This window comes from Helianthus annuus, chromosome 15, assembly GCF_002127325.2.
Source record: "Helianthus annuus cultivar XRQ/B chromosome 15, HanXRQr2.0-SUNRISE, whole genome shotgun sequence".
Taxonomy (NCBI): domain Eukaryota; kingdom Viridiplantae; phylum Streptophyta; class Magnoliopsida; order Asterales; family Asteraceae; genus Helianthus; species Helianthus annuus.
The window spans coordinates 8484880-8556361 of NC_035447.2; the positions used below are offsets into that span (position 1 = coordinate 8484880).

The 71482-nt window shown below is 33.9% G+C and overlaps 7 protein-coding genes across 34 annotated transcripts; 3 read left to right on the forward strand and 4 right to left on the reverse strand.

Annotated features, from left to right (window-relative positions):
• Positions 1 to 3297: 3297 nt before the first annotated feature.
• LOC110910455 (60S ribosomal protein L23) lies at positions 3298 to 5605 on the reverse strand. The gene is made up of 4 exons (XM_022155100.2): positions 5496 to 5605; positions 5135 to 5419; positions 3833 to 3874; positions 3298 to 3541 (listed from the first exon to the last, which is right to left on the reverse strand). Exons 1-4 carry the CDS (start codon positions 5506 to 5508, stop codon positions 3459 to 3461), a joined length of 423 nt encoding a protein of 140 aa, XP_022010792.1. The 5' UTR covers positions 5509 to 5605; the 3' UTR covers positions 3298 to 3458.
• A 2896-nt stretch (positions 5606 to 8501) lies between these two features.
• LOC110910453 (histone-lysine N-methyltransferase SUVR4) lies at positions 8502 to 18980 on the reverse strand. 6 transcript variants are annotated; one of them, XM_022155098.2, is made up of 9 exons: positions 18829 to 18970; positions 16650 to 16820; positions 14591 to 15443; positions 12527 to 13569; positions 11562 to 11827; positions 11427 to 11493; positions 9255 to 9305; positions 8902 to 8998; positions 8502 to 8786 (listed from the first exon to the last, which is right to left on the reverse strand). In XM_022155098.2, exons 3-9 carry the CDS (start codon positions 15381 to 15383, stop codon positions 8761 to 8763), a joined length of 2343 nt encoding a protein of 780 aa, XP_022010790.1. In that variant the 5' UTR covers positions 15384 to 15443; positions 16650 to 16820; positions 18829 to 18970; the 3' UTR covers positions 8502 to 8760. The 6 variants fall into 6 exon arrangements, with proteins under 6 accessions (XP_022010790.1, XP_035840029.1, XP_022010791.1 ...); XM_035984136.1 differs by having other exon boundaries at positions 12527 to 13566; positions 18829 to 18969; XM_022155099.2 differs by lacking the exon at positions 16650 to 16820 and having other exon boundaries at positions 12527 to 13566; positions 18829 to 18980.
• Positions 18981 to 33256: 14276 nt separating this feature from the next.
• LOC110910452 (plasmodesmata-located protein 2) lies at positions 33257 to 35890 on the forward strand. Its single transcript, XM_022155096.2, has 3 exons — positions 33257 to 34149; positions 34641 to 34829; positions 35727 to 35890. The coding sequence occupies exons 1-3, from the start codon at positions 33414 to 33416 to the stop codon at positions 35735 to 35737; spliced, it is 936 nt and encodes a 311-aa protein (XP_022010788.1). The 5' UTR covers positions 33257 to 33413; the 3' UTR covers positions 35738 to 35890.
• A 517-nt stretch (positions 35891 to 36407) lies between these two features.
• On the forward strand, positions 36408 to 39938 carry LOC110914741. Its single transcript, XM_022159493.2, has 5 exons — positions 36408 to 36760; positions 37320 to 37394; positions 37500 to 37643; positions 37928 to 38002; positions 39656 to 39938. Coding segments are annotated over exons 1-5 (447 nt in total). The 5' UTR covers positions 36408 to 36759; the 3' UTR covers positions 39808 to 39938.
• A 758-nt stretch (positions 39939 to 40696) lies between these two features.
• On the reverse strand, positions 40697 to 60554 carry LOC110914740 (peptidyl-prolyl cis-trans isomerase 7-like). Its single transcript, XM_035984139.1, has 11 exons — positions 60312 to 60554; positions 60150 to 60201; positions 59963 to 60051; positions 58953 to 58977; positions 58831 to 58869; positions 58514 to 58586; positions 55092 to 55151; positions 43171 to 43213; positions 43024 to 43072; positions 41121 to 41191; positions 40697 to 41046 (listed from the first exon to the last, which is right to left on the reverse strand). Exons 1-10 carry the CDS (start codon positions 60372 to 60374, stop codon positions 41136 to 41138), a joined length of 549 nt encoding a protein of 182 aa, XP_035840032.1. The 5' UTR covers positions 60375 to 60554; the 3' UTR covers positions 40697 to 41046; positions 41121 to 41135.
• On the reverse strand, positions 55237 to 58423 carry LOC110910451. 18 transcript variants are annotated; one of them, XR_002576179.2, is made up of 7 exons: positions 57999 to 58422; positions 57829 to 57851; positions 57700 to 57738; positions 57226 to 57569; positions 56888 to 56957; positions 56482 to 56515; positions 56012 to 56029 (listed from the first exon to the last, which is right to left on the reverse strand). XR_002576179.2 is itself a non-coding variant. In XM_022155094.2 (3 exons), the coding sequence occupies exons 1-3, from the start codon at positions 58283 to 58285 to the stop codon at positions 57713 to 57715; spliced, it is 339 nt and encodes a 112-aa protein (XP_022010786.1). In that variant the 5' UTR covers positions 58286 to 58413; the 3' UTR covers positions 56964 to 57712. The 18 variants fall into 18 exon arrangements, 1 of the variants encoding a protein (XP_022010786.1); XR_002576178.2 differs by having other exon boundaries at positions 57700 to 57741; XR_002576180.2 differs by having other exon boundaries at positions 57988 to 58422.
• Positions 60555 to 62312: 1758 nt separating the features above from the next.
• LOC110910449 lies at positions 62313 to 68062 on the forward strand. 6 transcript variants are annotated; one of them, XM_022155088.2, is made up of 4 exons: positions 62313 to 62473; positions 62573 to 62716; positions 65665 to 65852; positions 67603 to 68062. In XM_022155088.2, exons 1-4 carry the CDS (start codon positions 62418 to 62420, stop codon positions 67818 to 67820), a joined length of 606 nt encoding a protein of 201 aa, XP_022010780.1. In that variant the 5' UTR covers positions 62313 to 62417; the 3' UTR covers positions 67821 to 68062. The 6 variants fall into 6 exon arrangements, with proteins under 6 accessions (XP_022010780.1, XP_022010782.1, XP_022010783.1 ...); XM_022155090.2 differs by having other exon boundaries at positions 67606 to 68062; XM_022155091.2 differs by having other exon boundaries at positions 62316 to 62473; positions 62576 to 62716.
• The last annotated feature ends 3420 nt before the right edge of the window (positions 68063 to 71482 follow it).

A 71482-nucleotide genomic window follows, 5' to 3' on the forward strand; every position in this document is an offset into this window, starting at 1 on the left:
CTATAGCCTCAGAAACATTATATTTGATGTTTACGAATCAACTGAATTTAATGATTAAAATGATTCCAAAAGATATGGTATGATGGTGAGGTGTCGCATATCTATTTAAAAGGTGTATCATTCAAATCCTGTAAAGCACAAGTATCAAAGTATTTTTTTTAGTAGGATAGTTTGTGATTAAAAATGTGTCTTAAAACAAAATGAATACTCCTTTTCACACACAAAAAAAAAAAAGAAAAAGAGTTTAAAATCCCTAATTACTAAAGCAGCAGTTAATACTAAACTTTAGTAACATTATATTATATTATTATTATTGAAATCCATATAGGAATACGAGGTAACGGTATCATGCGATGAACAACAACAAAAATATCAAGTATTTGGGGCCACTTTATAACTTTAGCAATGAGTGATAGGGACATGAGGTTAGTGTTCTATTGGCAAATTTTTTTCCTCATCAATGAAAGAATAAAAGATTTTTTATATATACAATTGTTTAACTCCATCAACTACAAGTTGTTTAGTTTTATTGTTGTTGTCATAAAAGAGTTATAAAAAACACCCGAATCCATGGTTTTACACGTTCAAGAGTACGTTTTATCATTTGAGTTTATATTGTTTTATACCTTTTAGACATATCACGATTTTATTTTTTAAGTTTTCTCTTTTAGTTGTTATACCGATTGTCGGTATCGTATCGATCTCGCAATAAAACGAACCGATGTCAACCAAATTTCCGTCACAAGGCAGAAAGAAACCCTACTAGTTTTATTCAAATTCCGTTACAACAAACTTGTAATTCTCAATTCAATAAACTAAAATTAAGAAACTTGTTAAAAAAAATAGATGTTTATTAAATTTAACCTTTTCAGGGAAAGAAGTAATGATTCAAGAGGTTATTGAAGATGTCAAGCTATCGATAGACTGGCAAAGTTGGTGTAAGTTTGAGCTCATGTAATTCTGTTCTTCCAATAGCTCCTCTCTTCTTGTTAGGGTTGTTGGTTTGTTTTGTTTAGCGCTGGCAATTCTGACACAATAACATGAAACGAACCTACACGAAGTTATCATGTTTCGTGTTTCGTGTTTGACCTTAACAGGTTTCGTGTCTAAAACAGGTCGACACGATAAGACCTTAAAAAGTTTCGTGTCTAAACAGGTTAAAACCCGTTAACATGTTAAGACCTTAACAGGTTTCGTGTTTGACCTTAACAGGAAGTTGGCATGTTTCGTGTTTGACCTTAACAGGTTTCGTGTCTAAAACAGGTCGACACGATAAGACCTTAACAGGTTTCGTGTCTAAACAGGTTAAAACCCGTTAACCTGTTAAGACCCGTTAAGTACATGTAAATAATTAAAAATTAAAAAATATTATATATGGGTGTGGACATGGGGTCATCAAGGACTTGGGATGAATTATACACAAACACGCGATTCTTTTCCACAATCCAATCCCTAATTTTTAGATCTCTCTCACAAAAACCACCATTCCCAATTCGGTCGTGTTCGTGTCTTAAATAGGTCATGTTCATGTCTTAACAGGTCGTGTTCGTGTCTTAACAGGTCGTATGACAAGGTATTTTTTTCATGTCTTAACAGGTCGTTTCGTGACCTGTTTATTAACAGGTTCATGTTTTGAAAATCTGACACGGTAAGATTTCGTGTCGTGTTCGTGTTTATGTGTTTCGAGTTCGTGTCTTATCATGTTTGTGTTTTAACAGATCGGGTTGACCGGTTTTGTTTGGTGGTTTAATAAAGTTTACTTTAAAAATTAAAATTAACCTTGATGGCGGAACTTGTTTAGCCTTTTTTGGCAACTTTATGATAATAAAGTCTATTATTATTTGCATAAGCTGAGTTAAAAAAATGGAAGTGGTCATGTAATCAATAATTATATGCCCCCACCATTTTGTACTCATGCATAACTAGTTGCACATAATCAATAATTATGCAACTTGTGAAGCACCTACTTGTAAACCATTCCATGAGCTGGCATATCGTGTATACCCGTACACGATAAGACACGATACACGAAATCCTATACACAAACACAACACGATAACTTATCGTGTCATTTTTTTCAAACACGAACACCACACGATATACACGAAAATTACCTGTTAACACGATTGTTCGACAGTTATACACGAAAATTACCTGTTAATAGCTGTTAACACGAACACGACCTGGTATCTGAGAGTTACAGAGGGGGGTTTAGGGTTTTATTTTTTTTTAATTGAATGAGGAATGAAAATAGAAAGAAATTAAGGAACCCACACGCACATGGCTGATGAGTTTTATTTAATTTAATTTCTTATCGTGTACTAACGGGTATTAACAGGTAAACAGGCATTTAACCTGTTTATACACGAAAATTAACAGGTAATCTCGTGTCTACTTGTTTGGTACACGATACATGTTAAGACCATACACGATACCTGTTAACTTCGTGTAGATTCGTGTCATGTATTTGTGTAAAATTGCCAGCCCTGTCATTCCTATTACTTTGGGTTAACTATAAGTTATGATAAACTTTGTTTCTAATCTTTTATTTTGCCAAAAGATCATAAAAATGAGTGGATTAAGTAGAGGATTCTAATTGAGATAGTATGAAATTATTATATTTAGTCAAATTCGTTAATAGCTATAAAAACAATTCAACTTTGGACCCTAGCGAACTGAATTCGCACCTTGTCTGAAAGAACTCGCGTAAAATGGCATAGATTCACTTGACATGGAAACAAACAACCCAGTTTCACTATGAAATCTAGAAAACACCTATAAGTACTAGGTTAACACAAGACAATTCTTTAGACATCCAAATCTTATAACCATATCTATTGTTTCGTTTAGGTAAAAACCGAAATGTGAAACCTGTTGGTGTTAAATTCTTATACGTTGTTGACTTAAACAACCCAACACAAAAAGCCCAAGATTGGTCAGTTTTTTTTTTTTTTTTTTGTGGGTTTTAACTAAGAATCTAAGATTATAGAAAGTTCGAAACAAATAAACACTCGCTATCCAAATAAGTCAGGTATGGAACCGGGTACACGTTAGACGAATTTATTGCTCCGTTTTGGGTTTTTTGTCGAAGCAGGTTCCATACCAGTTTTGTTTCAATGTTTGAGTTGAGCCCCACACACCCTTACATTAACAACCAGAAGCAGTATGAGTCGTCGACTCAACCTGCAGTCATGAAAATAGATCAAGGGGTAGTAACACACCTTGACAATTGATCTAAAACAATACTATTATTAAATTTCAACTAAACAAACTTCGAAAAATATAAGAGAAAACATATATCGGTTGCCAACACAAATTAGATTCTTAAAATAACATCTAAATACTTTTTGAAAAATAAGAATATCTTGTCTTTGCACCACCAAAAATTCTGAATAACATCAAAATAAAAAGTAAAAACAAACCAGGCTACCCTGGTGATTAAAAAAACTCCAAATGACCTACACTATTGCATTTGCAGCACTAGCAATTCTTGGCCATAAATCAGCACACTCCTTTCCAATGGGTCCAGTAATTGCAGATCCTGTAAATAATGCACAAAAAAAACCTCAACTTTCATATATAAACATATATATCTGTTGTATGTGGTAAATATATGTTAACACAAATCTATTACACTAATAGTATAATTATTCTAACACAGACAACTAACTAAAGAGGTAAAAATTTACGACCACACGTGTAATGCATTGTCTTGTCAACCTCTCGAGTTTCGAATTCAACTAATTTCTACTTTTTAGGCTTGTCCGTTTAGTATGAGATAACACATAACCCAAATTGCAAAGAAAAAGAACTAGCAGTTAAATAGAATTACCTTTCATTTCTCCCTTAGGATTGACAATAACTCCAGCATTGTCTGCAAAAAACATAAAGTTTCGAATAAATTCTTATAATTTGAAATAAATATGATAAAAATAAAACAAAAAAATGGTTGTTTGATAAAGCTTTTTTCAAACTAAAGATGAGTAAGCCCTGAAAATAACATACATGACACAAAAACACTACAATTAAACGCCGCTGACGTGTTCAATATGTTTGTATAAAAAGATCACCCTCTATATCAATTTGAATAAAAAGTCATAACAAATTTCAGAGTTAAACCGCTTTGGGTTCATTCAGTTTGCTGATTGGGTTTTTTCACCAGTTTTTACCACATTTAATCAATCTTTTACTCGTTCAGTTCGGGTTCAACCAGGTCTCAAAGAACAGGTATACAAAAAGGTACGAAACCTACATGTTCAATCAGGTTGAAACCAGTTTGTCTTTGTAACAATTCCAGAATCGATTTAAGTGCGTCCTGGTTCATCATTTTCGGTTCTCAGACCAGTTTAGTGCTGCACCTCTCCAACCCATTTAACCAAATTCTTGCTTCCCACTTGACTCATTTTTATAAATGAGTTACAATATTGGAATCAGAGTTAAACAACTGTCAGTACTCAGGAGTGTGTACTAGGGGTGAGCAAGTTTAGGTCCGGACCGAAAATAACCGAGAACCGAACCAAAAAATATACCAAACTCAACCCGAACCCAAGTACCTAGGTATTTAGATCGGTTCCAATTTTTCATATAAAATTGGGTCGGGTCGGTTCTCGGTTCTTTTAATGGTGAAACCCCACTTAGACCTATAGACCGGAACCGACCCTATATTTAGGGTAGTGAATCGGTTCTTTATTTTATGTTTGATCGGTTCTCAAATCGGGTTTTTCCTTTTGCTCACCCCTAGTGTGCAATAACCAAACCGTTAACCAAAACCAAATCAAACCGAACTGAAATTAACCAAAACCGAATTAACCAAATTTTTTGCATCATCGGTTAACCGAACCAAACCATTGCATATTTTCATATATTTCTAGTTTCTATACCTCTGTTTCATGAATTTCTTGTTTTATATCTTTATTTCATTTATTTATACATCCATTTCGTGTATTTATACATTCATTACATGTATTTTTAAGCAAAAAGTTTAGCCGAAATTAACCGAACCAAAAACCAACAAATTAACCGAACAGATTAACTGATGACTTCGGTTACGGCTAATGCTAATAACCAAACCGAACCATTCACAAGTAGTCAGCTCCAACAAACTCCAAATCAAAAACAAACATCAAAACCATACCTTCAAAGTACATAAACACACCATCCTTTCGCCTCCAGGGCTTGCGTTGACGAACAATAACCGCCGGCATAACCTTCTTTCTGAGATCCGGTTTCCCCTTCTTAACCGTCGCCATAACCATATCTCCAACGCAAGCAGACGGCAAACGGTTCAACCGTCCCTTGATCCCCTTCACTGAGATGATGTACAGGTTCTTCGCTCCTGTATTATCCGCACAATTCACCGTCGCCGCCACCGGAAGACCTAGCGACATCCGGAACTTGTTTCCGGCGGAACCTCCGCGACCTGAAAAACAATAAATGATTAATTGATTGAAGATGTGACGATGAAATTGATTGGTTTTAGTGGATAGTGATCGTACCTCTCTTCGACATTGTTGAAACCCTAGATTTGCAGGTGAGAGGTTGAAGATGAGGATTTTATAGGTGTTTTTTAGGGCTTGGTTAGGTTTGGGCCGTTGCTATATAATTGGGCTAGACATGTAGGTGAAAATAAACCGGTATTGAAAACGGTTAGAAACCAGCCCAACCCATCGGTTTCGGATTAAACCGGGTTTTTTTAGAACCGGGTCTGGGTTTGATCAACAACCGGTTTCGGGTAGAAACTGTTCCGAGTACGTTCTGGTTTTTGACGGTGCTTTGACCAGTTTGCCAGGTTTTTTCGGCTTTTGACCAAATAGAGGTGGAAATGGTTCCAAATTTCCAGTTCAGTTCCTTTTTTTTTTCTAAACTCGGGTCTAGAACTGATTTGTACCCACGAGTCGGGTCTGGAACCGGGTTTTTTGTGCAACTCTATTTGAAACCGACCAAATGTGAACTGAATTTGTTACAATTGAGTTTCAAACGTGAACCAAACCAATACTTTCCTCAAAAAGCAAGTTTGGGAATCGGAATCGGTTTGGAAAGAATTCGCTTTTGTCGATAATTGACCAAACCTGAACCGGTTTGGGGAAGAACCCAGTTTGTGCAACTATACTATACCTTTCTCATGCTTCCTTTACAAAATTTATTGTTGGGTGCGTTTAATACAAAAACAATTTACATAGTTGTACCGAGTACTTAGTGATTTATATATGTAACAAAGTTAGAAAGAGAGAACCAATTACTTGGACGGGTCAAGATGCATACGAACCACTCGATATCAGTTCGTTAAAAATTCGAATTAAGCTTAGATTAAACAAGCTCAAACCTAAAAATAAGCTTCTATAAAATGAGCTCCAAGCGCAGTAATTATACATATATAAGCTTTTTTATTACAATAAGTAAAAATACTACATAATATAGATAAGTTTTTATTTATAATTAATTTAAAATCACTAAATAATTTATATAGTGTTGTATATATTATAATTGTATTTTATACAGAAAAAGATTTATATTATATATGTATATAAAGAAAATCGCTAAATAATTATTAATATTAATAAATAATAAACCAACTCAAACTTTTTTTTGAAATGTGTGAATTATTCGCGAATGTCGGGAGGTGTAGCACCGCGCTAGAGAGTCCCCTTGCACAATAGATCCCCAATTTAAACCTCTCAATGAGAAACCCATATCAACCAGACTCGAACTTGAGACTTGGAGAAGAAAACTCATCTTGGCCCACTAGAGCACTAGAGCATAGTGGTGCACAAATCGGGTTTTTTTAAAAACCGGGTTTCGGGTAGGATCGGGTTCGGGTAGGATCGGGTTTTACAAAATCGGGTTTTTTTAAAAACCGGGTCGGGTCCGGGTCCGGGTTCTCTACCAAAAATGTATACCCTATATACCCGGGTTCGGGTAGGGTTCGGGTCGGGTTTTATAAAACCCGGGTATTATAATACCCTATTTCCGGGTTCGGGTCCGGTTCGGGTATTCATCGGGGTAGGGTTCGGGTATGCATCGGGTTGGGAAAAAACCCGCACCGGGTATTAAAAAAACCCGACCGGAACTATGCTTATAAAATGTATCAAACATAACTCTCACACATAGACATCAAATCTATTGATAAACAGAGGCACAATTTATAGTTCTTCATGTGGTTATTCTTGAACTTTATAAACAGAGGCACAATTTATTAAATACAAAAACTAATAATGATATTAAACAAACAAAGAAAATAGAAGGGCCAACATATATTGGCATATTTGTTTCCACTTGTAATGAAATATACTAAATAATTAAGTAGCGGTGGCAAATATCATTAGAAACCTAATAATTAAACAAGATTACATCAAAGTGCATACATAATTTTGTTAAATCATAAGAACTAGAAGTATTAATGCATTCATAATTAAACAAGATTACATCAAAATCGGTTTTTTTAAAACCGGTTCCGGGTATTTATAAAACCCGGTTCCGGGTTCGGGTATTTATAAAACCGGGTTTCGGGTATAAACCGGGTATAAAAAAACCCGGTTCCGGGTTCGGGTTTTAGATCAAATATGCATACCCGGTCCCTACCCTACGGGTAGGGTCGGGTTCGGGTTCGGGTATAAAAAACTCGGGTTTTATAATACCCGGTTCCGGGTTTTTTTTTTTTTGGGTCCGGGTCCGGGTTCGGGTTTTTTGTGCACCACTACTAGAGCACTAGTGATGGTTCAACTCAAACTTAACTATTGTTTATGTTGGACAAGGAGACCTTATATCTCCTTTTCTTTTTATCTTGGCTATGGAGGCATTTTCGGTCTTATTACACAATGCTTGTATTGATGATTTGTATCAAGGGTTCGATACTCCAAATGATGGTGTCCTCAAATATCTCATCTCCTATACACCGATGATGCTTTAATAAGTCCTTAGAGAATATAAAATTTTTGGCCCGTTTATTAAGAATATGCAAAAATCTTTGCTATACGGGATAGGTGTCATGGACGGTGAGGTGAATCTGATGGCAAATATGTTGCATTCCAAAGCGGGTTTTGTTCCGTTTGTGTATCTTGGTATAAAGGTCGAGCTAATATGAACCGGATGAACAATTGCAACCGGTGTTGGATGCTTTTAATAGTAGGCTTGCTAGTTGGAAAGCCAAGTCCCTCTCTATGGGAGGTCGTCTAACCTTACTAAAATCTATTCTCGAAAGTTTACCCTTATGATATTTCTCGCTTTATAGAGCCCCCGACAAGGTTATCGATATGTTGGAATAAAAAAGAAAGCATTTTCTATGGGGGGGGGGGGGGCAGGTGAAGTTGGGTTAGGGATAATTTTGGAGACTTTTCTGTTGCTTCGGTAAAAAAAAAAAAAAAAAAAAAAAAAAAAAAACACAAAGCCGAACCCTTCCGGCTAACAAGATTTGGGAGTGGAATTGTTGGCTTCCGTTGTAATACATACTTTTTCTTGTATGTTTTAGCATCTTTGGCTGCTGCATATAACTTTTAAAGCCTGCATTTTCACATAGAAGATGAAGTCCAAATTTCTAAAAGAAAAAGCAGTAATGCTGCTAAAACTACACAAGTCGTTTATCGATCTTTTTGGTACAGAAAACACGACGGGCATACAAACATAACTTCAACGACCCATCTTTATAACTTGTCACCACGCTACAAACCTAAGATAGATACAAAACACAGACACGGGTTTAGACAGTCCCGTAACCAGAATCGTCACATACCGGTTAACTTATAACGTTTAAAACACATCTTGGTTTCAGTTGTATCTTCTTTTTCTAGCTCCTGTAATAAAACATTAAAAAGATTTTTAACCCCAAATAATAAAACTTCATCACATTTTCCTTAGGGGGACAAAAAGCAGCCAAACAAACCCGACACGTGTGTGTAGAATACTTACTGTATGGGCGTTTCATGTTTCGGCAGAACCTGCTACCACATCGACACTTAAATGCCTTCACAGGGTGTTCTTCGTCATCAAAATCAATACCATAATCCTGCATGGATGTCAGATATTCTAGCTTAATAATGGTATGGATCAAAACGGGTCAGGAGTCAAGGTGGACCCGAGACAGACTTTGTCCCAAAAGTAATCAACTTTTTCTATAAATAATTAGAGTCAACCATGGTCACAAAGACTTATAATGTTTCAAAAACATCCAACTTTTTAAATAAAATGATTTATTTACATTTAAAGAAACCAGTAAATGATAAAAACCAAAACTTTAAATCTCATTAAAGTATTAAACTCACCCATGTTAACTCTTCGAAGGCTTTCACCTTTCTTGTAGTAAAGAAGGCAAGCTGCACACAGGAAACCATATGCAAAAGTTCGATCAGAAGTTGCAACGAAGATTTACAAATACTTCTAATGAATTATTCTAATTAATGCCACATGGCACTCTCCTTCAATCTCACCATTTTTACTTATATTTTACTTTAATTTAATGTATTTTTAATAATTAATACATGGATATCATTTATTATAAATTATAAATGTAGAAATAATTTTTTCCTGATTTATAATAATGAATACCGAATCTTTTGGTTAGTTAAATATTCAATATCGTATTTTATGGTAATTGATATAGGGTATGTTTGGCATGGAGCTTTTAGGAGCTTCTAGCTTTAAGCTTTTAAGAAAAAGCTCTTACCCAATAAAAAGTCTTGTTTGGTTGAAGGAGCTTGAAGCTTTTGGTTGAACGCTACTACTAGTAGCGTTTAGAAGGAGCTACAAGCTTTTAGGGAAAAATGACTATTTTAGCCTCTAAAAATACGGAACTTTTTAATGCACCAACTTTCTAAATTTTTAGTTATGTCCATTTTCGTCTTTTTATACATTTTATTAAAGCTCCAGCTACTCTACCAAACACCAAATATATCTAAAAAGATACAGTTACTAGCTACCAGCTACAGCTACCAGCTTCCAGCTACTTTTGCCAAACATACCCATAGTTTCAAATTTATATTCATACCTAAATTATCTCTAAACTAATTTTCATTGTTATCTGCAATTTTAATTTTATGATTTAAAATCCGTCTGATATAATCATCCTTTTAAGGCCTTGGGGTGTACTCTAACTTCATTGATGTTAAAGATGACATGGCAAGTTAACACGTCTTTCAAACCACTCCCTCCCCATGTTAAGGGGTGTTAAAACCTCCCTTGGTTAACATGTTAACCTAGGCAATAAATATGAAATTAATGCTATTTGTTATCAACGTTTATTTTAGCTAAGAAGTGGTATTATTATTATTTATTTTGTATTTAATTTAAATATTTAATATCAAAATAATTAAAAAAAATGGTTAGTGAGGTAGAGTTAACAAGGTTAAACCATTTCCTAAGGATGAGGTGGAGTAAAAAGGGAAAAAAAACAAGTGATGTGACGTTTATATAGAGTTAAGAAGGATTAAGGTATACCTCATGGCCTAATAACAAGTTTACTATTAAATTTAATAATATGTTTAGATTATATTAAAAAAGCAAATTGGATTTAAATAATTCTAACTTTCTCAATTTGGCCGACAATAATCCTAACTCAGTTATTTGCCGATAATAATCTGAACTGGTCCACTTTTGGCCAATAATAGTCCACGTTAAAAATAGCTTAACGAAGTTAAGTTTTTTTCCGAATTACAAATCGATGTTTCAGGGCTTTTGATTGGAGCGAGGATACGAGTTGATTGATGTAAAATTTACCTCGAAATACTGCCCCAAACGACGAAAACAGTGCTTCAATTCGGGTGTTTAAACTTCCTATTAACAAAAATCAAGCCGTTTGGAGCACCGTTTTGAGGTAAGTTTTAAATAAATCGACTCATATCCTCGTTCTGATCAAAATCCCTAAAACATCGATTTGTAATTTGGAGGAAAAAAAAAACTTAACTCCGTTAAGTTATTTTTAACGGCGGACTATTATCGGCCAAAAGTGGACCAGTTCGAATTATTATCGGCAAATAACTGAGCTGGGATTATTATCAGCCAATTAAGAAAGTTGTTATTCAGCCGCATTGTAATACACAGATCAAAGAAGGCAATTTTCTCTTGATGTATGTTTCACGATGTGAATAAATAAAATTCAAGGACAATCGCTCTCCAGTGTTGGTTTGTTTTTAAAAATTACAAGTGTTTTCACATGGTCCATGAGTGGGTTTTTCCAGAGTCAAAAGGAGATGGACTTAAACTCTAAATTGTTGATAAAGATGGTAATTTTATGAGTAGGACATCAAATGTTGTCTACAAAGAAGTTTTTAGATATTAGTAAATTGTAAATGTAACATTACTTTGTAATTTTTCATTATTACATGTAATGGAATACGTAATTATTTATTATTAATGTTTTTTATTGCATACCTCATGTAATACACAGGTCTATAACCTAGAAAATATAAGCATTGAGAAGTGTATAGAGAGTTACATACATGATAGTAGTGATGATCCGGATTCTCTATTTCCACCGGAATCTCCACCAAAGTCGAGTCAAAACACCTACCAACATAAAACAACAAAAAAATTAAAAAAAATGGATAAAAATTAAAGATAATGTACCAATTTACCTATGATTAATAAATCTAGCGACATTTCCATAATAAGTGGCATCCAAACAAAGGGCTTCTTCATCTTTTAATTCACTCTCTGCACCCCAATCCGCATCAAGCAGTACTGGATACGCATGCTCATCTTTGTTTGAACTTTTCGAAACTCGTTCATATAATTCCGCGTTTGTTAACACTTCTCCCACATATTCACAAACAAATGCACCTTTCGGCAAGTCCTCAAGGGTACGCAAGCCCCACCCTTTTCCTCCAGGGGTCATAAACACCTACAAAAGAAAATATACAAAAAAACTACAAATATTATGCTAAAATTTGGAAGCATATAATTAGGGGATTTTATATAAATGTAGGACTGTAAACGAACCAAACGAACACAAACAAGACCTTGTTCGTGTTCGTTTGTTAAGAAAATATATGTGTTCACAAACTGTTCATGAACATTTACCGAACGGGATTTTATGTTCGTGTTCGTTAAGGAAATGGTCGTGTTCGTGTTAGTTTGTTACTTCTTGGCAACGAACGCAAACGCACGTTCATGAACACAAACTAATGTTCATGAACACAAATGGAAACAGACTAAGACAAACAAGCACAAACAAGCGTTCATGAACAAAATATAAAATACACTAATACTTATTAGTTGTTTTATTTATGGATTTTTGAAGTATTTGAATAAAATATAATAACTAAAAACACCAATAAACTATTAACTATCCAACACAAACGAACACGTTACCGAACGTTCATGGACAGGAATAAATGAATGTGGCCTCTGTTCATGTTCGTTCATTTAACAAAACTAACGAAATTTCTTGTTCGTGTTCATTCATTTATTAAACGAAAGAACACAAATGAACTTCCCGCCGAATAGTTCATAAACTGTTCACTAAACGTTCGGTTCGTTTGTAGCCCTATTCAAATAGGTTGAAACTTGTCCAAAGTGTATATTACAAGTAACATTTTACCTGCAATTTACGCTGAATACCACGTTGTACTACTCGATTGCCACACTGTTTATTACAGCCACACTTCAACCAACATTCCTTAATAAAACTCCTAACCGAATGACCTTTACACGGCTCAACAATTTCCTCATTTTTAGATCGTTCTAGAGGACATTCCTTGCAGTAAAACAAACAATGTTTTTGTGGGTCCCGATTCATTTTTATACACTCATCTATAAGCTCCGCTTTAGCAAGACCCTCTTTCGTGTATGCATATTCGCCACCAGATTGCAACGCACAAGCACAACCAGTTGCTGATGTCAGACAATCACCAAAACAAGCGGAACAACAATTGTCATCCCCGATTCGAGCAAGTGAAAAGTTAACGTAAGCGTTTTGGAAGACCGCGTTTCCGGAAATGTAATGGAATGCTGGAGGACACTCTGTGTTGACTGTATTCACCAACGATATAATCACAGATTCTTGACCTTTAGCTATATCGTTAATATCATGAAGAGACCTTGTGCCATCGGCGGTTAACTGACTTTGTGGCTCGATATCCTGAAACCCATTTTCACTAGCATCGTTTACTTCGTTACCGACCGAGCCATTGACAGTGAGTGGTGGCTCGGTATCATGAACCCCATTTTCACAGGCACCCTCAACTTCATTACCGACTGAGCCATTAACGATGGGTGGTGTGGAATCAGGTTCAGGATCGGTATCCAAAAGGGAATCACACATACATGTCATAAGTTTCTTCACGGAAAAGTTCGGGTCAAGGGTCTTGTATGATTTAAGACACCGATCTTCCATTCGTTTTAGTAACATATCCACGTTTGTGACGGATACGTTAGGGTTTTGGGTAGAGTTGCAGGTTAACGAAATCTTGATTTCCCCATCGGATGAGGATGCGATATCTAGTTTTGTTGTTGGTTCATCTGGAACCGCTGCAAGTTCATGCGCAGCGGTTTCATTTAATGAAGCTAGAACATTGCTGATTGAGTTGTTAGCTTCTGTGGACAGGTTTTCGGTTGAAGAATCTCCATTTGTCACTGATTCTGCTAAGATTTTAAGAAAACACATAACATAAATATCTATGAACACCGTAAACTATACGTTTCCTGAAATTCATAATCACTTCAGACCAATTAGGAAATCAAAAACTACTAAAACATAGGCTACTAGACCTAGGGGTGTGCAAAGTGCATTTCGGTTCGGTCTTACCTTTAACCATAACCACTAGCTTCGGTTAAGATTTAAGAAGCTCGGTTTTGGTTAATTATCCATTCTTCCCATATTACTTTTGACTCGTAATTTCAAACCAAATAATAAAAATGTATACCTATCATACTTAATGTTTCGTGCTAACATATTAGGACATTATTGTCTTAGTTACAATTATATTTATAAATTAAACAAAGATAAAACAAAAAAAAAAACAAAAAAAAAAAAAAAAAAAAAAACATTAACATGCATAAAGTGAGTAAAATTTTATATGATGATTAACTTTTAAACCTTTTGAAACTAATTATATAGCATAAATAGCCTTCTGTACATGTATTTTTATGTATGTAAAGAGTTTGATAACTTGATTCCTTGAACATGTATATTTTATATATAGATAATTAGATATAAATTAAAAGCATGTCTTAATTTTTTCGGTTCAGTTCGGTAAACGTACGATTATGAGACACTCTTAACAATAACCATAACCATAACCGATATATCGGTTAATCAAATTACCTTAACAATAACCGTCGGTTAATCTCAGTTATCGGCTAATTTGGTTCGGTGACGGTTCTGTTATCAGTTAAGTTTTACTCACCCCTAACTAGACCTATCGGTTCAAGGTGTTATCATAATAACTGGCACTCATGTTCATTGGCATAGGTAGGATCATACTATCATAATAAAACTTCGCACTAACACTTTAAACTAAGGTTGCCAATTTCAACCTGTTTCTGGTCAAGATAAAATTAAAACAAAAAACCGTTTTGATCTGTTACCCAACCCACTAAACTCGCCCATTTTGCCACCACTAGCCTCAGTCACACAAGCAAGTTAGCAAAAAATAAGAAGTACCTGGCCTAATCACTGAAAGAGGTGCCGGAAGAGGTGACGCATCATCTGCAATGGGCTCGTCTTTGGGCTTTATTAACGGACCACCGGTTTGTTTGGGCTTTGGGCCTTTATACGACGCTCCAACGGATGGCCTACCGGAATGCGATCTCAACTCTCGAGAACTTGTTTGAGATGATACTGGTTCTTTCCCTTTGTCTCTCAGACGCCTTAAACGTAAACCCGAATCAGACCCGGATACATTCGTCTCATCCGGTTCAGTGTCGGTTATAACAGGTTGTTTCCCCTTGTTTCTAGCTTGAGGTTCAGGTGAAACTGAAACAGTTTCCGCTGTTGCATTTTTAGCGCGTGATTGAGACCGGGGTATAGCGAAAGGTAGATCGTCGATTTCTAGTTTCGGCTTTTTCAGTGGTGTTCCATTTGCATTGGCGGAGGAAGATGATCCATCTTGATGCCTTAACCGTAGCCGCTTTAACGGACGTTCTGGTTCTTCGGGAATTTGTGTTTCTTCTTCAATAGCCTTCAATCTTTCAGCTTGCTCAAGTTTCTTTTTCTGTTCTTCTGCTTCAGCTTCAGCGTTATCATTATCATGATTTTTCTTCGGTTCTGCTATCTCCGCCTCCTCGCTGTCGAAAATAGCGTCTGCAAGTGCTCGATAATTTTCTTCTTCAATAAGTTCCCAGTTTTTTTCATAGAGTTTTAAAAGATTCTTTAACACTGGTTTTGTTTTCTCTTCAGGGATGCCGATATCTCGCATAGCACGAAAAGCCTTTGCGACTCTTGGATTAGGAGCCATTACCGAATTTGCAGTTTTTCGACACTTTCCGTACAATAAGCTCAGATTATCCAATCACACCTGAAAAAATATTACACTTGTTAGAGAGCAGGGTATAATAGTGCCAACCATAATAGTACAAACACTGGACAACTATAAATCATTCAATATAAGAACATTTCAGCACAAATTGGCTTATTTAATTACACAATCTTGTCATTGTTATCGTTTATCAAACAACACGCATACCACGGTATAAACAAGACAAACGAATTGAGATATTGTGACATACTCTTTAAGTAGTCAAAGGCACTAGGCGCAAAAGTTGAGCACGTCGCCTAGGCGCAATGTTGTAAGCATCGTTAGGAGCTAGTCGGCCGGTGGGGTGCCGACAGCAATTAATCAGGATTTGGGGCTGTTTGGCAACATCTGAATGGTTAAGTGCTGAACCAGTAAGAAGTCTGAAAGTGCTGAATCAGTAAGAGGTCTGAACCATTAAGAGCATGTATAACCGTTCAGAGACAAATGTCTGACCAATTCAGATTAGAGATCTTAACCATTCAGACTCTGTATAAATCTTAACCATTCAGAGGCAGATGTCTGAACCATTCAGACATCTGCTCGTGAAACAAACAGTCTGAACCATTAAGTGTTGAACCAGTAAGAGGTCTGAACCATTAAGAGCCTCATTAAGAGGTAAACAAACAGCCCCTTAATCAGATTGAGATTTTATATGTAATTTTAAGATTTATATGTGTATACACACATTTTAATGTGTATTTTTTTAAGGAGACATGTTTTAACACCTTCTTCGACCCATATTTTCAAGTAGATGGGATTAAATTGCCGGAATTTACAGGTTTTGGTCAAGAAACTGGCTGGAATCGCTAGACGATTTTTGGCCAATTAAAACTGGATTTGACCACTGTTGACCAACTACTGATTAATTGACCGATTAGATAAAAATTCTTTAGTAAACATTCGACTAGTGATTAATCCGCGATTAATCGGAGGTTAGTCAAGATTTTTACAACCATGCCTAGGCGCAGGTTTGGTTTTAAAATGTACACATCATATTATGCGCGATAATATCGCGTCGCTGCAATGTGATGCGGTCTGATGGGTGATGTGGCACCTTATGCAGTTAATCGGTATTTGGAACAAACTGGACCGCCAAATGCAATGGTTCTGAGTTTTTCAAATCTGACCATTGACTGAACAAATCTGACCATCGATTAATCAATGGGTTTGAGTATATGAACAAATTAGACGGACAATTATAAGCACCATCATGATGATGACAATCGGTTCGGTTTTTGTCTTCTTCGCGAACTTTCTTCTTTCACAGGTCCTCCGGTCACCCCTCTCGGGTTCTTGACCTTGACCACTCACAAGTCTAGATCTCTAGCCTTCCTTCCCGGGTAAGCTAAGCTCTGATACCAGATGTTGGCGCATGCCCTTCAATATTAACACAGAACACACGAATTGAACACGACAATGCTTGACACTTTTATATATGAAAACCGGAAAACACAAAATCACACTTTACAAAGACCCCTACGCCTCTATTTATACTGCAACTAAACTTGATCACCAAGCTAACCTAACCTAGAAGACACAATCTCCTATAATCTATAGAGATATACATACTAACGAACTGTGATTGAGCAATGTACAAAGAGACTCAACCGAATCACCGATAATCGCACATATAACGGTGATTAAACGGAAAAAATCACCAAACGAACATCGAAATTGCGGAAAAATACAAAAGAACAGTCATTTTTTACATTAAAGAACAATCATAAAATTACTTGGTAACAATCACCTTGCTAAGTAGATTAATTTAGGCCCATAAATATGAACGTTTTAAGAAAATATAACATAATAATGTGAGAATCAACTAAATTTGAAACTTGACCGTTAGACACACTTTAACAAGCATGCAAAACATTTTCTTTGAAACTTGACCGTTAGACACACGTTGTTAAACACAAGTTTAAAATAAAATTTAAAAAAAAAAACATGTTTTTACTTTTTTAGCATCTGCTGCTACAGCTCAAGGGAGCCAATTCGATCTTCAAATCGATCAACATTGCTCCACAGTGAGATTTTTAACAACAATAGGACCAATTTGGATGCTAATACAACTTTACAAACAAATTAACCTAATCTGGAGACCAAAACGACTAAATTGCTCAAAAAATCAAACCAGTAGCTCCGATAAGAGGAAAACGAATTGCAATTGCACAATGTCCAAAATGATCAAACCAGATTAGCGATTATCGCTCATATAACTCCGATTTAATGAAAAACTTGGCAAAATGAACACTTAAATAGCAGAAAAATTAAAAAAAAATTAAAAAAAGTTGACATTAAAGAACAATCCTAGCATTAATCTCAGGGTAACGATCACCACCTTACTATATAAAGCCCTTTTAGATCAATTTAGCCCGATAAATCTAAAAGTTCAAAAAAAGAAATTATTAATGTCAAAATCAGCTAAACTTGACAGTTTCACACCAAATATCATGCAATGAAAAACATCTATTTTATTAAACAACACAAATGTAAAATTTAAAAATAAAAAAAAAAATCAATACTTTTTAGCATTTTTTTCTACACCTCAAGATAGCCAATTTCATCTTCAAATTGATCCACATTCTTCAAGAGTAAAGTTTTCACGAAAAATAACAACCAATTTGGTTGCTAACATATATACACAAACAAATTAACCTAATCTAAACACCAAAACCCCCCAAACAATGAACCTAATCACCGGTTAACGCACATATTACAAAAATTAAACAGAAAACGTCGCAAAAAGCACGACGAAAACTCTGGTAACAAAAACGATCAATCGTCATTGACATTAAAACCAATCATATAAATTACATGGTAACAAAGCCCCTTGTAGATTAATTTAGACCCATAAATCTCAAAATTTTTAAAGAAAAAAACAATCATAAATGTGAGAACATTTAACACATATTTAACAGGCATTCAAAACATCTTCTTTGTCAAATTCACACACATGTTTATAATATAACTTATAAAAAATAAAATAAAATAAAATAAATAATAAATAATAAATAATAAAAAAAACAATATTCTTACTTTTCAAGCAACTTTTTCTAAACCTCAAGGGAGCCAATTTCATATTCTAATTCATCCACATTACACAACAGTACTAATTTGGTTGCTAATACAATTTTACAAACAAATTAACCTAATTTAAACACCAAAAACCCCCAAATTACTCAAAAATACAAACCAGTAGCTCCGATTTGACAATAACAAATCACGATTGAACAATGTACAAATAGAATCAACAAAATCACGGATTATCGCACATATATCTCCAATTCAACGGAAAAATTGGCGAAAAAACATCGAAAACGTTGAGAAACAAAAAACGAAGAACGATTGTTGAGATTAGAGAGTAAATTTGTATGAATTTGCTTACCAGTGAGGTGAATTTCAACAAGCCTGATGGAGAAAACGAACAGTGTGTGAGAGTGGGTGCGTGTGTACTTGCAGTTAGGGCACCGATCAAATATGGAGTTATTGGTAGGGCATAATGAAAGCACTCGTTTGTGTTTTTGCAATTTAGCCCATAAAGTTATGTTGGGTTTGTAAATAGGATGTTTGTGTTAATATAGTATGGGTTGTACTTTTTATGGGTTGTTAAAAGTAGAGTCCTTAGGTCACACGGGTAGAGGTAAAGTATGTTTATCAGGGTTGTTGTAAAAGTCATGACTAGGCGGTGATTATTCGGTGATTAATCGCTAGTCGGTTAGTACCTGAGTAATTTTTCGTTAATCAATCCATTAATCGTTAGTCGGACCTAGTCGGCTAGCCAAAAATCGGTGATTACGACCGGATTCCGGCATAAACCCTGCATATTCTAGCCAAAATTTCTAAATTCCGGCCCGTTTCCAACCAAAGCATGTGAATTCCAACAATTAATTATGTATACTTACAAAAATTAGTTGAGTAAGAGTTAAAACCTAGCTACTTAAAATATTTACCTATAAAAATGTGGATATGTATACATAAAACTAAAAATTACATTTAAAAAACCTGATCTGATTAAATTTCGAGTAATCCCCACCTCACCGGCCGACTAGCGTTCTCCAACCTTGATGTTTACATCATAAGACTGTAGGGTGTGGTATCGGGAGAGGGATCGGGGAGCCGACGTGGAGCCTTTCCCCATCAGAGAACACCCTTGCCCCAGTCCTCCCGTCGGTTAGCTCAGGGATGTAGGATCGTGTGACTGACCCGAATGAGTCGTTCAGAGAGGTTCTGATCTATTTCAGGTGCGGAAAACAAAAAATAAACTTAGTAACAGCTTGCAATTCACTTAAACCACTGATTATATTGATTTAGCAACAAATACAATCAGTCTTCACACCGGCAGCACTTCGGTATGGAATTCGTGAATTGTTACCTGATTTCGCTCTAAATGACCTATATATAAGGTCCTGATTCCGCCCGAAACATACAAGATTCATTTGGAGCGGAATCTGAATCTTGTGATTCCGCTCGAAAACATACAGTGACAGTTTGGAGCGGAATTAGCCTCTATGAGCGAAATCAGCTTCTAAACACACTAATTCTTCCTATTTTCTCGAATGTCGTGGTAGATCTATACAATCTAGTCTAAGACTCGATACAAGATGAAGTCGACAGATGTATGCACCAACAAGGGACTCATCCCTGTCTGCCCCGAAATGCTTCTTTATCTTTCTCTCTCTCTTGATTCTCTCTCTCTCTCTCTCTCTCTCTTTTTCTCTATTAATATTACTGGATGGTGATTGATGGGGAAACCTTTTTTTCTTAATGGAGAAACAGGAAGAGAAAAAGAAGGTGATGAGGTAAAAGTGATGCGGAGGTGGGGGAAAAGATCAAAGGGGACCATACAACATAGTCTAACCACTTTTGAGGTTATCAATAGTTTTGTTCTTGTAATAACTATGTATGCCTGAATATGATTCGTGTAATATTAGATACCGATTACACTAAAAGAAACGCATTATATATTTACCATATATTGATTTACAAAATTTGGTTATGTCTAAGATTTAATTTTGTACTTCTTGAGTCCCGTATATGATATGGATGACTCAAGGTTTTGTTTTGTTTTTTCAAATTTTTACCCTTATACAATATACAATATACACGGTTAACCTTCGGTTTTTAAGTTTCAGTTTTACCCTTACATTATCGTTTTTCTAGTATAGGCTTTTAGTTTTTCAACGGTTTTTAAGTTTCAGTTTTACCTTTATATTATCGTTTTCCTAGTATAGACCTTTAGTTTTCCAACAATATTACCATTCAATTTTTTGCATACAAATTTATGCTTTTTGTGGTTGTACATTTTGTTTTGTTGGTCATGCTTTTTGTGTACTGTTTTCCCGTTTGGAATTGGTATAAGTTGGAACGTGTGTGTGGTTTAACGTATTTTTTTACAATTTAATGGTCCCGTCGTAATGCGCGTGTCCTAAGTCGACTTAGATATTTTTCTCTATCTTTTACCTTTTGATCTAAAGATGTTTATGTGGTTCAAAATTTTTATTTCTACTTTTTATTTGGTTTAACGGTCTCGTCGTAAAGCGAAGGTACTAAATACTAGTATTTATATAGATACCAACTCAATATTTCAAAGATATAGTGAACTTTTCTGAGTTTGCAAGTTTACAATAAACTTTTTATGTTTTCAAATTGACCCCACAAAGTTCTCTTTTTATATATATGTAGTTTGTATAATTGCAATAAAGCTCTCTAAACTTACAATACATATTTGAAATTGAGTTTTGAGCTTTTGGTGGGTTTTGTGCTAAAAAACAGTTTTTTGAAAATTTATAGAATTTATTGCATCTAAAATGTGTAGAAACATCATTCATTTATGGAATTCATTAGGGTGTAGGGAGTGGAAGTGACTTTGCCGCTCGGGCACACCGCCGCCAACCTCCTTTGTCGTGCGGTGAGGGTTGGTAATCGGTGTTTGGTTACCGATCGGTGAAGATGATGAGTGATGTATTGGGGAGCGATGATTGGATGTTGTATTGTGTTTTATGTTTTTTTTAAAATAATAGTTTACCAATTCAAGTGTTTAACCATTGTCAACACTTTTCAGCATAGTTTAAACTTTTTAGATGGAATGACATGGCACTCTCTGATTGGTTGATTTCAAAGTTTACCAGTTACCACTTTCAAAGGTTTTACCACTCCCTACACCCTTAGGGTATAAGGAGTGGTTAAACACTTTAAAGTGGCAAACCAAAAAACCGACCAATGAGAGCGCGCCATGTCAATTAGGCAAAAGTGTTTAAACTTTGGTGAAAAATGTTGGCAATGGTTTAAACACTTGGTGAAGTGGTAAACTATTTTTTTTTAAAAAAAAGGAAAAAGGTGTGATTGGTTGAGATAGGAATGGACCCCACCCACAATACCCTCCCTCTCTCTCCTTCTCCCTCTTCTCGAATCGGTAATCCATCACCGATTTTGCTCCTTTGCCGCGTCCCAAGTTTGCCGGCGGCGGTGTTTACCGCTCGGCAAAGACGTTTGCCGTTGATTACCGCGTCCCACACCGTATCCCCTTAGTCATAGCTACATTTCCCAAAATCCCAATTCTAAAAGTTGACTATAAATGTTTTAACCAAAATGTATTTTTATAGAAAAATTTGTGGAATTCATTAGTCATACGTACATTTCCCAAAATCCCAATACTAAAAGTTGACAATAAATGTTTATGACAGTTTTGACCCAATTTTAACCAAAATGTATTTTTAAGAAAAAGGTGTTTTGTCATCACCAGTTGTTAAGGATGAACAAATATCACTATTTGAATGTGCTAATATCAAAAGAAAGATGAAAGTGGTGATTTTAGTTGTGAAAATAATGTGTTATGCTAAAATACACTTAATAGATATGCTGAATTGCCAAGCCCAGTTTATTAAAGATGATTTTTCAAGATCACTTGCATCTATTTAAATATGTTTTATGTGTTTGAAATGTATTTGGAAGTCATTAAAATGAAATTTGCAAGTTTTTATATAAAATGGTCAAACAAATAAAACAATGGGTCAAGGGGTCCATATTTTAGATGGGTGGTCAATTATAGTCAAATTAATTCATATACTTTAAGCTAGTATGATACGAATTGTGCTCAAGAAACATACTAATAGTAAGTTTACATACAGGAAGTGTCAACAGTGAAGAGATTTGCAATTAGAAAGCTCTAAAGATAAATTTGTACATACTATTTCTTAAGAGTTTGTTATCTGAGTTGCATGTATGTTTTAAGAATAATAACTATAATAATGATGCTATCATGTGATTATGTGTAATTATGCTCTTATATAATTATTTGACTTGGTTAACTTTCCTAGATTTATTGGGTTTTTGTTGGTGACACGATGATACTCTACTGATCCGTTAGTAATCCAAATTTGACGTTAAAAAATAGAGTTATATTACATCACTATTCTCATTAAATATATTATGTTGATGTGGTTTTATAATTAAATGAAAACAAGCTAAAAAGATTTTATTAGTTAATGGTTAAACATTATGTCCTTTATAAAATTATTAGTGTGGGTCTTAATAAGTAAAATAGATGGTTATTTTTAAGGCAAATTGGAAATAAATAATCTCACTTTTTTAAATCTGACCGATAATAATCTCAAGTCAGTTATTAGCCGATAATAATCTGAACTCGTCCATTTTTTTTGTAAAATACTCCACCCTTAAATTAACCAAACGCCATTACATATATGGGTGATGTAGCTGCCACCTATTAAATGACATGGCTTATTTTAGTCCCATTCTTGTTTTTGTTGACTCGGTATGAAAGGGGCATTGACCCCCACTTAACACACCAGTCGATCAACACCAACACTTTAAAACCCTAAAATCCATCTCAGAGAAGAAAGCCGCAAATTGACATATCGAACAAGACATTTAATCAGGTATGCTAAAATTGTTGTTACAATGTTGTTGTTTATGTGATTGAATCCTTATTCCACTATTAAAACCAATAGGATGGATGACAAAGTTATTGTAAAAGCTTGGCACAGTGGGAAGCTGAAAACAAAACCTAAATTGCACTATTAGGGAGGTGATACATATATGTTTGAAGTAGAAGTAGGCTAGGAGGGGAAGGCCTAAAAAGATTTACAAAACCAAAAACTCAGGGGCAGGCTAGGAGGATGCAACGTTTATTTTATGTTATGGCTATGTTTTGTTTTTTGTTAAAAATTGTAATCCCGTTGGTGTTTAGGATGCAACTTTTATGGCTATGTTTTGTTTTGTGATAAGACTTGTAATCCCTTGAAGACTTGTTTATCCGTCTATGGTATGGTATCTGTTATGTCAAGTTTATCTATATTGTCTAATTTATTTATATGGCAAATTGAAAAATAATAATCACATCTTTCTGAAATTGGCCAATAATAATCTCAAGTCAGTTATTAGCCAATAATAATCCGACCTCGTCCAATTTTTTAGTAAAATAGACCGCCGTTAAAATAAGCTTAATGAAGTTAAGTTTTTTTTTCCGAATTACAAACCGATGTTTTAGGGCTTTTGACTAGAGTCTAGAACGAGGATACAAGTCGATTGATGTAAAACTTACCTCGAAATTGTATTCGAAATGGCTTGAATTTTGTTAATTGGAAGTTAAACACCCGATTTGAAGCACCGTTTTCGTGGGTTGGGGGCAATATTTTGAGATAAGTTTTACATCAATCGACTCGTATCCTCGTTCTGATCAAAAGCCAATTTCAGAAAGATAAGATTATTATCGGCCAATTTCGGATTATTATTGGGATTATTAAAAATTGGACGGCGGACCATATAGTGCATCCGCAAAACTCTTCTCCTTGCCTTGAACTTCGATTTCCAGCCACCCTACGGATTGCAACTAATTCATGGCTACAATAAATTTTTCCATCGGTGACAAGTCTGAAAATTTTGGGGGTTTTTTGAACGAATTGAAGCAGACGATAATGATGAACTCATATTTTCGTTTTTGGGATCGATCGAAGAAGCTTAGTTTGTAGATTTAGGGTTCGGTTATGAAGGTGTAGAATTAGGGTTCATGTTGATCGACTGGTGTTAGATGGGGTAAATGCCCATTCTATACTGAGTCAACAAAAATAAGTCATGTCATTTAACAGGTGGCCACCACATCACCTATAAAAGTAACGTTGTTTAGTTAATTTAACGGTGGAGTATTTTACAAAAAAATGGACGAGTTCGGATTATTATAGCCTTAATAACTAACTTGAGATTTTTACCGGCCAAAGTTAAAAAGGTGTGATTATTAATTTCCAATTTGTCTATTTTTAATAAATGTTATGTGAATTAATTTTTCATTGATTATTTCATTTAATTGGTGCAGTAGAAAAAAAAGAATATTACAAAACATGAGATTTTAAATTCAAAAGATCACAAAAAGAATATTACAAAACATGAGATTCTAAATTCAAAATATCAGAAAGTTAACTTTTAAGAGAAGAATTGATAGTTGATTAGATTCATTGGACTTGGACCATGAAAAACTCATCTGACGACAATAATATGATTATGGGCTTTTAATTGTTTAGTGGCTGACTCAGTGGATCTTGTTGGGCTGGAATTGAAGAAAGAAAAAATAGTTATAAGGTGTGGTGCCTAGGCATTCCACCAATAGTTTTACTATAAGTAGAGTTGGCAAAAAAACCGGTTCGGGAACTGAAACGGGCAAATCGAACTGAACCGGTATCCAAACCAATAGAAACCGTCTTGGACCAATAGAAACCGTCAGTTCCCTACCGGTTTAGCTCCATGGATCTCAAAACCAACCCGAACTAGTTTCTAGCATACACCAGTCCCCAACCCGACCCGATTCAAGCCGTTTAAAATTGGTTTGAATCGGTTTTGATCGTTGAGAACGATGGGATCATTAAAAACATTCATTTGACCGTTTGGGGGACAAAACTAGCCTCCCCCTAATCTCTTTTTTGCCAGCCGATTTCATTATAAATACCTAGTGTAATACCCTATGTCATTTTTAACTGAAATACATCCAACGGAAAATACGAACGTAATAATTCTTGCTTTATAACATTCTCGGGTACTTGAAAACCCATTGTAAACAATTCAAACGAAAATTACATCCTTTAATTTTACTCAACATGTATATAAGAAGACTCATTTTTTGAGGGGCTACGTGACCATACTCTCGTACAATCCATATCTGGACTCGATATTCAGCCATTATGTACTTCATATGGAAGACATGTATAACCTACAGTCACCATGCATCCATATCATTAGAAAGTAAGTGACTTTATACAATACATAAACAATATATAAGTAACTTTTAATTAAACTCCCTTCTTAAGTGTGAATCCAACCGGTTACAAACTCGAATCTGATCTTCGGATTCTAATGTTCAGCTTTCAAGAGTCCAATCTTAACATACCTGCACTTTGATTCCATTCTCATGATAATACGGTTAACAACATTAAAATGCATTCGTACTTACACTTGTTAGCTTTCCATGGCATATCCAAGGTTTATACTAACATACACACATCAAGCTTGCACCTACTACAAGCATAACACGTTTATTCGGTTTGACCCGCTTAGTTCATGACCCATTTATCTTTATTGAGTATAATCTAAGTTATAATGTTAGTCATATACCCTCAAGGGTTTAGTATAATCGATAAACGTAAGTAATAACCCTTACAAGTGTTTAAACTCTCAACTTTGCTCATTTATATCAATTAGGGACAGAACAGTGAAATGACCATGTAAAAATTCAGCACGACCGCATAACATCTAAATATACAATGGAAAGTACACTAAAGCACAATGGAAAATAGACTAAAACACACAACTGACATCATATAAAAAATACAAAGGACAACATACTGAACATAATAGACATTAGTCTAAAAACATAATGAACAATAAATTAAGACACAATGGACAACTGAACAAAAAACAATGGACAACAAACTAAAAAACAATGGACGGCAAACTAAAACCCAATGGATAACATATTAAACACAATAACTAGAACCTATAACATAATGTATCACCCAATTGAAAATCACAACAATCAAAACCAATAATACAATATATAGAAAACCCACATATAACACTATTTTCATTGTGTTAAATTACAATAATAAAAACACAATGTACAAAACCCAAAATAATATCGTGCTATAAGTTTTGATAATAACACAATGTGTAGAAGCCTCAGTAAAAAAAACAATGACTAGTACCTTTAACACAATGTATAGAAAACTCAGTAAAAAACGTAATTTTTAATTTTATTTTTACATAGCAATATCATACATATATTAAAGATAAAAACACTCGTTATTATGGTGATTTTTTTTTAAAAACAACATCATATGAAAAAGTTATAGACATTTTAAAATGATGGATTAAAAAAGAATAATCGCATAAATAGCGTCATAAATAGCGTCATATTTCAACATCATATTTCAACTTATACGACCTCACTCGAATTTTAGATACACGTATCACATAAAAAAAGGATTGGAAGTTTAAAGTAGTTTATATGCATATTGATCAAGTTAGAATCACAACCAACATTCACTCTCGTGAAAAAAATACGAGTTTAAACAAGCTTCCATTTCAAAAATAAATTCAACTATCCCACATCAAAACACTCGTTTTCCTACAATTACATGTAGGACTCTCAATAACATTATTACCATCACGACAATTTTTTTTTCAAAATAACATTATACAATCATGACATTTTTTTTTTCAATCCATTGAAATAAGAAGCAATGCTTGTGCTATCACGACAAATTTAACCCGACTCTCTTTCAAGCTGATAGACGTGTGGTTCATTGCTTTGACCGATTGCAACGTCCCTTTGCTTGGGACCATTTCTTTTGTTAATACGACTTCAAGTTAATCCTCTTGGAATTTTATTCCTTACATGTATAAAAACATTGTTATAAACCTATTAAACTATTGAGTATTGATACATCATACATGTAACTTAAAAACGTGTTGGATTTATAAAATAAATAACCTAGAGTCATGTTGATGTATTTACAAAATTGCCCATTGTTTAAAGGGTAAACACGTAATGCTACAAAGGGGAATGCTTAACGCGTAAGGACATAAAAGTCAAACACCAAACAATATTATAATCCAGCAGCATTCCAACTCGTTTTCCCATTAGGATTCAACTCATTTATTTTCCTTTTTTTATATATGGTGACATGTATATTTAATGAAATCGATGATAAAAATTGCACTAAATTATGAATTGATTTATAATATAAAGTACCGTGGATCGTTGGGAATCTTGAGATTAGTCACAAAATGGTGACACACCGACATCAAGACATCAAAATTTATGATAATATTATTCAAATTGAAGTTTATCTAGCAACCTACAACATTGGTGGGTCAAGTATTTTATTAGTCCTCCAATTAAAAGAAAATTAATATGTCAATTAAGTAGAGAATCCTATAAAAAGTGTCCAAAGTATGAAAAGTGTAAGAAATAATCTGGTGTTTGACACGTGTCCATCAATTATATTAATGAATAATGGTAATAATGTAATTTACTCCTAAAAGTAGTTAAAGTCAATTAAAGGAAATGAGATCATGTGTTAACTATTTTAGGAGAAATTTTAGGAAACATATTTGTTTTTACGATTTTATACATCTGATTGTTTTATCTTCTTCATCATCTTTTAATCGCAATATCTTTTAGTGTTTTAACGTCCGAAATGATTTTGATTATTTTGAAGGTATAAAACAACATTCGGATTCCTAAAACACCATGACTTGAATCGTGATATAGTCATGGTGTTTTAAAATCTGGGAATGTTTTGTATTGATTGTCTAGATTTTAAAACACCATGGATGTAATCACAATACAATGTTTTCTGGATTCCAGATAAAACACCATGACTTGAATCATAGTCAATTTATCCAGATGTTTAAAACACCACGGCATGAATCTGATTACAGTTCTTCTAAACGTAAAACACCACGCCTTGAATCATAGTCAATTTATCCAGATGTTTAAAACACCACGGCATGAATCTGATTACAATTCTTCTAAACGTAAAACACCACGCCTTGAATCATAGTCAATTTATCCAGATGTTTAAAACACCACGCCATGAATCATAGTCAATTTATCCAGATAAAACACCATGACTTGAATCATAGTCAATTTATCCAGATGTTTAAAACACTACGCCATGAATCTGATTACAGTTCTTCTAAACGTAAAACACCACGCCATGAATCATAGTCAATTTATCCAGATGTTTAAAACACCACGCCTTTAATCATAGTCAATTTATCCAGATGTTTAAAACACCACGCCATGAATCTGATTACAGTTTTTCTAAACGTAAAACACCACGCCATGAATCTTATATAAAACAAAGAGGCTTCCGATTTAGATCTTGGTCATTAGTTCTGATATTTAAGGAAAAAGGAGTAAATGTAGGTGTTTTTGGTTGTGTAGGATACAGTTACCATATTTGAAACATTAGAAAAGGCACTATTGCCCTTCAATTTTACATAAGGTCCCTCTAATTAAAACACAATTTACATTTTTATACCCTATTGATCTCAACCATTAGATCAAATATCCAATGGTTTAAAACACTTCTTACCCTTCTCACATTTTAAACACTTTTCATCATATCCATGCCCATGTCAATTATATTAGTGCAAATGATTGTTTTAGATTTGTTTGATTTCTTATACAAGCAAAACCATCTGCGTTATAGTTGTGTTAGATTTTTGCTTGGTTTCAAACACAGATAAAAGAATATCGTTTATAATAATTAAAAAAAGGAAAAGGGCCCCCAAAATTTCATTTCGCCTTGGGTCTCCAAAAAGATTGGAACGGGCCTGTATCATCATACAATTTTACGATACTAAATAAATACTCAATTTTGTATACAACTTCATTTTTAACAAAGCTTATACCATAATGTCGTAGGAAAAAATTAACGAATGGAGGTTACTAAAGAAATATCAAATTAATTGATAAGAAAATATGATTTAAGAATACAAAAGAAAATTACTAAAAACAAAAAATAAATGATAAATGAAATATGGTTTTAAGAAAAGTATGTTAAAAATTAAAGATAAATATTATAATAAACTATTATAATATTAAATAAAAAAAATGTTAAAAAATTATAAATCATTATAAACATAGAACTAGTATATATGGTTCTTCATCAATTATAGATATATAAAATCAGGTGTGCATGTGTATGTGTGTGAATAGTGCATTCCATGGACTTGATGCAGCGTAAAATAAGAGAGAAAATCGTCACCAACGATGATAGAAAGAAAAAGAAAAAAAAAACAAATGATCAAACACAGTGTCGTAGTGATGATGAGAGAGAGAGAGAGATAGGGGGCATAGTGCATTCAAAAAGAGGAAAGCAAAACCTAAAGTAATGATATTTTGTATAACATTTCCATGGACATGATGCAGCGTAAAGTAAGAGAGAAAATCGTCACCAGCGATGACAGAAAGAAAAAGAAAAAAAAACAAATGATCAAACACAGTGTCGTAGTGATGGTAAGAGAGATAGAGATAGAGGGCATAGGGCATTCATAAAGAGGAAAGCAAAATTTGTATAACATTGAAAATTTCTAACGTTTTTTAGAAACCCTTAAAGCAATGATATTTTATATAACATTGAAAACTTCGTAACGTGTTTTAAATTAAAGATTAACTCTCTATGTGAGTAAATTTATATTTCTTTTAATAGAAATTGTTATTTTTATTTTGCTTTAGACAAAAATTTCTAAATTATTCTTCGATTACTCAAGTTTGAATCTATGACCTTTTTTAACCACTAAGGTCAGGAAGTGTGGTATAAAGTCTCCCGCCACATAGCTCTATAGTGCCCCATAGCCACCCCTGGGCGCCAGAGGGGGGGGGAGGGGGGGGGCGCTATAGGGAGGGCTCCATTGCACTAACGTCGGTTAAAGGGGAAAGAATGTGGAGCCCACTCTTTTCAACCAATCAAATATCTTCTTTTTATTTTTTTGTATTTTGTTTAATAGGTGGCTTTAAATGGACTTTAAACCATTGCATGCAAGTTAAAGGGAGGACCTTTAAAGCCCCCTATGTGATGTGACACTGAGTTGGCATGATAAAGCCCCTTGAGGCTTTATACCACACCCTGTAGCCTAAGTGGGTTAGCCTCGTTAACATGGTAGTAAATTTAATATAATTAGATATATAAGAAACATAATTAAATCATAATTTTGTATATAAACTGCTAAAATGGTCCATGAGGTTTGGTCACTTTTGTCACTTTAGTTCAAAACTCAAACCTTTTGAATTTTGGTCCATGTGGTTTCAATTTTTTTGCCATTTTTATCAAACATTAAAATCTTGTATAAATTTTCAATTAACATCCAACTTTTCTGTGTTTTTCCTCCCTTTTAATGAAGGGCAAAATTGCCATATTTTTTTTTAATTTGTTATATAATAAAACGTTAAAAGATCATTTTGCCCTTCATTAAAAGAGAGGAAAAAGATAGAAAAGCTGGATGTAAACTGAAAATTTTTACCAGATTTTGATTTTGGATGAAACTGTTAAAAAAATTGAAACCACAGAGATCCAGATTCAAAAGGTTTAAATTTTAAACTAAAGTAGAAAAAGTGATCGAACCTCAGGTACCGTTTTGGCACTTTCTATCTGTTTTCTAAAGTGGCTACACATACATAAAAAGGCAATAATAAAATATACAAGAATAAACCTCTAATGTAAACGTAAACTTGTAACCTGTAACATGCAAGTTGAATGCATATTTTAAGTTTTCAACTATTGCATGCGCAGCCATATGTCACGACAACTATTTTCCTAGTTTAAATATTGTTAAATTTAGAAAAGGGTAAAAGCTAACTATTATAAAAGTTTGATGGGGTTTGAGAAAACTTGAATATTGGGGTTTGAGAAAATACAAGTGAGTTTTAACGTGTGAATGTACGAAGTGAGCAATAACACACCTAATAAAGAATGTACGTTTCATACGTTTATGGGCTATTGTATGATATCACTCATTAATTAATATATGTCACTGAGTTAATAAGGTGGGAAAAAAATTATATACACTATCAATCTAGTAAAAAAAGAGGACTTGTTAACACTGTACAATATGTTAAAAGTAAAAACGTTTAAAATTTACGGTCATTACTCATTACAAGTGTATAGTGGTTGGATTGTTTGTTATCATGGTCCCAAAATTCAATTAAAGAAAAACTTTTGGCAATCAATCCTTACTATATCTACTCTCTAGTCTCTATGTACTATACAGTTGTTGAAACATAAAAAAATGGCAAGAAAACTTAACATTTAGAGACTTGTAAAAGATGATGCAGTTCTAAATTCATTAAAAGGACATCGATTGTTCGAAAAAATTAAAAGGACAATAAGATTCAATCTTGTGTAAATACTTTATTGTCATGGATACCATACCACTAAGACCGCCCGTAATGGGCGTTTTGTTTTCAAAATCCTGGCCCAAACACGCACAATCCCACCCCTAGCCCACCCCCTTCGGTGTGTTTGAGCGTTTTTGGCGAAAAAAAATTTGAATGGCGTGTTTTTAATCACGCCGGAGAAGAAGGGTGGTGTCCAATGAGTGCTCATCTTCTTTGTTTGGCCAATAACAATTTTTCATGGTTTTTTTTATTTAAATTTATTTACACCCCTTTTAACATAATGCTCACATCCGTACTATACCCATTTTAAAAAACGCCCCATAATGCCTCATTACTGACTGGGCTGCCACATGGCGTAAAACGCCCAAGGGTGGGATATTAACCACTACACATGGTCTAACGCATAAAATCTGGATCTTTGTATGTATAAAATTCAAATGAGTCTTTTGATACTGATGTTCATTGTCTAAAGTTTACGTCTTAAACAACAAAATCAAATATTATATTGTAATGTTTTAATCAGATACACAAAGAAAATAAAACTAAACGCAAGTAAATGTATAAAACACATGTAAAAATAACTATTTTTAATTTTATATGTTTTCACATTTTTTACCACTTCAATTTATTTTAACAGACATACATACACTCCAAAAAGTTTTTATAGTGCCCACTTTGAAAAAAAGTTCAATAGTGTACTGCAAACATTTCTATACTCTAAATTAGCAACACGATACTTTATGTAATTGTACTCTAAACGTGGGGAGTTTTTTTTTTTTTTTTTTTTTTTTTTTTTTTTTTTTTTTTTTTAATCGCCTTTTCATTTTTAAACCAAAGGTTTTTATTTTTTGCATTTTAACCCTTTAACTTTTTTTCTTTAAACCCAAAACTTTGCAACTTTTGCAAATTTTTCATTTTACGTTTTATTCTAAATTTTGCAAGTAAACACGCTGCAACATGCGTGTGGGGTTCAACATTTTTGGTCTATTTTTACCCGTTTAACAAGCCCGTCGCAGCACATCTATTTTTCCATGTTTGACAGATTCGTTGCAATGCACGGGGTCTTAGATCGACTTAGCTATTCTTTTCTATGTTTTATATTTCAGTCTAATTTATCCCCATTAACACACTGCAACAGGCATGCGTGGTTCAACAATTTTCCATCTGCTTTTCATGCGGTGTTATTTTTTCCTTTTTATTTATTTTGTTTTTACAAACTTTTCCGACGTTGCTGGTCACTAGCAGTGGTGTAGCATTGGTGCTACTTGACACGGTTTACGTCCCGTCGCAACGAGGGGATTAATACTAGTTAAGGATAAAAAGTAACACAATCAAGAAGGGTAAGACTTAAAGAGTTTATTACAAGTCCTTGTTTACATTATTGCCCCTTACTTAAACTACAAGCTCCATTACACATTACACAACAGAATTCAAATGTGAACATGTTTTTCAGCAAATCCATGAACCATCATCACCCCAACAATCCATTAAAAAGCCTCCAATCCAACCATTAATTCCACAACTCTTCAATCCCCATATCATTTAACACAAACCCACACATGATAATGGGTCCATCAAACCCACACATAATATTCCTAATAATTCTCTCAATCACATCATCAACTCCTTCTTCATTAGCAGACCTCACAGACTTCATATACAAAGGTTGTGCCAATCAAAAGTTCCAAGACCCATCAGGAATCTCATCACAAAACCTCCAATCTCTATACACAACTCTAATATCCCAATCCTCCACAAATAACTTCCACAACGCCACCGCGGGTAACGACCAGTTAACCACCTCCATAACCGGTCTTTACCAGTGCCGCGGAGACTTATCCAATTCCGACTGCAAAAATTGCGTCGAAAAAATCCCCGAAACGATCGAGAAAGTATGTGGCGGCGACAGGATCGCCGCCAGAGTCCAGCTGGACGGGTGTTATTTGAGATATGAAGTTATTGGGTTCCCCGTGGCATCCGCTACGGAATTTTTGTATAAACAGTGTGGGTCGGGTCGGGCTAGTGGGTCCGGGTTTGATTCGCGGTTGGAATCCGCGCTCGAGGAGGTTGAAAAAGGGGTTGGGAATGGGAAAGGGTATTATGCTGGTGAGTATCAATCGGTTGATGTGTTGGGGCAGTGTGAAGGCGGGTTGGGGAGCGCGGATTGTGAGAAGTGTGTGAAGGCCGCGGCGGAGAAAGGACGGAGTGAGTGTGGGAGTTCGATTTCGGGTCGGGTTTATCTACAGCAGTGTTATGTTAGTTATAAGTATAACCCGAATGGAGTTCCGGGATCAGGTAACGTAATCTCGGCACCCTCTATTTGTTCTATCGGGCACACTTATTATATAGGATGTAGGGTCAACCGACAATTTTTTTTAAGAGTAATATGTACATGTACATGTTTTATTTGAAAAATAAAATAAAATAAGTATCAAATTTGATGAAGTTCTTTTGTAAAAAAAAGTGTAATAAACAAAGGAAAAGCAAAAAAAAAGTATCAAATTCAATAAGTTATTAAGTTATCATTATTTACGTGACCCAAACTTACCTGAAAAAAATTCAGACGTCGAGTTAAGGGATAGATGAGCAACAAAAAAAGGCCGACCCAGATGAAAAAAAATCTGGGTCGTCACTGTTTATGTATCAGTATCACCTGATACATAAAAGAATCAAAAGTGGTATCTATGGTCTATGATTTAATGATACATGGCTTGGATTTTTTTTGTTTTATTCATGTGACTTTTGGGAAAAAAAAACAATGTGATGTGGGTTTGGTTTGTTGATAGGGACGGGTGGTGGTGGTGGGATACAAACAGGGGAGACGGAGACAGGCGGTGGGGGCGGGCAGCACAACACGCAGAAGACGGTGGCGCTTGTTATCGGCGGAATAGCGGGATTGTTTCTGGGGATCGCTTTCTTGCTGGTTTTGAGATCAGCATTTAGGAAGAAGGAGGAGAAACACTCTTCATTTGAAGGTTGGTAACTTATGTCACTTTGAATGTTTTTTTTTCCTCATAAAATAAGTATTAGTGGTTAGTTGTTTATTTGATACCAATGGGTGGTGGTCCGTTAGTAAAGGCAAAGCAACACCTAGGTTGGGAAGATGAATGTCTTGGGTTCAAGTCCCACAGACGACAGAGGATTAAAGAAATTAGTCGTTAAAAAAATTGTTTATTTGATACTTATATTTTTCTGAAATATTTAAAAATTAGTTTTGTATTAAAGTAATAATTGTAATAGAAAAACTTTGAATTTGGAGATATTAATTTTCAAAGTTAGACAATTAGTCAATAATATTGAACAGGTGATTGGATGTGTTTTGAAAGTGATACTAGTGGTAAGAAGTTTATCTAGTAGTAAGATTATTACCATATTATAAATTAACAAAATGTTTGTGCATTATGGTTTGTAACTTAAGTACGGGGAGTGTTTCAAAAAAAATTGTTGATTTTTCATTTCTAACCCAAAGGTTTCATGTTTTGTATTTAACCTTTTTTTTTACTTTTAACCCAAAAATTTTCATCTTTTGCAATTTAACCCAAACACATTTTTATTTTCAACTTTGATCCATGTATTTTTCATCTTTTTCAATTTTTTCGTTTTACGTTTTGTTATACTTTTGCGAGTAAACACGCCATAACGTACGTGTGGGTTTCAAAGTTTTAAAGTAATAATAATTTACTAACTTATTTCCATGTGTTACTTATATTAAAACTAATAAAGTGTGTTTTAAAGTTTTTTTTTTTAATTTTCTTGTACAAATATAATAAAGTGTGTTGGTTTTTTTTTTTGTACAAATAAAGTGTGTTGGTTTTTTTTTTTTGTACAAATAAAGTGTGTTTTAAAAGAGAACGGTTTGTTTAATAACGTAGGTTACCATTGAAAAGGAGAAGATCAAGTTGAGTGCAGAAGGATGTAAAGACAGACAAATGAAGCATGCTTTTCTATTTTTGGTGATCGTATTTGTACAGTACATTGGTTATTTTTAAATAAATTTTGTTCTGTATATTCAATGAGTTTATCTTTTTTGTTGGAAAAGATATGCTTTTTACCACTCAAAACTTTATTAAAAGTACTTATATAATAATAAAATTGGTAGGCCAAAAGGGACATAGTTTGTTACATTTCCTTAATCCAAAAGTAGTTAATAATAATATAATCAAATTATTGATAACAATTAGGAAATAGATAGTATTATATATTACTTTATTAATCCCAGTCTATGATTAATGGTCTCGGGTTTTTTTGAAACGTTTGTAAAACTTAACAACCACACGATCTTTATGTTGGTGCGGACCTGAATTCTTTTTACCAACTCATTTTTTTAACATGTATGATGAATCTAGAACTTTTTTCATTATGATACACATAAAAGACAAATATCCGATAACATAGGAAATTAAATACATTAATAAATAAATAATAAACAATAACTTAGTCAAGCTCAATCCGAGCTCCAATTTAAAAAGCTACTCACGAGGTGAGCTTTGATCAGCTCAAACTCTTATTAGTTAAAGGAGGTAAGCTCCAGCTTAAACTTGGTTCGACTCATTTATTCCCTAATTTGTTTCTTAACACAATACATTTTTAGACTTATATTCCAACCGATTAGGTTGCATTCTGAATCAACCAAACCAAACCAAACTGAACCGGTATTTCATGTGTTCATGCCTTTGAACCCAAGTCTAGTAATTAACTAACACTTGTCATATAGGCATGCATGGAGAATCAGTTCTTCTTGGCTTCTAAGTCAAGCAGTGAACATATAAACCTAAAATCATAACATCTTTTCTTTGAAATTGAATAGACTCCCATCACATTCACTTTCCTATATAGTTTGTCTGCAAAACCTTGATTCCATCCTCATTGTCTTTAAATTTGAAGAAAAGAATTTGCCATCACTCAAGTAAGTGTCTACGCCATTATATAAACACTGCTCATGTGTCTAATATGAACACATGAGATGTCGTTCATTTATGTTCGTAAACGTTCATTTATGTTCATGTTCGTGTATATTTTAAAAATACATATGGAGTTATATTTGTACAAAGATAAACATAAAAGAAGTTTTCAAACTACTTATATACATATAACTAATTGATCATTGGGCTTTCCAGTAATAAAAATGTGTTTTTCAATAAAACTTATCGTAATCAATTAATAACTTATATAAAATAAACAAACACGAACATGGCCATTTTCTATTTGATAAATTATGTTCACTTAAGTTTGTTTATTTATGTTCATGAACTGTTCATTTAGGTTTTAAACAAACATATATAAACGAACATGAACATGCCCATTTTCTTAATAAACAAATACAAAAATTTGTTCGATTATATGTTTGTGTTCGTGATCGTTCAGTTCGTTTACTGGCCTAGTTAGAAAGTCGAGTAAATTATATTTGAAGGATATAACATTAATTAAAACTTGGGTTTTTGTTTGTTATTTTCCAAAAATAAAAGTGCATTCTAAGGTGATGGTCAAAGCCCAGGTTCAAGATTGTGACGCAGATCTTGATTCTCCATTTGAATCACTTGGTACATTTATTTTCATGAATATTATCACCACTTTCCATTGATTTAATGATACATTTTCTTTAGTATTTATTATTGTTTTAAGTTATAATAGAACTCACATTATAGTGCTAGGTCTTCGCTATCTAATCGAGCTTGGAACCGAAAAAGAATCACAAAGAGATAATAAAGCCCGTCATGACTCTATTACAAAAGCTAGACGAGTTTGTGTGTCAAATTTTGCGATGGCGGTTGCTACTCCAACATCAAAAGGTTGTAATCTCTTGCAATGTTTTCATTCAGGGTCGAGACCTGTGTGGGGTCAAAAGGGTCTACTAACCAGTGAACCATGAAAATTTGTTGGTTTTGCATATATATCAAATAAATGTTTCTAACTTTTTTCTAAGAAAAAAATGATTTGGAAAATGTAGTTGTATTTGGTAGAAGAAAGAATCTTATAATGTCTAGCTAATAAAAAAAAGTTTTGGTTTCGCCACAGTCTTCTTGATTTTCGTCACTTGTCCATAGGATGTTACCTTATTTTAATCTAAATTCAGGGCCGGGACAACGCAAGACTCATCAAATTAAGGATGTTCAAATTCAACGCCCTCGTGCGGTATTATCCAGTCCCGGTATGTTACACGCCATTACTAAACAAAATACTTGATATGATTATCTTAAACCGAAACCAGCATGATTTTCGTCGGAGAAAAATATTACATCAATTCCTTGTTTTGTAGAAAAAAGTGGGTCTGTCTATAGCACTCATATTTTTACAAGTTAACACCGGACATGTTGAAATAATCATAAGCATATCACAACAAAAAGTTGTTTTCTTGTTGCACAAATTTGTCTCAAAATTAGGTGCAAGTGTATACGCACCACTAAATGTTTACCTTGTTTTGTGGCAGGTAAAGTTAAAGATAGAGTGATATGGTCTAAATCTATTTACAGTACAAGTAAATGAGTAAAATAAACAAAATAGCTTAAAAGAAAATGAACAAATATGTCGAAACTCGAAAGTTGTTTTTATAACGCATTCAAATTTCAAAATACTTAGGGTATGTTTGGCAAAAGTAGCTGGTGGCTGGTAGCTGAAAGCTGGAAGCTGGTAGCTGGTGGCTGGAAGCTGGTAGCTGTAGCTGGTAGCTAGTAGCTGTAGCTTTTTAGATATATTTGATGTTTGGTAGAGTAGCTGGAGCTTTTAATAAAATGTATAAAATTACCAAAATAGACATAACTAAAAATTTAGAAAGTTGGTGCATTAAAAAGTTTCTTATTTTGAGAGGTTAAAATAGTCATTTTTCTCTAAAAGCTTGTAGCTCCTTCTAAACGCTACTAGTAGTAGCGTTCAACCAAAAGCTTCAAGCTCCTAACCTAAAAGCTTAAAGCTCCTTCAACCAAACAAGACTTTTTATTAAGTATGAGCTTTTTCTTAAAAGCTTAAAGCTTGAAGCTCCTAAAAGCTTCATGCCAAACATACCCTTAATTTATATAAAATGGTATATTAATAAGGAATATTGAATTTTAATAATCTCAACTATTTATTCATCGTTAGCTGCCAACAATCTCAACTATTTATTCATCGTTAGCTGCCAACAATCTCAACTTCAAAAATAATCGCTGGCAGTTCTAACTATTAACATATTGACCTTCTAATGGACCCTGACTAACAAAACCCTAACGTCGTTAGTCTCCGGAAAAACGTTTTTGGCCGAAAAAATCAGTTTTTTCGTCCCAAACCTCTTTGTAACCTTATTATGGACCTTTTGGAACCTTTCCTAGTAAATGCCTCAATTATTGAGGTTGCCGGAAATTTATAACCTTAGATCGAACCTTTACGAACCTTTTTCTGGCCAAAGATGTTTTTCCGGCGACCAAAGACTAACGGCGTTAGGGTTATGTTAGTCAGACCAATATGTTAATAGTTGAGACTGCTGGTGGTTATTCTTGAAGTTGGGATTTTTGACGGCCAACGATGAATAGTTGGGATTATTAAAATCCAATATTTCCTATTACTAATATAATCATATACTTTTGCATTTGTATCTTCACAAATAGTTTATAAAAAGCAAGACAAAAGAAGGTAGCTTCAACTCAATGTATACAGTAAATTAATTTACTTCAAACCAAACCATTTTGATAAACATTCATTTTTACTTTAAAGCATTCATTTTCCACCCAATACTTTGGGTTGCAATATCATAGGGGATGTTATTTGTTATTGCAAAAACAAGGCATTCATGTGGTCTTTACATTGGTTTTTATGTTTGTTTAATGAATAGATAATGACCATTTGATTGGAGAGATGAACAAGAAGGCTTCCAAACAGAATTCTACCACAAAAACACGTGAATGGAGGGTTAATTTGGATCGTGTTGACGGAGAGAATGCACACAGAAGGATTCGTGGCACAACCCGGACATTTAACGCGTAAATCGTCTAAAAATAAATGACTTCACTAGATCACCAGTTTTAAAGGATAAACCATGTTTCACAGAGTGACAAAACTAAAGATGTACACCCTTACGATATGTTCGGCTTACTAAAATACCTGACGTGATTTAAAGTATACACTACTCATTTTATATTGTGTTATATAGAGTAAGAGAGTGTGTTCTTTTCAAAAACCAACATTCCGTCGAAAATCACATAAAACACTTGTACGTTTGCTAGTCGATTAAGAAAATGAACATTTTTGCGTTTATTTATACCTAATTTTACACATTCATTTAGTTATTGTTCTTGTGCGTCTAATCACCGTTTTTTTTTTCCTAAAACAATCTAATATAATCCTAATCATACATCATCATCCACCACATGACTAAAACCACCAAACACTAGGAATAAGCTCGATACCAAACCAAAAGGACCAATCCCGAGAAATGTAAAAAGTGGGTTCGGTACGGTACTATACTGGCATTCAAAGTTAAATCGACCAAAAATGCCGTACCGTACCGGTACCTAACTTAAATTACCGATTACGGAAAACGCAAAAAGTGAATACCGAATTGGCACAGAAAATGGCTCGATAAAATAACGGCACGGTAACAGCTCGGTAACGATACCCAATACCAAATACTTATCTCTAACCGACACTATTTTACACACCAAGACAACCAATGGTGGGGTGGTGGTCCATTGGCAAAGACAAAATTTTTAAACACTTGGGTTTGGGAGGACAAGGTCTTGGGTTTAAGTCCCACAGACGACAGGGATTAAAAGAAATTTGTCGGTGAAAAAAAAGCCCATTAGTCTAACAAGCACCTTATCGGTTGAACAAATTTGACTAATTTGGGGCACAGTTAGGCGTTGTAGAACCCATATATAATTTGTTACGAATTTTTTTCTAGTGTATCGCTATTTATAAAACTAGAGTCGGCTATTTATCGTTATTCGAAAAAGACTATGACTATGATGACCATACTGGTATACAACTAGTTTTAGTGGTTCGAATGCTGCCTGTAGACCACTTGAAACTTTTCTTGACGGAAGTACGCAACTCCAGCAAAAATCATCGCTGCAATCACCTGCCAATCTACCTTCGATTTCGACCTCTTCCTCTCGAGTTGGCGAATTGTATTCGTCAATTCCTCAACAGTTTGCTTCAGTTCCGATATCTCAGCATTCATTTCAACTGAATTGTATTGCAACCTCGACGCCTTGGCCTCGTACTCTGCCAACAATAATCTAATCATTTGAAGTTGAAGAAAATCAATTTAGGAAGCTTTATTCATTAAAATGCAATACCTTTAGCAGACTCTGTCACATTGTTCTGTTTATCTTCAGAGATTGGGCTTTCACTTTTCTTCGACCGCTTTCTTTAAAAAAAAAAAAAAAAAAAAAAAAACTACGGTCACCCCTTATGCAAACTAATAACAGAAAATAAAAAAAAACTGGCTGTTGAAGGAAAAACTAAAACTACTTATTCAGTCCTCTCATTTGACCTGTTTTAAATGCTTTCTATCTTCTTACATATTTTACAATGTTAACATAGTGAAAAATAATAATAATAATATGACAACAAATTTTTGTAACAGGTGGTTGAAAATATACCATCATGTTTTATATTTATAGTTGAACAATATAAAAAAGGTGTGTTCTCTTTAGACATTATCAAATTATCAGTTACTTAAATAGTCAGTATTTCCTACAGCTAGGGCTGTCCAAAAAGCTCGTAGTTCGGAGCTCGCTCGGATTTAGCTCGGAAAAGCTCGCTCGATGTGGCTCGGTTTGAAAGTGAGCCGAGCCAGCTCGACTCGGTTAGAAAGTGAGCCAGCTTGGCTCGGCTTGTAACGAGCCGAGTTGGCTCGGTTTGGCTCGCTTGGTAGCTCAGCTCGGCTTAGTTCGGATTATTTTCTTCATAATATATTATTTTTTTATACATTATAATATATTACAAAAAACTTGTTATTATTTATATATATTTTGGCTTGTAATTTGATATCCATGGCATATTTGAATCTTAGTTACCTTGCTAATGAACTAATATTGTATTTCATTGAAATTGTATAACTTATTTTTCATTGTTAAACATGATTAACTTGTAGGCAAAAGATCAAATACAAATAATCTTAACATACTAAACATACAAATTGAAGGAAAACCCAAAAAGACAAGGTGGCATTTTTGTAATTACCACCAACTATCAAAGTTACAACTAAAAATACCTAAAAAAACACAATTTTTTTTTAACAATTTTTATTAAAAAAATCGCTACATTTCGTTAGCAAAAAAAAAAATAAAATTTTTTTTTGCTGCTACTAAAAGTAGCGATTTTTTAATAAAAAATGTTAAAAAAATAAAATAATTTGTGTGTTTTTTTTTTATTTTTTTAGATTTTTTTAGGTTTTTTTGGGGGTTTAGTTTTTAGCATTTTATCTTGGGTGGGGGGGGGGGGGGGTTAGGTTTTTTTTAGGTTTTTGGGGTTGGGGGGGGGGGGGGTTAGGTTTTTTTAGGTTTTTGGGGGTGGGGGGTTAGGTTTTTTTTTAGGTTTTTGGGGGGTGGGGGGGGTGGGGGTTAGGTTTTTTTAGGTTTTTTTTTTTTTGGGGGGGGGGGGGTAGGTTTTTTTTAGGTTTTTGGGGGGTGGGGGGGTTTAGGTTTTTTTGGGGGGTGGGGGGAGTGGTTAGGTTTTTTTAGGTATATTTGTAGAGTAACTTTGATAGTTATTGATAATTACAAAAATGCCACATTGTCTTTTTGAGTTTTCCTTCAATTTGTATGTTTAGTATGTTAAGATTATTTGTACAAGAATTTTACCCTTAACTTGTAATGTATTAGGATAAACTTATTTTGAATATGTTTTTTTAAAGTATTGAATAATATTTTAGGATACTGAATTTTAAGAGTTATATATTACTATATTTTTCTTTATAAAATCGAGCCAAACCAAGCCGAGCCGAGTCAGCTCGGTTTAAAACCAAGCCGAGCCCGAGCTTAGATTTTTAGCTCGGTTTCAAATCCGAGCCGAGCCAGCTCGGTTTATAATCGAGCCGAGCCCGGGCTTACCCTGGCTCGGCTCGGCTCATGAACAGCCCTACCTACAGCTCTCTCTGTATTATCAGCTCTTATTTAATATCGCATAACCAGTTCCAAAACGCACATCCAAACCCCCATAAAGATATACACCGATGTAGAAAAATTATCAGCAAACCTGGATTCCGACCCCTCGTCTGGATTGCTAGCAGGCAATTCTTTCTTGTCTACAAATAATAATTATTGATTGGATTAATAAACTAAGTGGCCCGCTACCTGGCAATAAGATCAATAATAAAAAATAAAGTTCCCAAAAGCGGGGCACCTGAACTACTTTGGGGTTTCTTGGGCAAAAAATTCTTTCTTGTCTACAAATAATAATTATTGATTGGATTAATAGCCAGACTGTTATGAATGCATCATTTATAAGGTGACTTTCCACATACACAACTCCTATAACTCCCATCTCTTTAAGTTCTTTTGTATTAATGTATATGCCTATATATAGTGGCATTTGTATATGGTGTATACATCTCAATGAATAACAATTCTCTATTCTATCTTTCTCTCTATGTTCCTTTGATATTTACGCTTTAGTTCATATACTAGTCGCTAGTAGTCCGTTGTTTCACAACACGTTATCAGCACGAGTTTGTTCGTTGCTCTTTGTATAGTGTTTCATTTTGAACCCATCGTCATCACTCGGTGCCGCTAGTTTACATGATAATGGAAAAATATAACAATGGCAAGTTGACCGCTTGGAAGAAGATAAGCATGGAAAGTTCGTTTTGTTAGAGCCACATAAATCAGATTGACAACTGTCAAATCATAAGGAATAGGAAAGGAAATCACAACTCCATTCACAAATTGGGTATGTTTACATGATTTCTATAAATCTTCTTATTCATTCTTAGTTTATTTTCTTTTTATTCAAACTCACCTTAGTTCATTGCAAAATTGGCCTCTGCTAAGTTTTTGAATGATTTTATTCTCAAAGGTAATAGGACTTGGATAAAAAAAATATATGCTTTCTTATAGCTATTATTTATAATCTATTTATGAGAATAATATTTTGGTGAGTTTTTTGTTATAATCCGATGACCGGATATTAATGGAAATATTTAACAAAGAAGATGACCTGTTTGACTTCACTGGAAAAGAAAGGAAGGGGCACCGTCTTGTGTTTCACCAACGTCCCTATATTTATTGGAATTGGAATTAAATAAATGGTAAACTGACTTAAGTAAATCTCAAATATGATATTTTCATTAATATTAATATTAATATTAATACTCTATATTAAATTGTAAACCGTGTTTGATCGATATCCCTGTCTTTATTGGAATTAAATCGTAGGCAAATATGATATTTTCATTAATATTAATATTAATACTCTATATTAAATAGTAAACCGTTTCGTGTTTGATCGATATCCCTGTCTTTATTGGAATTAAATCTTAAACTGGCTATACCACTGATGGTTCTAAATGACAAATTTGATTATTTTAAATGGTTCATTTATCCATAACCGAAGGTAAAATCTTATAGTGGTATTACTTTATTTTAATACTTATGAGATGTTATGGGTTTTGAAAATGCTTTTTAGTTTGTTGAGTAGGAAATATAATAAACTATTTTAATTCAAGTTTTTGAATAAAAAGGCAATAATAAGTAATTTTGTAAACACTCATGACTATTCATATATGTGTGTTATCTATAATGTTAAATTTAAGCATGCTCATGATTTGTTTGAATGATACGGGGATAAATAAGGATTGAGGTGGGTTATATAAACTAATGATTCATTTTAAGTTTTTTCAAACTCCCATTAAATGTGAATAAACTTTATTGTATCATTAGTAATTTAACGTGTGATATTTTTGGTCTCGTTTCTAATGTTATATTTATATTGGTTTTCCTAATTAAGTGGTATATATTAAGAAAGTTGATTTTTCTATATCTTGGAACCACTGATGAGTGAAAGCGTTTAATTTAGTTTATCTAATCAATGGATTCCACATATATTATTTTATATATGATTTTAGAGGTTCTTACCTTTGTTTTGGTTTATTAGAGCTTTACAACTTATCCATTATCTTTCGATATGTTTTTTTTAAATGCCAAACTAGATCACATATTATTTAATTCTATCCTCTTGTGAGAAATTGTTGTTTTATGTCAAATAAACAAAGGTTCTGCAAATGGTCAAATTTAATTATCAAACTATGATAGGTTTATCTGAGTATGCTATATTCCTAAATGAAATAGGAAAATTTAATATTAACGTGCATGAAGTTTTTAGATCATGGGTTTTTTTTTTTTTTTTTGATATTACAAGTTTGATAACACAATATTTCAATAAGACCTTTAGTGTTAAGCGAAAACTTTTGTGTTAAGTGAGTTAAGTTGTGATTATAATGTCATGTGTTTATTATATGTAGTATTCAATCAAACAATTAAAACATATAGCCATGTTTAATCTCTCATGAAATAGAATCAATAAGTTTAGATATGACACCCGAAGTGTCATACTCCATAAATCTCGTTATGTTGTTTTATCCGAAGTGTTGTAAAACAACAGTCTATTAGCAACATGAGAACAACACTATAGAAATCAGGAAGAAAAAGAGGTGAATTCTTATCCATTGAGTTGTCAACATACAATACAAAAAACCTCTATATATAATGTTTTTACATTAAAACAAAGGACACGAAGAGACGAGAGTTAGAATGTGGATAATCACCATAATATAGTTTATTTATAACACTCCCCCTTGACTATCCACGTGATAAAAGAAAACAATGTATTATATGCTTGGTGGTGATGCCTCGTTAAAAACCTTGCTAGGAAAACCCAGTAGGACAAAACCTCAGCTAAGGGAAAAAGAGTGCAGCGCGTATTATCTCCTCCTGATACTTTTGGATCAGGTATGTCGCCTCATTAAAACCTTACTAAGAAAACCCATTGGGATAAAACTTAGTTAAGGGAAAAAGAGTGCAACTTATATAAAGCTCCCCCTCATTTTTACTTGTATCCTATAAGTGACTCAGGTTCGGCTTCTTTGAAACTTGCTCAAACTTCGTAATCCATTGATGTGCAGCTTGGTATGTTGGTTTATCCATTAATTTCAAATCCTTCAATAAGCATTGATGTATGATCTTCATGTGAAATTTTAATTACCTTCACTTATAAGTAGATACCACAAGATCCATGAATATGTTTTGTTACATTCCCTGCACTTACAAAACTAACCAAACTTGTTGATGGGTTAGTAAAATATGAATCAATATCTTTTTTTTTACCTTAAGGGTATAAAAATATATGTTTTACCCATTACATTATCTTCTCACTATACACGAGTTATATCTTGTCAATGAATTTCATGACATGTGTCTTTGTATAAATACTAGCAAGATATATAATTCGTATTTAACTATGGTACTTCTGGACCAATGATCTTTACTTCTTTGATAGGAGATGATAAGAGTCATTTTCTATACCAACTACTTGGACATCATAAAATGTACGTATACCATAAGCTTTGTGCGTATGAAAATGTTCACCATCTTCTAGATGTATTATGATTGATGGATAATAATAATACAAATGCTTGTTCTACATATCAAGCCACATATTTGCAATACTATCTTTAATTTGCAAATTCTTCCTTTAATAATTGAGCTCATTTTTATCTTTTCAGGAGATTCAATGATATCATCAACATATATTAGAATACTCATAAACCTCATATTGTTCTTTTAATGAAAGCAAATGGATTCACTACAATTTATGTATTTCTCTCTTTGCTGAGCTCATTAGTAAGTCGATTATACCACATTTGAATCGACTATCTTAGTCCATACTATCTTTTTTTTAACTTTATAAATATACATTCTCGTACTCCTTTCCACTTTGACCAACAATGTATGTGCATATACTCTTTAGGAGTGTTGACACACAAACCTCCTCATTGAATTTATATTATATGCAAAGGATGTCTTAAACACTTGCTTCATTTGCAAAATCCATATTGTACCATGTTTGTACACTGTGTACATTGAAATGTCATAATAACCAGGTACACATTTTCTATGTATGTTAATTGGAGTATTGGTGCATAAAATTATATCCATAAGGTGTTTCAATTAACCTCTTAAGAACTCAAATGCTTTAGGATACTCATGGGGAGTTACAGTTATATTCAATTCAATAACATACACAACATGTATACGTATTCAGATCTGAATTTATATAATAATCATAATATTCTCGAGAACTTATTTTATATAACTTAGTATCAAGTGATACATAACTTTCATAAGACGCATGTCAATTCTCTTTTATATATTACCAGACTAATAAGATATTGGAAAGTCAAAACATCCACCACAGGAGAATACGTCTCCTCATAATCAGTCATAAGTCTTTGCAAAAATTCTTGTGCCAACAATTTTAACTTATATCACTTAATTTGATTTTCACATGATTCGCGTAAAAGACACATTTGTATCCAACATATTTTACAACTTCAGTTGTATGGACTCTTGTTCCAGAAACTTTCCATTTCATTAGAGAACTAAACTCTGCCTTATTTGCGTCTTTCTATTTTGGTCAACCATTTCTTAATATTCATTCATAGGCAGATATTAAATCTTGATCCTCATCATTTAATCATTTTAAGTGCTACATTATATACAAAAGTATAATGACGTCGATTTTTATTTCGATTCCATACATATCTTAGACATGATACAACTTATTGAGATCTCTTTATTTTTAGGTACCTGAGGTTCTTCTTGAACCATCATGTCTATTGTCTCTTCAGTAGATCTTATTACTACAACCTCGACTTGACCATCTTAATTACTTGCTCCAATTTTCGAGAAATTTTATTATTGTAATCGACTAGTCTACCACGCTTCAGACGTGCAATAGACTCATTACAAAATATGTGGTTGTCCTCTTGGACACAAATATAACTGGAGCATAAGTAGTTGATTATGTGACTTACTTAGTCACTCTATTTAGGTCAGTGAACTTGTCTGGTAATTTGTTCTTTAATATTGGGAAATGAATTATACTTTAAACTTCTAGTTCATAGTTTATAGTCTGAGGATCAAGATGACATGATAATTCATTTCACTTTTCACTTTCCAACTGCTTGTTATCTCCCCCTAATGTTGGGAACATTCATTCACTAAAGTGAAAACCAATGAGCCATAAACAAATTTCTCACTAATGGCTTTAAGTATTCAATCATATACGATTACTTATACCCAACATATTCTCAAACTTTTTAGAAGTCTCATCTTTGTGCGGTTTGGTGGATGAGTTTCAATATATATCGCATAACCAAAATCTTTGATGAGACATCTTTGGTTTCTGACCAAAAACTAACTGTATGTGGAGAACTATAACTTATTGGCTTGATGTGAATTGATGATACTATATATAAATTACATGTACCTAAATGAACTTTTGCTCCTCTCATGATCATTGGCTTTTTGTAACCAATAGTATTCTGGATTAATATGCTTGCTATCACATTAGCTAAGCCACAATCACACAAGCTTCAAATTGTGGATTTGATAACCATTTAGACGATGCATCGATTTCAAAATACTAAATGGTATCATGTCAGGATACAAATATTCCCTTATTATTTCCAAAATATTCAGGGATCTAAACCATACTTTAGTTGGTATATCATTAACTTCCATTGAGAGCAAATATTGCATGCACTTAACAACAATAATCTTGTAGCTCTTCATTAAATTTCACATCATTATTGACTCGGTGTGGTCTAACCGATCATGCCAATTAATCAAATAATCATGATTCATAAACTTCTGATTTATGATCAATATCATAAGATGTGAGATAACAATCTGTTCTTATAATCACTCCCATAATTCCTCACTTCTAGTGGTCAATCTCATTGTGACCATTATTATAATTTTGATAGTCTATCTCATTATTAACTTGGCTATCTTACAACTTTTGATAGCTGGATCTCATTAGTAACATGATCAGCATTATAAGTTTCTTAATTACATCCATCATCCCGACATTTTCAAAGATCTTATGATGATATTCACTTCAAGGAATGATGTAAACCAACCAAGTTTCATGGTTCAGACAAACGGATATGAAATCATTTCGAAGTTGTTATCCTTGTTCCATAATATTGCTACTTTAGCATATTTGAGATCGACAAATGAAAATTGTTTTATCCGATTTTACCTTGTAAATAATCTTCTCTTTGCATAACACCATAGAGAAGTAACTAATGTCCGAATCATATAAGGTCTAACATCTTATGACCTTCTACAAACTCAATATGAGATTTAGGGAGTATGACATCTCGGGTGTCATGTCTAAACTTTTGATTCTCTTTCATGAGAGATATTAAATCATTTTAGATGATCGATTGAATACTACAAATGAGTATATGATAACATATGAAATACACAATATAAAATAAAGTCGAATTATATAATACATGGCATCATAATATAATATGTGACCACATAAAACAATTTATTATTATCACAATATGTGACCACATAAAAAGTTGCTATGAAAACTTTATGAAATATGCGTTTTCATCATACTTAAAAGCAAATATTAAATCATATGTATATTCATTAATTCTATTGTATCCATGGTTCAATCATCTCCATCGAAATCGGCTACAAGACCAAAAACGTTTGTACAAAATAGTATTTGTACGAAATACAATTTCATATGTTGAATCAAAATATTAATAACATTACTTGTTAATCTTGAACTTGTAGTAATACCGTATTTTTAAAGCACTACACCATAGAAACCTTTTGTATTTCTTAAATTTTGTGTAGTATTTATAATCATACAAACCACACATTGGAGCACGTATCTCAGATACTTCATAGTATTCTTTGGAACATAAATGTATATTTATATAATTCAAGTAGAAACATAAAAAGTATTTTAGCACTACATTAAACAACTAAAAAAATTCATGGTAACGATTACTATTTCATGATCCCTTAAATAGCATTTGAATTTCAATTCCATTATTTATCAAGACTTATAAATCTTTAAAATGATGTGAAAACAATAATTACCATTTAAGAAATATAACTTTCTTGAAAATCATTTACTAACATTTCAAACCCATTTGTAAGGATAAAACTAAATTGAAAACAAACTTGCGTTTGATGACTAAATTAATTATATTAATAAGATAACTAATTTTCTTTTAATTAGAACCAAGATAGGGACATTTTTGTTTTTCCTCAGTGATGTAAATGTGTCCTCTTAAAAATTAAATACAAAATATACGTGACTTGACACCATTGTTATCAGCACGATGGTGTTTTTGTTGAAAAAAAAAATCATAGCGGTAGCGATTCTCTATTGTTTTGTTCAAGTTAATATTGCCTACTGGAGCCACCAACTGCGAGTCTCACTTGACAACAGCTATCACCAACATCCCACTCATCGCTCGTTTGACGGGGCGTTCCATTCCGCAATCACGAACCTATCTCAAGTGGCAAATAAGGTAACAACATAAAAACTTATTGCTCATAATACATATACACATCCTGTTAATATGCATTGACGAATTATAATATTATATTGATTTGGATTGAATTTTAATTTGGAAATGGGAGTTTGTTGTATGGGACAACGAATTCAAAGATTATTTAACTATTTAATTAAATCTCTGTTTTGATTCAATTTATATCAATCTCAAAAGATTATTTAAATAATGGAGACGTTATACCATTGTATTTACAATTTTAGAGGACTTTTTAAGTTTCAGTTTTTGATATAATATATTTCTAAGTGCAAAAAATATTGATATTTTGTTATTTAGTATATTTTAATTTATTGATAAGACAAAAAATGAATTGAGGACATATATCCAAAATATTGATTTCGGTGCATACATAAAAGATATAGTTAAAAAAAAAAATTTACACATTCATATTAGATACCGTATTACTCATTATTTTAATAAACAATATGTAGGCTACTTCTTAATTTATTTTTAGTGCTTGAATAAGAATGTATGAACAAAGCGGTAAAAAAAATGAATTTAGATCGTTGCATAGAAACACAAGAGCATACACCAAGTAATTGGATTTAATTAAATTTGCTTCTTGTTATGGTGATTTTGATTATATTGATGAGTTGGTATCTTATTCATAAAGTTGAATAAGAGATATGTTATATATGAATATTTGAAATATTTGCATGGTAAGATATTATATTTATAGCATTGAGACCCTTGTGATACTTTTACGATTATATGGAACTACATAATTTATTATTGTAGAAAGTAAAAAAAAAAAATAAAAAAAAGGTGGGCTTATTTACTAGTAAACAAATGATGATATGTTAAAATCATAGTTTCAAATTAACACGACAGATATGTATACGTGAGATATTTTTTTTGTTACACTATAATTAATTATACCATGATAATTTATTTAAAAAAAAAAAGTTTTATGCTTTTTAATTGATCAAAAAGAATATCTTATCTCATAAAGTTTTACTAGTCTTATCTCATAAAGTTTTACTACTCAATCAAGTACATAATATATACACTTTTTCTGTTAAACCCCAAGTGAAGTCCTTTTTATTCCTTTAACTGAAATTATTTGCTTGTTGGCCATAAAAAAAAGATAAAATATTAATGTGGATCGTAATTAATTGTTTTCATTAGTCATTCTTAATATATAGCATGCCAAAGGACTTTTACACAATTAGATATAAATGAGTTATAATGTGGATCGTAATTAATTGTTTTCATTAGTCATTGTTAATATATAGCATGCCAAAGGACTTTTACACAATTAGATATAAATGAGTTATGTGTGTAGTGCTCATTGGAAACATCACGTGATTTAGTTTTAAATAAAGTATACAATCTATAATGCAATGTATTATTATTGTTATAGCATGATTATAAAAATAACATTCGGTATTTATACTAGGGTTATACTAGCATTTATAACAAATTTTGCATATAAGAAATTCATGTAATTGATTCCTATTGCTAGATATCATTATTTGTTATTAGAGAAACCCTTTCTAGCGATGTCGGTTTTTCTCATGCATTCATTAGGCTATGTCATAATGTTTAATAATTTAATTTTTGATTAACTATTAATATTGCTTGTATAAAATAATGACCATTGCTATATGATTCATATGTGCAATATATAGATTGTTTATTTGATGTCATTAGTTTTTTTTTAATATCAATATTTGAGAAGAAAAAACTGAGTACGCTATGTAGTTCATAAATATTCCAATTTTCAAATAATAAATGATCTGAGAACTTGAAAGAGATCTATGTTTAAGTTTCAAAGTAAGTAACGAATATATATAAGATATCTTTGTGATTGGTTATATCATATCTTTGTGATTGGTTATACCATGATATGTTATTACATAAATTATATACGTTTGCTTATTAGTGATGAAAAGGTCTCTTATTTCATAAAGGCCTATTATAAGTTGTTTTTATATGATGACATGCTATGAGATCATGTATTGAATGATTTGTTGCTATCTATATCTTGTATTCTATATGCTATCATTTCTTTGCATCGATAATATTGAATGGAACGATTAAACCAGATCATGGTTTATTGTCACTCTCATGAAAGAGGAGAAATATGCGTAGATTTGACACCCAAAGTGTCATACTTCATGTATCTCATTATCAAGTTTTAAATGGTCGTGAGATGTTAGACCGGTATTATTATATGACTCGGACAACAAAGAGAAGTTTATTTATAAGGGAAGATCGGATTAAACAAACTTTGTTTGTTAAACCTCAAATATGATCGTAAGGTAGCAATATCATTAAAAAGAAACAAAAGGTTCTAAATCAATTTAGATTTATATGTCCGAGTAAATAATGGAAACCGTGAAAATTGTTTGGTTTTACTTTGATCCATGAAATGAATATATATTGATCATTGTGATCACTGAGAAAAATACAATGATGGTCATGTTGATAATGAGATCAACCATTAGAAATTATAATGAGATCGACTACAATAATTGAAATGGTAGTCATGATGAGATCGACTATTAGAATTGTAACAATAGTCATAATGAGATCGACCACCAAAAGTGGCAAACTAAGGAATGACCATATAACATGATGGTTTAAACTTTGAAGTTATAATACATTCTCTTGTATCTTACATTTTGTATTACATACGTGCAAGTAATACATATGCGATCATAATCCAAAGGTTTATGGATCATAAGTATTTAGTTAGTTGGCATGACCGGTTAGACCACACCGAGTCATTAATGATGATGTGAAAAGTATCGAAGAACCAGAAGATTATCTTGATAATTACATGTCATGTTTGCTCTCAAGTGAAGTTAAGTACTGATCAACAAAAGTAGGGTGTGAATCCCCAAATATTCTGGAAATGATAACGGAAATAAATATACAAACATGATACTATTTAGTATTTTAAAATCGATGCATCGTCTAAATGGTTATTAAATCCACAACCTGAAGCTTGTGTGATTGTGGCTTAGCTAATGTGACAGCAAGCATATTAATCCAGATTAGTATATTTATTTGATAATAATGAATTTGATTCACAAATTATTAACAATCATTGGAATAAGTGTTATTGTTGAGATAATCACTAAACGTCTACTACTGGTTACAAAGCCAATGATCATGAGAGGAGAAAAAGTTCATTTAGGTACATGTAATTTTATATATAGTACCATCAGTTCACATCAAGCCAATAAGTGATAGTTCTCCCCATACAGTTGGTTTTTGGTCAGGAACCAAAGATGTCTCATCAAAGATTTTGGTTGTGCGACATATATTGAAACGCATCCACCACACCACACAAAGATGGGACTTCTAAAAAGTTTGAGAATATGTTGGGTATAAATAATCGTCTATGATTAAATACTTAAAGCCGTTAGTGAGAAATTCGTTTATGGCTCATTGGTTTTCACTTTAGTGAATGAATGTTCCCAACATTAGGGGGAGATAACAAGCAGTTGGAAAGTGAAAAGTAAAAATGAATTATCATGTCATCTTGATCCTCAGACTTTAAACTATGAACTAGAAGTTTAAAGTATAATTCATTTACTAATATTAAAGTACAAATTACCAGACAAGTTCACTGACCTAAATAGAGTGACCAAGTAAGTCACATAATCAACTGCTTATGCTCCAGTTATCATTGTGTCCTAAGAGGACAACCACATATTTTTGTAATGAGTCTATTGCACGCCTATAGCGTGGTAGACTAGTTGATTCCAACAATAAAATTCCTCGAAAATTGGAGCAAGTAATTAAGATGGTCAAGTCGAGGTTATAGTAATAACATCCCCTGAAGGGACAATAGACATGATGGTTCAAGAAGAACCTCAGGTACCTGAAAATAAAGAGATCTCGCTAAGTTGTATCATGTCTAAGATATGTATGGAATCGAAATAAAAATCGACGTCGTTATACTTTTGTATATATTGTAGCGCTTAAAATGATTAAATGATGAGGATCAAGATTTAAGATCTGCCTATGAATGAATATTAAGAAATGATTGGCCAAAATAGAAAGACGCAAATAAGGCAGAGTTTAGTTCTCTAATGAAATGGAAAGTTTCTGGACCAACAGTCCATACAACTGAATTTGTAAAATATGCTGGATACAAAAGTGTCTTTACGCGAATCATGTGAAAATCAAATTAAGTGATATAAGTCAAAATTGGTGGCACAAGAATTTTCACAAATACCTATGATTGATTATGAGAAAACGTATTCTTCAGTGGTGGATGCATTGACTTTCCAATATCTTATTAGTCTGGTAATATATAAAAGAGAATTGACACGCGTCTTATGAAAGTTATGTATCACTTGATACTAAGTCATATAAAATAAGTTCTCGAGAATATTATGATTATTATATAAATTCAGATGCGTATTATGAAAGTTATGTATCACTTGATACTAAGTCATATAAAATAAGTTCTCGAGAATATTATGATTATTATATAAATTCAGATCTGAATACATATACATGTATTATATGTTATTGAATTGTTATCAGCACGATGAAATGGATTATATCACTATGGTGTTTTTGTTGAAAAAAAAATCCATTATTATTATTATTATTATTCAATATAATAAAGTACTAATAGTCTTATAATAATAAAAGCCCTTGTATGTTGATTTTGGCAGTGAGACTTATGAATTACCCCTCAAGAAGCCGGTCTTGCTTGAAGCATAAAAGGAACTTAGATCCAATTTGATGGTAACTAGATTTTTTACCCGTCGCGCGTTGCGGCGGCGAAAAAACATAGCGTAGAAACTTAAGTAACTTGATAGCAACGGCAACCAAAATTCAAAATCGGCATATAAAACGCAAGTAACTCGATTTGGTTCTATTGTCCTTCAACCTTTACTATTGACAACAACGATAACTACCTCCTCTAATCCAATTCACCACAACATAAAGTACTCTAATCTAAAAATCTAACCACAACCAATTACTACAACATATATTCGAAGACAATACATACCTTAAAAACAATGCTCCACAATTACACTTATACTATCTAGTAACACAAATCTTGCTTTGGGCTTTCCAAACCAACTGAACTGCATACTACTTGGAACTATTTCCACACTTCCATTTATGTTTCTTAACTCCGGTAAGATAGAGCTCAAGCCGAATCATGACCAACACAACTTATTTCCAGACATATATAAACCTTCTTCCTGGCAACTTCATGTTTGTTTTGTTGCTTAAGCTTCCATGGTAAGTTATGACCTCTTCTATGAAGCTGCAAATTCAGGTCTCTCTGAAACCCCTTGCTACAAATCTCCGACACGAATCAGTTCGTCTCCAACAACGATTTCGTCGATAAAGCTATCATTTCTGCATCTTTTCATCTGGATCTAAACCAAGTTAACAAAAAAGGACACTCAACATGTAATAATAAGTGTAAAATCACCTAAATGACACAAATCCATAATTCTTTTAAAATATCGCGTTAATATAAAAAAGATAAACATCTAAAACATGCCTGAAACTCGATTGGTAGGTGCCTGCTTGCGTGCCTCACCTTTTAGCTCCACGCGTGTATGCCACCACTCCGCCATGATTAGTTTTTTCCTTCCCTTTCATCCACACCTAAATTGGTGTAGTTATAGCAACACTAAATTAATTATGTTTAAGAATCAACGCTAGAATAAGAAAATTAATAAATTTATTTTATAAATGGATAAAGTCACAAATCAAAATAATAATCGTTCAGCTAATGTGGGGCTAGCTCTCTTGGTAATGGCTCTTACCTCTTAGTGGGAGGTCATGGGTTCGATACCAAGAAACGTGATAATTTGGTGCATTTTAATAGTAATTAGGAGTTGTGTGCCATTAGCCGTTCAAAAAAAAAAAAAAAATAACCCTTTGGTGCTTAGATTGACCAGGTTAGGCGCTTGTCTGCAATATGATACGAAACATACCACAACCCCAAACTGGAATGAAACCAAAATAACAAATTCAATTTTGTGCATTTTTAAACTATTAATGCATAAAACTATACTCGTCAAAGAAAGAATTAAAAGGCTACGATAGATCAATACCTGCAACCCAATGGTAGTCCCGGATTTGAATCACCTAAAATGAAATAAAGAAAATACAATTTTAATGCCCCAATGCAAAAAAAACATGATGCAACCTCATAATTGTTAATTAATGAAATAACCATAATGTCAAAATGCGTAACTAATAAAACATGAACCAAACAACAATAGCCTATGAAGGTTGATTTGTAGTTAAACAGGATTAAAAATTGATAAAGTTTTTGAAGTAAAATTGGACAGACGATTTTTATTAAAAGATTAGAAATGAATTAGGAACTAAAAAGGGGTCATAAACCACAAAGAGTTGTAGCCCATGACCAGCTTCTTGACTATTCATTTGTTGACCCTGCCATTGACTATTATTATAATGGAGTATATCAAAGTTTCAAAATCAAATCAATTTTACCTTACAGTCCACAATGAGCTTGAAATTTTAACACTTTTCTATTTGGTCTTTTTTATAACATCTTGTAGCCCTGCAAAATTTATGTCATTAGTAAAAAAATATAACAAAGATATTAACGTTCGAATAAACAACCAAAGTTCCCAAACACACTCAAGACTTTCTAAATCTAGAAACATGAGAAATGTAATGTGTTAATAATCTAAGCACAAAAAAAACACCCATTGATTAATCAGTTGAAACAACCCATAGATTCCATACTTGAAATAATCCTTGTGTTCCACACTTGTCATCCCAAAACATAGTTCAAATATATACTTGTGAACCGTTAGATTCCTTACCTCTTGAAATAACCCTTGGGTTCCATACTTCATACTTGTCATCCCAAAACATAGTTTCAATATAATATATGTGTGGAACACCAAGTACTTACAGTAAAATGAAACACATAAATAAAGAAAACATTAGTTTTCTAATAATCCTATAGTATATGCTTTAGTGATTATATCTAAATAAGTAAATCTTGAAGTCCACTTTGATATGCACTTTTCCTGCCAAATTCCCACAATAATCTTCATTAATAATTTTACATTGAAGATACCCCAAATTTGATCAACACCTTGATTTAGTACAAAGAAAGTAACAAATTAACATAAAAATTAAGCACGTGCATTTCATCGAACACCTTGTAAGGATCACCAAAACAATCAAATGACATGCAAGATTTAATTCATGAAGGATACAGAAATATTCAATTGCTGAAGAAGAATGTAAAAATGAGAACATCAACTGTAAAGACAGCAAATATGTGATACCTTAAATTTTGATTCACCCAATCAACTTGACGCCATTACCTTCTTGAACCCATGAACCGACTATGTCAGAATGTGGTACACTATGAATCACTGCAAAGAAACAATATACTTGCTTGCAATAGCACTAACCTTGAACGAATTCTTTTATAGACCTGTTAAATCAAATAAAAAATTGTAATCGGTGAAGCTTATAAAATAATAAATTAGCGGACATTAAATAGTTGTGGATTTAGTGGAGATCAAAGGAGAAGAAAGGCCTATAGCAAAAGAAGAAAAGGGTTTAGGTACTGTAACGAAACTGGAGGACACCATGGGTAAGCTTCGCTTCAGATGGATATTCAGGCGATGATGAGTGTGACGCCGGCCGGAGGTCAAGCGGCGGAGCGGAGGTTGAGCGGTGGTTCAGATATCGCATGCCCCTCGTGTGGATAAGTGGCCGGATATGGTGGAATTTGGTGGTGCCGGAGATGGTGTTAGGGTTACAAAGATGAATTTGGGGTGGAGAGATATTCTCACGCGTCAAAACCACCGGACCATGACCACCGGTCGGTGGCCGGACAGAGACCACCACCCGTTCCTCCATCATCGTCGCTCAGCTCTCTCTTCCGGAAGGTCTTTGTCTTTCTCTTGCTCCTCTCTATCTCCCTAACCTGAGAAGAAAATGGGATGGGAAATGGTGGGAAGCGGTGGAGGCTGAGAATAATCACACGTGTATTGTGTTAAATACCTGAAATGCCCTAACCACTTTTTAATGTGTATATAAATATATTTTATTTACTGTTCATTAACTTCGAAATTTAATATAAGGATAAAATTTCCTTGAGGTAGAGTCAGTACTACACCGGGCCCACTGGTAGCCTCTCCAAAGAGTCCCGCAATGCCTTCAGCTACAAAAACCAACCGCAGAAAGTATTAGTTAGTACCAACATGAACTATTATTATTATTGGGTGCTACTTTCTACACCCCCCTATTTACTTTTTTCACCCCCCTCCTCTCACATATTTACAGGTGGGGCCTGCGTGGAACCGACAGTTTTCCTCTCACAAGGGGGGTATAGTCAGGAAAGAGGGGGGGTGCGTATAGAATGAGCCTTATTATTCTAGAAACTAAAAAGGATCTGATGAATGTACATTCGAATGTTCCTCCATAGATGCTTTTCCCACCACTGCCTGCATGCATGCAGCAATGGTTAACAAAAGAAGCCAGCCACTCTATCAAAAACAAGATTTATATAAATTAAAATAAAACATACCGTCGTTATTCTCGATATCACCTCCCTGCAATGAAACAAGGAAAAAAGTTAGTTAACTTACATTGATGATTAATATAAGAGAAAATTACGAAAATAGCCAAGACCAGGGTTGAATTACGAAAATAGCCACCTCATGCGTCCTTGGAGTGGCGCATCACGGATTCAAATGCGCGGGATGCGTCTGGAAACAATGGGATGCGTCTTTGGAGCGAAACTCAATAGAAAATGGACACGTGGCGGCAGACTCCTCCAAGGAGTTAGGCAGACTCTTCCAAGGGGTCAGGCCTGACGCCTTGGATCTCACACTCGGAGGAGTCTGCCTGATCCCTTGGAAGAGTTTGTCTGACCCCTTGGAGGAGTCTGCCGCCACGTGTCCATTTTCTATTGGGTTTCGCTCCAAAAACGCATCCCATTGTTTCCAGACGCATCCCGCACATTTAAATCTGTGATGCACCACTCCAAGAACGCATGAGGTGGCTATTTTCCAGAGCCGGCCCTGAAGGAGGGCGGGGAGGACAACCGAACAGGACCCGTGATTTCGTAGGGCACGCAATTTAAAAAAAATCGATATTATATATGTAAAAAAAATTAATAGGGTATAACCAAAAAAATATTAACATAGGCCCACTTAAAAAAAAATCATATTGTTTAAACTATTTAGCCCATTAGGTTATTAAGTCCAATACCCAATTTTTTCTAAAAATTAATAAAAAAACCAATTCTGGACGGCAACTCTTTCATCCGGGACTGGGTAATGAAACGTCACACAGGAACAGGCTTTTTTTAAGGGCACGTTTTTTCGAGCTCGAACAGGGCCCATGAAATCTCAAGGCCGGCTCTGCTATTTTCGTAAGTCAACCCTGGTCTTTGGCTATTTTCGTAATTTTCTATTAATATAATCCTTATATCCAAAGGAAGCAATCATATGGTTAAAAAAAAGTTAGAAGAATTTGCAAGTAAGTATTTGATTAAGATAAGCAAGCAGCAGCAGCATAAAGAAACATACATACCATCATACCAAGGTGTGCAAAAATACAAAAGAATCTAGTTCCTTTGTAGTGCAATCGTTTTCCAGTTTTTTCTCCAACCCCCTTTTCCCCTGCGGCACACAAATAATAATAATAATATTGTAGTAATTACAATGCAAATAATAATAATAAATTGGATGGATATATATGTTACAAGGCCGGACCGGACCTGTGCAGAGGGCTCGAAAAATCTCGGCTGCTTCATAGTAGAGAGAAAGAAGCTGCAAATTATTAAGGCAGTTATTATTAGTGAATGAATGAATATCTCCATAAGCATAATAAAGCAGCATCATATTGAAGGAAGGAAGGAAGAAAGAAACATATATAATACCTGGAAGAATAATCTTTTAGCAGGGCCTCCCCTGATGGATAGATCCATAAACACATTCCTCATATTTCTTCTTCTACACCTAAATATATCATACAATTATTATTAGCAGCAGCAAAGTAATCAATGAACATGAATTATATATGATGATCAAACCCTCATAAACCCTAGCAGATAAACCCTAGAACCGTATGTAATTTTCAGACAGAAAACGATGATGATGATGATCGGTTGATTACAAATTCAAAACCAGTAAAAAAGAGGAAAACGCCGTAATAATAAATAAATAAATAAAAGATATGTTTAAATACCTAGGTTTTGCGATGGTTTAGCGGGTTGATAGACGCGTACGCGTAGCCCGTTTTAAATAGAATGATTTGCATGGTGTCTCTAATCGAAATTAAGGGCATGTTTGACTAAGCTTATTTAAGGGCATATTTGGCTAAGCGTTTTAAAAACAACTTATTGACTTATTGGCTTTTTGAAAAAGTCAGGATAGAATGACTTTTTGGAAAAGTCACTTTTCCCCTCACATACAACCTCATTGCCAAACATCATTTTGAAGCTTATGACTTTTCAATAAGTCAATAAGTTGTTTCAAAAAGCTTAGCCAAACATGCCCTAAGTTAAAAAAAGACTTTTGAAAAAATGACTTATTGACTTATGACTTTTTGAAAATGAGTTTTTAAAAAAAGTGTTTGGATTAGCTTACGGGGTGGGAAAAACATAAGTCAATAAATTGTTTTTTAAAAAGTGTTTGGCTTAGCTTATTGATGTAAAATGACTAAAAACTAATAAGTCAATAAGTTAGTTTAAAAAGTCACAGCATTCTATCTTTTCAAAAATGACTTTTTCTCCTTCTCAAAAAGTCATTTTGAAAAAGACTTTTGCATTTGCCAAGCACTTAAACTTCTTATTGGCTTTTTGATTAAGTTAATAAGTTGGTTGGAAAAGCTTAGCCAAACATGCTCTAAGAATGGCCGAATTTTCAGGTTGTTACGTTTTCCCCTTATTACATAAATTTCATCCTCAATAGAGTCCAAAGTCAAACGAGCGTCTTTCGGTCCAACGATCATTTTTCGACTGAACATCGAGCGGGTATCGAGCGCTGTAAAACAGAAAAGGAAACTGACGATGTTGGACTTCAGTTTTAATTATTTAAATGGACCATATTTGAATCTTGGACCAAGCTTTATTAACGTGGGCTTATAGTCATTTTACTAAAAGTTATATATATTAAAATGAGTTAAATGTCATTTTAACCCCTATGGCTTGGGTCATATTGTCAGTTTACAAGTTACCAATGGGTCGGGTTTGGGACGGGTTTAGGTAATCCCAAACCCAAACCCGGTTAGATAAGCTTGTCCCAAACCCGTTCCAAAACCCGTCGGGTTTCTAGCGCGTAAATACCCATCAGGTATCGGGTATACCCGCGGGTTTCAGTTAAAACCGTTATCTTAAAAATATTACTTGTTGGGTATACTCAGCTCAAAACCCATTGGGTAATTATTGGGTAACTACTAACCGGTTACATTTTGTATTGTCATTATAAAAATATATATCAAATAACTAAAATGCATACGGAATAGAATACCTGTATGTGTAAAAAATGGACGTATCATATATATACATATTTAATAATATAAAAGAAATTATATTGGGTATACAATCGGGTGAACGGGTACACTTTATCGGGTAATTGAGTCGGGTAAACGGGTATATCACTAATGCTGTGTTCCAGAGATCCACTTAACAGGGGGAGGGGAGGGGAGGGAAAATGGGGTTTTTTTTGCCTGATAATAGTCTTTCCAATTTGGAAAGACATGGAGGGGAGGGGAGGGATGGGGAGAGATTTTTAACTCGGGAACACACCCTAAATCCCAAACCCACGAAAAAAATAAAAACTATTCCTAAACCCGATTAACCGACCTCAAACCCATCTCAAATGTGTCGGGTTTCAAATTTACCCAATAGTTTCGGGTTTTATTGCCATCCCTAGTGCAATTTGAACGGCCCTTCGGTCAAACAAACACCCGTAAAAATCATCACAAAATTTCATTCCAAAACCCTTGTCGTCGTCACCAGGGTTTTGCACGCACATCAGCAGCGATGATCGGAAGGAGGTTTATTTCGTTTCTCAGGCGTAATCCTTCTTCTTCTTCCAGGTATCAATTAATAGATCTGTAGTGAATTTAATTCCAATTCATATAATAACCCCAATCTCAAAACTGATATTAATGTCGTTGTGATTTGTTTAATTACAGCAGTTCGGTGAAATCAGGGGTTGAGGAGGAAGCAAAGCCGAAATCATGGGGCCGGAGAGTTGTTTCCGGTGGGTTGATTTGTGTGACTGGTGGTGTTGCCTTGAGTGCTCTTGATGATCTTGTCATTTATCATGGTTGTAGCAGGTATAATTAGTTACTGTTGTAGCAGGTATATATGTTGAGGAAATAGAATTATTGTGTGTATTTGTAGGGAAGTTTACATTAGTTTTGTGTTAGGATGTTGGTTTTGAAATGCGGTGATGAGATCGTGTCACTGCAGTTGATGCGTGCATCGAGGCAGCGCCATATGCATATAACCAGTATTTGAACAATTTTGACTGTCGATTGAACACATCCGAGGGGCTGTTTGTTTAGCTCTTAATGGTTAAGCACTTAATGGTTCAGAGTGTTTGTTTCGCGAGCAGATGTCTGAATGGTTCAGACATATGCCTCTGAATGGTTAAACATTATACTGAGTCTGATCGGTTAAGACCTCTAATCTGAAATGGCCAGACGTTTGCCTCTGAATGGTAAAACATTATACTGGCTCTTAATGGTTCAGTTCTCTTACCGGTTCGGCACTTAATGGTTCAGACCTCTACCTCTTACTGGTTCAGCACTTAACCATTCAGAAGTTGCCAAACAGCCCCTAAGTATTGATTGAGCAAGGGTTATGAGTATTTACACATAATAGACCATTGATTTAGCAAAAGTTTTACTAGAGATGATGGGAATGTCTTATATTTTGAATTTTTGATGTTTAAAAGTTAACTAGTTAAAATATTATCCATAAATATTATTTTAGTATGTTCTAATAACGAATGGCTCGCGTACGTGATGTGCGCTTTGTGAGTCGCGCATAGGCTTTTGGGATCGAAACGAATTGGAACACAACACTCTTTCTGAAACGAAAGTTAGAATATTCAGCATCATAATCAAAGGTGGAAAAATATGCTATTTTAGTCTTAAAGAGCTGTTTGATACGATTGTGATGAATAAATTTAGGTTGATTTGTTCATGATTTTGATTGAAACTTATTGCTTCTTCTGCATTTTGAGGAAGATACTCTACATAGATTTGATCCTTAGATGTATACAGAAGAATGTGAAGGATAACTAATTTGGGGCACAGTTTAGGGCTATAAACGAGCCGAGTCAAGCCGAGCTCGACCCAGCTCGAGCTCGGCTCAAACTGAATTCGAGCTGGCTCGGCTCGAGCTCAAATTTCAAATCGAGCTGAGATTTGAGGCTCGAGCTCGACTCGATTAAAATTCGAGCTAGCTCAGCTCGGCTCGATCGAGCTCAAACTAACAAAGAACCTTAAAATTTACTACTTAAAAAGCCTAAAAAATGAATCTTTTCAAAGACTAAGGGACATAACTGCAATTTAATTTAACCAAATGGCTAATATGCAAGTATAAATAGTTAACTTACTTTGTATGTTTTCTTTACCTTCTTTTATAGGGGAGATACTCCCTTAGTTTTTGTCTTCTAAGCAACGTGGGACAAAAAAATGAAGGATGTAAACCTTATCGAGCCGAGCCGAGCTGGCTCGTTTACAACCGAGCCAATTTCGAGCCGAGCTTTTTTCGAACTTTTTTTGAGCGAGTTTCGAGCGAGCTGCGAGCCACGAGTTTTTTGAACACCCCTAGCACAGTTAGGCGTTGTAGAACACTTATATTTGTAGCTGGTAAAGCGGTTTATGTTGTCACTTGACAGCCATGTTGGTTTTTCTATGTTGTTAGGAAGTGTGCGTACGTTTCAAGTATATGTTTTATTGTTTCTTTGAGTTGATCAAGGTATCAAGTTTTTATAAGTATGGTGCTTACCAGATACTTGGCTTTCTTTAAGTTTGGAATTGAACCTCTAGTCTCTTTATTTCAAAGTCTACCTAGTAATGGGAATAATTCAAGTATTTAACCATAATAATCAAATAGGTAGGCCAAAGTCAGAGACATAGGGTATGTTTGGCATGAAACTTTTAGGAGCTTCTAGCTTGAAGCTTTTAAGAAAAAGCTCCTACTCAATAAAAAGTCTTGTTTGGTTGAAGGAGCTTGAAGCTTTTAGGTAAGGAGCTTGAAGCTTTTGGTTGAACGCTCCTACTAGTAGCGTTTAGAAGGAGCTACAAGCTTTTAGGGAAAAATGACTATATGCACAAACTTTTTAAATTTTTAGTTATGTTCATTTTGGTCATTTTATACATTTTATTAAAAGCTTCAGCTACTCTGCCAAACACTAAATATATCTAAAAAGCTATAGCTACCAGCTACAGCTATCAGCTTCCAGCCACCAGCTACCAGCTTTCAGCCACTAGCCACCAGCCACCAGCTACTTTTGCCAAACATACCCATAATTTGTTAGTTAGTATAAGTGGCGATTTTCAAGTATTCAACCAATTTACTTATGAATGGGTTGATATGCTTTATGATTGTTTTGTTTGATCTCTAATGGGCCAAAAAGAAGTGGATCTTTGTTTTGTGTGGACTTCAGTAAATCAAGTAAGAGTAGGCTTTCTAATATTGGTTAAAGGAGAATGCAGTTTTACTATGAAAAAAAGGCTGACGCGTGCTTCATCTTTGAGGTTACATGTGATCTTTATACATAAAAACTTAAAAAGCCACTATCACATTTCCTTAAGTGGAGCCAAATTGGTTGAGTTTCTTTATCTAATTTACTATAAACCACAATAATTTTGATAATATATGTATCTAGGAGATACGGAAATACGATTAATATCTCATATTGTAAAAGAAGAAATAATCATTTTGATTAGTTAGTTAAAATGCATTTAATAAAATATATAATCAGATTTAGTGAAATTACCTAACTATAAAAGAAGTAGTTTAGTTCTGATTCAATAATATGCTGAACAATAAAGATTAGTAACAAAATAATTGGTTTATTGAATAAGATTTATATTAACGCATGAAAACAAAAAGAAATCTATTTATTTAAATAATCAGTTTATTGTTGTAACAATACTGTTTTGCTATGTGTTAGTTTAAATATTTATATGATATATTCAGAAAATGAACTTATATTTTAGCTAATATTCACATATTGTTTTTTGCACTGTTGCTTTAATTTGTTTAGCAAAGCCATGGAGAAAGCTAGCAAGAACCAGGCTGTAGTAGAGGCAATCGGGGAGCCGATAGCTAGAGGTCCTTGGTATAATGCGTCACTTGCAGTGACTCACAAAAGGCATTCTGTCTCTTGCACTTTTCCTGTTTCTGGGCCCCACGGTACTGGAATTTTTCAACTAAGGGCGGTTCGCAACGGAGGTACGCAATCATTACGTTATTTTCAATTAGCTGTTTATTTTACACTCTCAATGAGCATTTCGTCATATTGTCCCAATATATTTGTGCAAAATTTATTAATAACTCATATTGCTGCACCCCAGCTACGAAAAGCAATAGTAACAAACGGAAAATCTTTCAAGAGAAATGTGCTTTTGGTTTACGGTAAATGTAAGATGTGGCATATTGTGCGGGTCAAATGGGTTGGGTAACTATTAGGCTATATTATTAGGGGAGCACGGGCTCAGTTAGGTTGCTAGGGTTACTCGTAATCTCTATATATTGTAAACTAATTCAGTATTTTACCATCTTACAGTAACATGTCAAATCAGGGGCGGAGCATTTAAGGGGCCGGGAGGGGCGCCCGACCCCCCGAACTTTTCGCTCAGTAGTGTTGTACATGTAGTTTTCGTATAGAAATTTTTGGGTATATACGTTTTCGACCCCCCGGTTCTATAGAAATTTTTGGGTATACACGTTTTCGACCCCCCGACGAAAACTTCAAGCTTCACCACTGTGTCAAATCGATTTGAGTGAGTTTGGTGACCTGAAACACTTTTTGTCAAAGATTTTTTTACATAAATATTTAGTGTGTGAAATATGATTGCATAGGTTGTATTGTTTTAATATTAGTTTTTTAAATAAAATGATTTAGGAAGTTTTATACTTTTAAGTTACACTTTGGGCTCTTTTTGACCTGTCCAACCCATTTGACTTGTTTCCTTTCAAGCTGATTTTTTTTTTTTTTTTTTGGTTTTATCCATTTGATTCTTTGGATAAAAGATAATGTGAATCAACACACTCAAACTTCATAAGTAGGGCTGCAAACGAACCGAACGGTTCGTTTGTTAAGAAAATATTTGTGTTCATGAACACTTACCGAACGCGATTTTTTGTTCGTGTTCGTTCATTAAGGAAATGAGCGTGTTCGCGTTCGTTTGTCTTACACTCAAAACCTAGAGGTGGAAAAATGGGCAGATCGGGTCAAATGGGTTTGGGTCAAAACATGTAAGCTTTTGCATGACGGGTTGGGTTGGATACTTGGATTGATGCAAGGCACTTTTTTTTTTTCAAAAAGTAAATTATTTATAAATCATGATTACAAAAATTATATTATTTATAAATCATGATTACAAAAATTATATTATTAAAAAGATGATCTAGTTTTTTAATAAAAAGTTTATGAGCTTTGGCGAATTAAAAAAAAAAGAAAAAATTACAAGTTTTGTCCTTTATCTTTATACCACTTTTCAGACGGTGTCCTTTTTAACGAATGTTGACAGGCGGTGTCCTTTACTAGGTATTTTGTTGCAAGTTTAGTCCTTAACACCCAACCCAGTTAAAAAACACTGTTAATTGTTGACAGACGGTGTCCTTTACTAGGTATTTTGTTGCAAGTTTAGTCCTTTACCTAGGTATTTTGTTGCAAGTTTAGTCCTTTACACCCAACAATTAACAGGGTTTTTTAACTGGGTTGGGTGTAAAGGACTAAACTTGCAACAAAATACCTAGTAAAGGACACTGCCTGTCAACATTCGTTAATAAGGACACCGCCTGAAAAATGGTATAAAGATAAAGGACAAAACTTGTAATTTTTCCTTAAAAAAAACACTTATAGTGATTTTTGACCTGTTACCTTTTTAGCTATTTGTTTTTATTTTACATGTTTGGCCCGTTAGAAATCTTTTAACCTTACATGTCATGATGAATAATGATGATGATGTGTATACAGAAGACAGTTGGCTATCATTTTTCCGGCCACGTGACTGGGAAATCTTAATCATGGAAGCTCTCGTACATGTTCCTGAAAATGACGACAAGAATAAAACATTCAGAATCCGCATATCAGATGACGTGTCTTCACCAGCATGCCAGCCGTGCATCACAGGCTGCCCCGGAAGTCCAGAACCACATCCTGCTCATGAAAACAAACATACTCAAGACTCGTAAGTCATTGTTACGTTTCACACTTACGTTTAAAAAGAACCAAACATTCATTCATGTGTTGTTCTCAATAAAGATTTTGCTTCTAAGATATATACATGTGGTATAATTGACCATTTTAATGTCCGTCGGTTGTAGTTATACTCTTATGTGATAGCTTGAGCTCATGTTAAATTTATGACTCGTGTCAAACGTATTTTTGGCATCATGTATTCGTAATAAAGTTGGAAGACGGATTATTTGCGTAACCGCAGTATCCGTTTGTTAAATGCAAGAAATAACGTAATAGTGTCGAGTAAAGATTTTTCTTTATTCTCTATATATGTCGCTTCCTCACCGAAGTATGTATCTAGTTTCGTTTATTAATATTAAAAAGAGTAAACTGTCATTTTGGTCCTTGTGGTTTGGTTACTTTTACCACTGTAGTCCAAAACTCAAACTTTTTGCATCTGGGTCCCTGTGGTTTTAGTTTTATTGCCATTTTGGTCCAAAAATAAAATCAGATCATATTTGTCTTATAAAATCCTGCAATTTTGTCATTTTCCTCAGGGGCAAATCAGGTCATATTTGTCTTATAAAATATGATATTTATTTATACAAAAGAAATGATCATTTTGCCCCTGCGGAAAATGACAAAATAGCAGGATTTTATAAGACATATATGACCTGATTTCATTTTTGGACCAAAATGGCAATAAAACTGAAACCACAGGGACCCAGATGCAAAAAGTTTGAGTTTTGGACTAAAGTGGCAAAAGTGACCAAACCATAGGGACCAAAATGGCAGTTTACTCTATTAAAAAATTATTACATGTTTGATCCTATGATTATACATACAAGGTAACTAAGCTTATGCTTGTGTTTTGCTAATAAAAATTAAGGTTGTATTTGTCGCTCGTTATGTCTTATTGTCAGGTTCGCTGAAACGAAACTCGATAAACACCTAGGTAGCCTACAAGTATGTTTTTAAAATAAATAAAAAAAAAACTGCAAATAGGTTGACATGCCAATCTGGTTCGGAAGTAGGCGATTCAGAACTAGGCCAATAAAACCGAACCACGAACCATGGCCCGACCAAGTCCATGTATTGTGACCAGCTATGTATAATGTGGTCTCTTTTGAGTGTTTTACAAACCATGTCCCAGCTTTTTAAGATCTGTTGTCACTTTGGTCCATTCTGTAACCCGACACAGCCACACGAGCCAGCCCGGGTCTGTGTCTGTATTAGTACTACTTTGTTAATGGTCCAGCTCGGGACCAAGCTAGCTTTAACACGAAACCCGACAAGTTTAGTTAGCCCATCTCTTGATGGTTGGTTTTTGGTCCTGAATAGTGGTCAAGTGGGGCGTGGATAAAGAGAGATTAGGGTCTCGTGTGGTGGTGATAATCGAGTAAGATTTTCTTGATTTTTGTCTGCTTTTTCGGGTCCATATTAGAAAGTGCAACTTTGACCAAGGGTGATTTTTTTTTATAAATAATTTTTATTTTATAATCATAGCTAAACCAACAAAAGAGTAAAGACCCATTCATAAAAAAAAAATGAAGTGAAAAATATTTAACAATTTTTAGAGGCATATAAAATTCGTGTTTGATGAATTATTGAATTTACATTATAGATATTTGTTGTATACTTGTTAAATAATTATTACATTACAATATCTTATAAAAATCATGTCCACAACCAAATGTATATTGTGTTGAATAAAAATTTTGATCTATTTATTATATTTTTAATGGATGATAACATGTTAATTAAAAAAAATTGGGTATCAATAGTGTTAGCCAATCAATCAAGTTAGGTGAAACGTAACTTGCGATTGGTAAGTGGCTTGGTAGTTGGACTCTGACTCTGTTTTATTGTTATTGGTGGTTGTAATTAGACTCTACAGTTGTGTGGTGGTGCTCCACGCTACCTCGCCTTGATATGGCGTAATACACCAAAACGAGACCGTTAAAGTGGGGCGCCAAGAGGGGATGTGTTACCTCCTTAACGAGCGTGATGCAGAGAGAGATGGCAAGGGTGAGTGAAAGATAGAGATGGAGAGTTTGTTTTTAACCAGTTATGTGATGTCACGTCATACACTTTTTTTAGTTAAATCACAACGCACTAGTTAAAACATGGGTTAGTTAAAGCCCTTCTGCTTACACAGCAAAGCGTTATGCACTTTTTAGTTAAACCATAACATATAGTCTTAACAAGTGTACAAGTGTATATTATTTTTCAAAACAATACAACTATATTTAGAGAATCATTATTCTCGCATAAGAAAATTAGAAATACAAATTCTCGTTACTATTTGAAAGTAAATTAAAAATAGACATTCAATCTATGGATTATCCGTATTACAGACAAACAGTAAAAACTAAAAACCAAATCCGTAATCTACAAAATGTAAATTAAAAATAGACGTCCAATCTATGGACTATCTGATACCGAAAATGCCAAAAAGTGGGTATTGGTACCGGTACCAAAAATAATCGTTTGCATAATAGGAGATTAGGAGTATGCGTTTGTTAAATGCAAGAAATAATGTATAAGACGTCAACTTAAGCTTTTTATCAAGGTCACCCAACTATTAATATTTCTATATATGTCGGCATGTCGCCAGTGACCCAAGTATGTATTTGGTTCGTTTATAAATGATAAAAAATATTTCATGTTTTTATGCTATGGTAGTTCTTTATTTATAGAAAAAACATACAAAGTAACTAAGGTTGTTTCTATAAAAAAACTAACGTTATGTCCGTCACTAATTATGTGTTTTTGCCAAGTTTGCTAAGACCATGCGTACTGGAGCGCCATGGGGGCTCCATGTCGACGATCGCGCGTCGGGTAACACTGAAAATGGGGAGGGCCCGGTGCTACAGAATGGTTTCTCTCACACACACATATGTATACATCCATACACATATACGTATAATTGAAGGGGTATAACCGTGTCGATATATAACTCTCCTTTCTTACACGTGATTTGTCCATACGGAACCGGGTGCAACGATATGCTGTATGGTCTCTTTTAAGTATTTTACAAACCATGTCCCAGCCTAGAATACGTTTTTTAAAATTTGTTCTTAGTTTGATCCGTTATGGAACCCAACACGGGTTTTCTAGGATAGTTTTATACTTTGTTCTGTTCACGGGCAAGCTCGAGACCAAACTCGCTTTAAACCAACCCTCGACAGGATTACTTAGAGAAATTGGTGGTAAACCGAGTTAGATTTTCTGTTTTTTTAGCAGCAAAAAAGAATTCTTTATTTACTGTCAATTAAGCACGCATTTACATCGAGATAGTTGGTAAACGGGCAACAAGCTGCGCCGCTACCCCTTTTTAAATAGCGAAACTAAGTCTTTTAAAAACTAAGTCCATAGATCTCGGGGTCATAACATTACTATGCATGACCCTTTGAACTCGACTAAGTAGGTACACAGCCTCTGGCGCCAGAAAACCTAAAGTATCAAAATCAAATGGGATAAACACGTGTTGGTTGTCAAGGCACGCTTCTCGTGTTTGGTCACTTTACCCGAAGTAGCCTGACCCACCGTGAAAGCACTACCCCCTAAGCCCACAAGCGGGGAAACCCCTGTTAGATCAACACAGGCATGTTTTCCTTCTACTCATCCAAAGACCATAATGTCGGCTGGTCGAAAGTAGATCTCTCTTCCAACG

Bases quoted from the DNA above. Each gene is read 5' to 3' on its own strand.
- LOC110914741 (XM_022159493.2), top strand. The intron at 37,644-37,927 runs GTTGTAATCTCT...ATCTAAATTCAG, and splicing joins TGCTACTCCAACATCAAAAG to GGCCGGGACAACGCAAGACT. The intron at 38,003-39,655 runs GTATGTTACACG...TTTAATGAATAG, and splicing joins TGCGGTATTATCCAGTCCCG to ATAATGACCATTTGATTGGA.
- LOC110910451 (XM_022155094.2), bottom strand. From the start codon at position 58,285: ATGATGGAGGAACGGGTGGTGGTCTCTGTCCGGCCACCGACCGGTGGT. The intron at 57,852-57,998 runs GTTTCGTTACAG...TTGATTTAACAG, and splicing joins CTTACCCATGGTGTCCTCCA to GTCTATAAAAGAATTCGTTC. The intron at 57,742-57,828 runs GTTAGTGCTATT...CATGGGTTCAAG, and splicing joins TATAAAAGAATTCGTTCAAG to AAGGTAATGGCGTCAAGTTG.
- LOC110910452 (XM_022155096.2), top strand. From the start codon at position 33,414: ATGATAATGGGTCCATCAAACCCACACATAATATTCCTAATAATTCTC. The intron at 34,150-34,640 runs GTAACGTAATCT...GTTTGTTGATAG, and splicing joins GAATGGAGTTCCGGGATCAG to GGACGGGTGGTGGTGGTGGG.
- LOC110910449 (XM_022155087.2), top strand. From the start codon at position 62,418: ATGATCGGAAGGAGGTTTATTTCGTTTCTCAGGCGTAATCCTTCTTCT. The intron at 62,471-62,566 runs CAGGTATCAATT...TGATTTGTTTAA, and splicing joins CGTAATCCTTCTTCTTCTTC to TTACAGCAGTTCGGTGAAAT. The intron at 62,717-65,664 runs GTATAATTAGTT...TAATTTGTTTAG, and splicing joins ATTTATCATGGTTGTAGCAG to CAAAGCCATGGAGAAAGCTA.
- LOC110910455 (XM_022155100.2), bottom strand. The intron at 3,875-5,134 runs GTATGGTTTTGA...TGTTTTTTGCAG, and splicing joins TGTGTTTATGTACTTTGAAG to ACAATGCTGGAGTTATTGTC. The intron at 3,542-3,832 runs GTAATTCTATTT...CATTATTTACAG, and splicing joins TCCTAAGGGAGAAATGAAAG to GATCTGCAATTACTGGACCC.
- LOC110910453 (XM_022155097.2), bottom strand. From the start codon at position 15,383: ATGGCTCCTAATCCAAGAGTCGCAAAGGCTTTTCGTGCTATGCGAGAT. The intron at 13,570-14,590 runs GTACTTCTTATT...TTAAAATCTTAG, and splicing joins TCTTTCAGTGATTAGGCCAG to CAGAATCAGTGACAAATGGA. The intron at 11,828-12,526 runs GTAAAATGTTAC...TTTCTTTTGTAG, and splicing joins GTATTCAGCGTAAATTGCAG to GTGTTTATGACCCCTGGAGG.
- LOC110914740 (XM_035984139.1), bottom strand. From the start codon at position 60,374: ATGAGGAATGTGTTTATGGATCTATCCATCAGGGGAGGCCCTGCTAAA. The intron at 43,073-43,170 runs GTGCCCCGCTTT...TATTATTTGTAG, and splicing joins GAAACCCCAAAGTAGTTCAG to ACAAGAAAGAATTGCCTGCT. The intron at 41,192-43,023 runs GTTTGCTGATAA...TTTTTTTTAAAG, and splicing joins GACGAGGGGTCGGAATCCAG to AAAGCGGTCGAAGAAAAGTG.